This window comes from Desmodus rotundus, chromosome 8, assembly GCF_022682495.2.
Source record: "Desmodus rotundus isolate HL8 chromosome 8, HLdesRot8A.1, whole genome shotgun sequence".
Taxonomy (NCBI): domain Eukaryota; kingdom Metazoa; phylum Chordata; class Mammalia; order Chiroptera; family Phyllostomidae; genus Desmodus; species Desmodus rotundus.
The window spans coordinates 24,941,547-25,013,635 of record NC_071394.1 but is presented as its reverse complement, the minus strand read 5'-3'; the positions used below and the strand labels follow the sequence as shown (position 1 = coordinate 25,013,635).

Below are 72,089 nucleotides of genomic sequence, written 5' to 3'. Positions count from 1 at the left end.
TTTTGAGGGCTCAGTGTGACCTTCTCTGGGAATGAACTTGAGGTGCCAGAATACGCCTGGACTGGCTGAGGGAGGGGGAACAAAGCATTCAAAGGGCAGAGGGGTCAGAGTGGGTTTGGGGAGAGGAGCGGAAAGAAAGGGAACGATCCGATGTTGAGATAAATCAAGCCCTGTGGAACACAGCCCGGCCGATTGTTTCGTTGGAAACCAGTTGAGGAGAGAGTCAAACAGTTCGGTGATTCTGGGTCAGATCTTTTTCCTCTCAGCACCAAAGAATAAGAAGCTGGCCTGGCACAGGGAATGACTCATTGTTGCCTCGCTTTCCCTCCCTCTTGTTAAAGGAGATAGATGTTAGAAAAAAACAACTGTGTAGCCAGAACAGAACCTTGGGTCATTTAGTCCAGACTTCATCTGTCCATAGAGCAGTGTTTGACTCATTAGAAATAAATCCCCAATTCATATTTTTTAAAAGAAAAGGTTAAATTTTCTTATAAAAGCTATGTACATACAAGTATATGTTTTATAGCGTAAAGTGTGGTCTGAGGGCTTAGGGTCAGGAGGAGGGCGGAGTCTGTCCAAATCCCAGCTCATCAGGGACTAGCCAGGTGGCTCTCACACTAGGCTCGATTTCCCCATCTGTGGAATGAGAATGATAGGAGTGCAAAGTGACATAGATCTGATGTCAAGACAAAGTGCTGGTGCTGGACATGAAGGGGTCACTCTAAGTGAGCTATGGATTTAAAAATGTGGGGAAGATGACTCATTTAGAATTGATGACATATGTCTACAAAACACTTAGAAGAGTGTCTGGCACACAGTAGGGGTTGATTAAGCCTCAGCCATCATCATCAATGCCATTTCTATCCTCATTCCCTGGATTTCATTACCCATGAAGAAGTTTAGTCCTAAGCTATTTTTGTGATTTTTTTCTTTTCTTTCTAATTGCCAATGAATTTCTCCTAATATATGTACTTATTCCAATATGTCCCCCAAAGACTCAAAAAAAAAAAAACCCATTAATCTACATGGCTACAAGATAATATTGGATTTATATAGGTTTATTAATAAATATTTCAAAATGTTATCTCTATACATTTACAGATTTACATATGTATATCTCTATACATATCTCTATACAGTTATTCATTATACCCATGGCCTGACCATGGGACAGAACATTTAGAATGAAGACTTTTCAAAATCATCTCGTTTATATTTTGTGATATAGAAATTTATTGGATTTGACCAAGCTTTGTCATCAAAATTGCTTTCTTATCAAATTCTAGCCTAGGAACCTGATAACATGCCTCCCTAGAGGGATGGAATGAGTCTCTCCCTGGGGAGAGCCCTGCTGTCTCTCACCCGTGCAATAGGGTGCCAGCTTTCCTCCTCCTTGTCTGCTTTCTAGAGCAGCTGCTCTCAACTAGCACCTCTCCCTGCCGGTGTTCCAGAGTCTTATAAGAATAGTAGGTAGTGTAAGTCTGATCTTGTGCTTCTATTAAGCCCCACTGAGAAAAGGGAGATTTAGTAGTCATTGGCTGAAGACTCTTCTTCCCTCTTCCAAGTACTCTGAATGCTACAGTTGTATCACACTGAGTCCAAGGCTACCTCTGAATGTTAATAACTGATATTTATTGAACCTTAGTACCAGACACTATGTAAATACTCTATGTTCATTATCTCACTTAATTCTCAAAACAATTATTTGAGGGAGAGTCTCACATTATCCCCCTTTGGCTGACACTGTGGATTGGCTACTCAAAAATAATTTAAATCCCTTTCTTCCTTTTTCATGATTGAAATGCTGATGTGAGGATGAGGGTGTGGCAGCCATTTTGCAACCATGAGTCAGCAAGCATGAAGACAGAGGTTTCCTTGCTAAGGATGTCAAAGCAGAAAGACAGAGAGAGAGAACCTGGACCCAGGCAACATTCACAAAGAGCTACATCAGCCCTGGATGGCTCAACCCTGGACTTGTTATTATATCAGAAAAATAAGCTTGTACCTAACTCTGGCAGAACTTTTATTCCTTGTACCACACACATTTCTAATAAATGCACCTCATTTTATGAATGAGGAAATGAAAGCTTAGTGAGTTTGTATAATGCAACTGATAAATGTCATACAGCATTTGTCCCAAAATGTGCCCAACACCAATGCATATGCTTTTAACACAAAAGCCTCGCACTGCCCTCTCATTTCTGTGAGTTTACCATGATGGACACCTTTTCCAAACTGTGTCAGAGAGTTCGGAGATTACTCACAAGTGAACCTCAGAAGAAAAACTGGTAAAATAAGAACCACTGCATCATGTAGTCCATGCAGCCCCCTCAATGCATGACAATGTGTCAACATTTCCAAGAAATCCTGAAATAAACATACAAACAAAAAACCTTGCTTGGCTTTGACTTAACTCCATGGTCCCAAACTGTTTGAACATGATTTTTTTAAAGTGACATTCGTAGTAATTTCCTTCAAAGCATTGTTCCTGAGCACACCAGTGTGGGAGGTCATTTGCTGAATTTTGAGGAAGAGTTATTTCCTCAGCTTTGGTTTAAAGGAAAAGTGAGTCACAAGTTGCTACTTTGTGAATTTCGTCGAGGATTTCCCCCACTATGTAGCTCAGGGCCCCCATAAAGTCCCAAATGATAAATATCTTTGAGAATTTTCTGCCACGTCAAAACATGTGCCTCCTGAGGAAGTTGTCTGCTTCCTTCTTCCTAATAACGAGAATTATGTGACACCACGCTTTGTCCTTTGCTTTGGCTCTCCGGAAGCGCAGAGTCAAATGGGAAACAACAATGGCTGGCTCAGGTTCCTGGGTTTTATGTACTTACATTTTCTTTTATCTGACCTTGACTTTCCTCTTTATTTTTTTGATCCTGATTCTGTGTTTTAATTTTATTGGGATTATTGTGGATATTCTTTTGAGTGATACTATATTCTTTGTGGCATGGGTGGAACATAAACATACTAATTCAATGAAAAATCAAGACTATCCCGAAAAATACGTGTCACATGGCCTCCTTGTCAATGTGGTTGTTCCTATGGTGTCTAATTAAAGAATCAAATTTATTTACCACCAAACTTGAAATTATGTCTTATGAATGTTTAATAAATGGAGGAAGTAAATCTTCAAAGGGATAGTACATTCTTGAGGTTGAAACACAAATATCTTTACTTTTATTTGAATGCATTATAATATAAATTGAACTTTTACTGGAATTAATTCTATTTCTCTAGATTTTGGAGTTAATCCACATCTACACCACCAAATTAAGTAAGCAAATTAATCAACCTTGCAAGAAAAATAAAATTAAGATAGATATGCATGCCTGTGATACGCACCTATTTCAGAAAGTTAATTTAGTTAACCGTGGAAGGAAGTTAGTTAAGGAAGTTAACCATTTAGTTAAGGAAGTTAATCATTACTTCCTTAAGGTGGAAGAATTCGCTCTAGGCGTCCACACAGAGGAGCGATGAGTTATTCATGATGTGGATACTTGGGCCATTCATTGAAGGGGCAACCTGACAAGCTCCGTATCAATAAGCAAATGTTAACTAAAGTATAATGTGAAATGCAATAGGAGATACAAAGAAATATGATACCAATGTCAACTCCTCAGCTGTTCAGGGGCTAGCACTCAGGTATTGAGTAGCAGCCGGGAGAGGTAATTCAGAATACATGGTTTGCAGCCACTGCTTTCCAAGAAACTCCTGAGGAGCCGCTTTTAGATATCGTCAACTTTATTCATAGCTCTTCATATCTCTGTAGGGCTCCTCTTAGATCTCCAAGGCTCTAAACCCCAGGCTTTAGTCCAAGGCATGGTGACTACTCGGATACATTTCTTGTATAAGGACAACATTTTGAAATATTAAATTGTTTTTTTTTCCTCTCTACTCTTCCAGGCAGCAAGAAGATGCCCTCCTCACGGTTCTTAAAAGAGGGTTGTTGGAATATAAATGCAAAGGAACAAAAGGAGTCCAGTTTTACCTTTGGGGTTTCCATGTAGACCTTGAAATGTGTGGCAGAGAAAATAGCTCAAGAGAAAAGGCTTTTCAAAAACACCCTTGTTAATCTTGTTAACCTTGTTAGAGTTACTTAGGCTTCTTCATAGGACAGAAACGAAAAGACTGACATATAGAAATTTACTTCTCTTTCTTCTAAAAGAAGTCTGGCAGAAGACCTGATCCTGTCCTCAGAAACTCAGACTCCACCTGCATTTGTTCCCTCCCAGCACTAGCCTGCAGCTGCAGGACTGCCTCCTGGTACAAGATGATTGCGAGAGCAGTCACCATTACATCCACATCTGACAACAGGAACCAGGAAAATGCAAAGAGTATCCCTTCCTGTTGAACTGGATCATGCAGCCACGACAGAAGTCCCACAAAGCACTTAGGCTTTTATTTCATTTGCCAGTGTTTAGTCACATGGGCATGCTTAGCTGCAAGGGAGCCCAGAAAATATAATCTTTGGTAGGGCACACAGCTGACCTAAATAAAATCAACACTCTGTTATTAAAGTGGAAAAGGAGAATGGGTATAGGGTTGCAAACAGCAGTCTCTCCCATATCCCTGAAGAACTCAAGGTATATAGTTGATATCATAAACATAAATTGAGACTAGTCCTTGATTATATAAGAGCAAGTTTTGTTTTGTTTTGTTTTTTTAATCCCAGATGAGATAAACATCCTTTGGACTGGGCGATAAAGAGAGGGAGAGGAAGGGAGGAGCAAATGGGTATTGTGGGTCCCCAAGCAGGTTCCTGTACCCTAAGATTCATCACCAGATCCTCCGGAGAAATCTCAGATAGATTAGGGGATCCAGAAGTGGAGGTTCTGTGCCTTACTCCTTGGGGAAAACCTGGGAGTTGACAGCCTCGTGGACTTTCCCCAGGCCTGTGTGGTGAGATACCAATAATACAAATGGCAGCCTGACACAACCGTATGTGGGGGCCTATGACCCTAGACTAGTGGGGGGAGCATCCAGAATGTATGTTCCCAAGCCCTTCCCACTCCTTCTGAGGGGCTCAAAAATAGCCGAGAGAGGCCAGCAGGCCTGAAGATGCTTTGAGACTGAGATGAGAGGGATGTGGGGTGACCTTCCTGGACCGACTACCAGACACCAGATGGAAAACCCAGATGTCCTGGAAATTTCCTGTGGGGATGACGTACATTTCCACATGCCACCCCCTCCTCCAACACTGAGGCTCTGTGAAAGCTCCCTGGAATTCAGACATAATCCAGGGAATTGGGGCGTGGGGTGTGAAATCCTGAACTGACTGAAAAAATAATCCTGATTTGAAAAATCAGAAAAGTATGATTTGACTGAGTTTTCTCTAAAATGGCTAGGATTAAGTAATGCTAGCGGGAGATTGGGTACTTGAAATTAAAATTAAACTCAGTTATACCAAAGAAAAATCATTAGTTTTCATATTACTGAATGGATGACTTGACAAAAATTTATCTGCAACATAGGCTTTCTCAGTTTGTCACAACTCACTCGAAAGTCATTCAGCTCCAAATTTTGGCACCTTCTTTTTTTTATGGTGTATGAAAAATAGTAGCCAATGAGCATTTTGCTGTTTCAACGAAAGCTATTTTGAGTAGAATTTCACTGTCACATTGCCTTAATAACCCTGTACTTCATATCTATGACTCACAAACGCTCTCCCTGCTCTCTGCTGACAAGCGCTTCCTCAGATGGCCTAGGATGGATTTCCCAAAATTTAGCAGCATCCAAGGAAAACCATCTGTCCTGTCTTGCCCAGGGGGGCCGGGAGGAGCTTTACAACAGGAATTCTTTTAACAATCCTGGGCAAAGCAGGAAGGTTAGTCACTGCTGTTGAATCAGAATCACTCCGTGAACTTCTACAGCACAGATTCCTGGGCTCCACCCCAGAGCGTCCAATTCAGTAGGGAGGCCCGAGCTGTGCATTTGTAACTCACTCCCAGAGACTCTAATGCTGCTTGTCTATGACCCTGTTGTACTGGCCTAAGATCACAGTTCAGTTTTCCCCTCCAGCAGTAACATAAAGCAATTATATTAATCCATATATTTAATCAATGACAAGTTCGTGGCAAAAAGCTTTGACCAAGATCTTAAGTCTCTCTTCTTTTTTTTTTTTTTTTTTTTTTTAACAGCAATTCCCTGGCCTGGCTAGCCCGTGCAGCTGATCTGGAGCTCATTCCTGGGGAGCTTAGCCTAGCACCTGTCCCTCCAGCTCTTCCAGAAGTTCTTCAAGCCCTCAATGTTTTGTATGAAATCCCTGCCTCCTAAAACCAGGGAAAGAGAGTTGTTTTCTGTAACTGAATCTTGACTGATAAATCACGAGACAACTGAACACAGGGTTTGAGAAACAGTAACGGAAGAGGGAAGGAGTTAGTGTGCACTTCAGGGACCATGGGAGAAAGAAGAGCAGAGATTTCCTGAGTGCTAAAGCTTGTCTAGGCAAGGGTGTCCCTGCGCACCTCAGCCCCTTACCAGCAAAGCACTTAGAAACCCAGCCGACCACATCAGTGCCGTGCATTCCTGAACAATCACGGCAGTGGGGGGTGGGGAATGACGTCATCGCTCCTCCCAATCCGAACAATAAGCCTGTCTCTGACTCTGTACACAACAAAAGGGTTTCTCTAACAGAAGGAAATAAACAGGCTTGAGTTCATGCTGATCTTTCTGTTGTCTAACTAGCCTCCTCCAGGCCAATGTCTTACCCTAACAGGGCTGTCCAACCTTTTGGCAGCTCTGGGCCACACTGGAAGAAGAGTTGTCTTGGGCCACACATTAAATACACAAACACTAATGAAAATTGATGAGCAAAAAAAAGTTTTAAGTAAATTTACAATTCTGGGTTGGGCCACATTCATAGCCACCCTGGACCGCATGCAGCCCGTGGGCCACAGGGTGGGCCCCCCTGCTAAATCTGAATGATGGATGCAGTAAAGTCCTCTGAGCCCAGTGAAGACTGCTAGAACCAGGGACCCTGGTCTACCATGCAAAGAGTTTTAAACACAATCAGAAGAGTCCCCCAAATTGTCACACATCTCCAAAGAAATCAACTATAAAGCCATTCCTTTTGACTTTTTATTTAGTCCTTTAAAAAGTAATTCATCATATAAGGTAGAAAGGAAAAAAAGATGGCGGACACATGCTCAACTACAAGGTCACTAATTTGCTAAATCAAGCATGGAAGGAGAAAAAGTAAACCATGAAATCCTGATGTAGACAGGCCTTGATGGTAACTCAAACACGCCAGTTAAAGTCTTGAAATTGGATTATGCGTGTCTAAGAACCCCGTGTTAGATGTTAAAGTTAATGTTTCTCCCGAGGAAGCAGCACTTCTGCCGGGACTTGGCGAGCAGGTCAGCAGTGCCACCGACACAGTCGGGCAAGTACTGCACAGTTTTACATTTAATTTAATGTTACTTATTTATTTTACCTTATGTATCTGTTTACTTGAATTTTCCAGCTTTATTGATATATAGTTGGTAAATAACATTGTGCAAGTTTTGATTTGATATGCGTGTGTGTGTGTGTGTGTGTATATATATAAATGATTACCACAATCATGTTACTTAATTCCTCTATCACCTTACATGATTGCCATTTTTGTGTGTGTGGTGAGAACGTTTAAGATGTCCTCTCTTAGCAGCTTCCAAGTTTATGACCCAGTATTGTTGGCTGTGGGCAGCACACTGTGTCAGATCCCAGAAATGCCACACACGGCCCGGGCCTGGCTCTCCTAGGCCATTGTGGGCACCTTACACCGCCCTGTTTCGCTCATTAAAAACATCCTTTTCTGATTTGCAAGATAATTGCAACAGCCCTTCTTTATGTAAACTTGATCACTATTCTGTAAGAGCCTTTCCTTCTAAGATCAATGAATCAATAGAATCCTTTTCCCCTCCCCAAACTTGACTCCTTATCCCAATAGAGGCTTTTCACCTATAAAGCTATATACGAGGTCATCATATGGTACAGTTTTTACATTTTTCCTTCTGCTTTTCTCTCCTGCTGCACTTGTGTTGAAACTTACGATAATAGTTCCATCCATGTATTGGAAGTCACTTTCATGCACAACAATTCTTCAAGTTATGGGGTAAGAGCAAAAGGGTGGTTGAGAATGTAATGATTCCTTTCTACTCTTGTCTGTCTCTGGCGGTCCCTCCTCAACATAGCAGCAGGGCCTTTGTATAATTTAAACTCAGTCATGTTTCTCACTGATTAAAATCCCTCAATTATTTCCCGTTGTGCTCAGAATAAAAACAAACCCCTTTACATGGCCCCAATAATAGGCCTCTAGTCTAGAGTTTTACATAAGCTAATAAATGTAAAACTCTTAGAACTGTGCCAGCACGTAGCAAGTGCTCAGTAAATCTTAGCCCTCCTCACCCTCTTCTTCCTCCTCACTGTTATATAACAAGGCTCTCTGTGATGTGTCCCTTGCCTCCCCCTTTGCTGTCAGCCACTTTCCCCATCTTTCGGTATGTTGCATCCACACTGGTCAACTTTAAGATGGCGTGAAAGTGATATGCATTTAAGATGGCGTGAAAGTGATAGAAACCATACATCAAATGTTGAATTTTGATCTTTTCCAAGGTTAGCGATGTACGGTAGGCTTCTCTCTTGTGAAACTGGGCAGTGGCAGGGAGCCCCAGCTCTCAATTAGCCACCAACCACATGCAATAACAGATGCTCTACATAGTGTACTATGTTGCCACCATTTTTTGAATATGTGTTTTGTGTTTTTGCATTCCATCATGTCTACAAAATGCTCATCTATGTCTCCTGCTTCTGATGAAAAGGAGAGAAATACAATTACGCTTGAAATAAAAATGCAAGATAATTTCCAACTAGGCTAATGTAAGTGTTCTGGGCATGTTTAAGGTAGACTAAGCTAAAGTCTAATATTTGGCAAACTAGGTGTATTAAATGCATTTTCAACCTGTGAAGGGTTTACCAGGATGGAAACCCATTGTAAATCAAGGAGCATCTGTCCCACGCAAAGAGTAACCAAAAGAGAGCTGGAGTGGCTGTACTAATATCAGACAAAATAGCCTTGAAAGCAAAAAATGTTACATAAAAATATTATATAATGCTAAAAAAGTGAATCCAGCAAAATCCATAACAATAATAAATGTATATGCTCTTAATAACAGAGCCCAAATACATGAAACAAAACCTGATGGAATTTGAAGGAAAATAAGACAATTTAATAATAGGAATTGGAGATTTCAGTACCTCCACTTTTAATAATAGAACAACCAGGCAGAAATCATTAAGTAAATAAAATAGTTGAACACTGTAAACCAACCAGACTTAACAGGCGTGGATGAATCTTGGAAATACAGTGCTAAGTGAATGCTTGACACAAAAGGGCACGTAATGTGTGATTCCATCTATAGCAACTGTTCAGAACAGACAACTCCACAGAGGCAGAAAGTGGTTTCTCGGTGCTGTGTAGAGGGAGTAAACAGGAGTGACTGCTACTGGACAGAGGGTTCTTTTAGAGTTCCGGAAGTAGATGGTGGCAACATTTGCACAACATTCTGGATGTACTAAAATCTACTGAATTGTACACTTTAAATAGGTAAATTTTGTGGTATGTGAATTTAATCTCAATTAATAAAATTTATATTGGGTTGAAAGTTAATAATTTCGTGCCTTAACCCATCTTCAGCTATATTCACTTAAGAAATATCTACAAATGTACCATATATTCTTCGATATGCCCGAAATAGCACAATTACCAATTTCTTTTTTTATTAATTGTGCATACATCTTTATTTTTGCATATTTTTGTGTTGTCATAAAAAGGCCTGTGAAAAGCTGAGTTTAAATAATTATTCACATGTAACATTACTATTAGATTAATTGCCTATTATGAAAATTATTGCCATCTTTAAGAATTACTTTGCCAAGTGAAATAATTAGAACTGATATTTTATTTTCTATTTTGGTTCCAAAAATTGATTTTATATGCTAATTAGATTATAAAAATTGGGATATAAATTTCTTTTTTTATATTAGATATTGTGATGTCCTGGTGTCCTTTTAAAATATAGTTTGCTTCAAAGGTAGTTGCCACATGAAGTCTGTTCACGTGACTGAGTTTTCAGACCCCAGACAAAGAGCAAAGAATGGGATACCACCTTTTCCCAGCTCTGATGTTGCTTAGCTGGGCAGGGAGTGAAAAAGGAGACACTTCTGCGATCCTATTATCAAATAACTCTCTGCCCTTAGAAATTAGTTTTATTCTTTCTAAGTATTTCATTATAATTTTCTAAGTGAAACTAATATTAATTGCTATCATACATCACTGGAGTTTTGTCAAGATTTATGACATATTAAGCCTGAGCTAAACAAGCCAGGAAGGTCAACAATGGGGCTCAGGAGGAGTGAAGAGGAATGGGAAAGAAGGAGAAGACAACAGTTGTCTATTCACCCACAAAATAATATTTGTTTGGCCCACATCATATGGCTGTTGCAAGAATCAAAGAGTGCTTTGTATGCATAGTACATCATAATGAAAGGAATCATTACTGTTGAATGAACCAGAGAAGCAGTTTACTAAATTATTAGTAGTCTGAGTTACTATTCAGTTCTTGTGTATAAGATCACGCCCGCATTTTCCATGGAAAATTTTAGTCTCATTAACTGGCACAAATTATCCTGCTACTGTGACTAAATTATAGTCGACAAACATCTAAAGTATCTAATAAAACTTTCTGAATACATTGACAGTGTTTGAGCCAGAATTGAGGCAAAGATATAAAAGCACTTTATTAACTGTGAAATGCTGAATAAATGAACTGAGAAAGTTTTTTTCACTTTAGCTTTTTTGAAAAAAGTTCATGTAGAAATCAACCAATTCTCAATTCAGTCCCATGGCAGTATTTATTGATGCCATCTGCTGGAAGTTCTGAAAAATTGATGAGGTTAAGATGACTAAAATGATAAGCAGCATAGCACATTGTATTTTAAGTACATGTATTTCTTACACATTAAAAATTAATGTAGGTAAAGTTTCAGGGATGCATTTCTTGTATTAAAATTTGCTATGTAAAACATTTTGATCCTGAATAAATAAATGTGCTTCATGAATTATAACATTCATTCATTCATTCATTCATTCATTCAACCAATATGTTCTGAGCTCTTGCTGTCCTCCAGGCCTTGTGATAAGAACTAGGGATAGAAGGAGGTGTAAGTAACTGACCCTGTTCACAAGAGGTTGGGGTCCTCAATAGTGGGGGTCTCCATGGGGAAAACTGAGAAAGGGAACTTCCCGATCCAGGAGATCAGGAAGTTTTCCCCTCAAAATATTGAAATCCACCATCTTTACAGGAGGGGAGGAGAGAAGGAAGAATTACAGAAGAAAAATCAAACTTGAGCTACTTGAAGTCATCAGGCAAGTAGAGGTAGGAATTTATTTTAAAAGGCAAGCTTCCTCCCACCCTCTGATACATCACAGGTAACAAGTGGTCTCCATGAACATTGAGTTAGATCTAAATTAATCTAGGCTTTCACCTATTAAACGCACCTGGGATTTCAATACAGAGTGTTTATACTCTGCAGACCAATATATTCATCACAAAACCCGAGCCTAATGTGCCCCACATTGAATGCTGACGTAGCATAACTGTGATGAGCTTTCATTCTCCTCAGCAGACTAACCCCAGTGAGTTCATTAGTCCCACAACTATGCAAACCTGCATTTTACATAACTGACATTCTGGACCCTACTTACAGAACTTTAGGGGAATTTATGGGGATGGATAACGAAAATTGTTTTTAGACCAGTGGTTCTCAAACTTGTCAGAGTGCATCAAAATCACCTGGAGGCCTTCTCAAAACACAGATTGGCTGGGTCCCACCCCAGAGTTTCTCATTCAGGAGGTCCTGGGCGGGGTCTGGTCATTTGCATTTCCAACAAGCTCCCGGGTGATGCTGACGCTGCTGGTCCAGGGACCACTGTTTGCAGACCACTGCTTTAGACAATGAAAACAAACTTAAAAGTGATGAAAGCAAAGCATTCGTCAGTTTTTGTAAGCACTTAAAAATAACTGATAATAATCTGTTTTAATTTAAAAAGCCATGCAGTGAATATTGGAAAATTAAAAATGGAGCTAATTGTAAAAAAGGAAATATAAATCACCTAAAATCTCAAACTCAGAAATAAGCATTATAAACGTTTGGTATCTTTCCTTCCATATTTCTGTTGTGTGTGCACACGTGCATATAATTGAAATTGTTCTGTATATACAATACCGTATCTGATTTTTCTCTTGTGACCATTGTTCATAAATTTAAAAATTAGCAAGTACAGGGTATAGTAATCATTAGGTTATTGCTGTGAGCAACCAGGGATCAGATCACCAGTTACATTGCTGTTTTGCGGGAGAAAGGGCTCACTTAGCTTGCTATCCCCTGATTTTGGAGGTCCTTCCTTACCCTCTTTCTGGTTTTCTTCCCTGATCCACAGTTGGTGGAGGGAGGGACACAAGTAAGTAGGAAGTGAGTGAGTAATCAAATTTCCTCCTGTTTTGAAAAGGTTTTCTTGAGCAAATAATAGGACACTTCACATTCTAAGATCTACCGTTCCTCACTATCTCAAGCCCCTTTAACAGTTAGTGAATAGTGTAACTTTGAATATGCTTAGTAGAGTATGTATAAGTTGTCGTTGTTATTTGGACTAAGACTGATTAATCATAGAATTAGCCTAATTAATTGTTTTGGCATTCCTAAGAAATCTGGTTTTAGGTTGGTAAACAAAAATTTAGGGTGAGAGTAGAGTTCAAGGGCAGATCTATAACCAGAAATTAAAAAAAATTTTTTTAAATTATGTGAATAATAATGCCTATCATAGGAAAAAAGCTGTATCTTTTGTTCCCAAATTATTTTGTTTAGGCACTAACTCTAGTTAATATTCACCCTAGTTTTGGTCTAGATAATAATCACTCTACTTTTGGTTGAATTCTAACTCTTCATTTCCTTTCCACCACAGCTTACTTGGTTAGGAGCTTAAACTCATAATCAGGGACGACTCAGCAACACTCCAGGTGTTTGAAAAAGGGGATTTAATGGAGAGGATAGTTACGTAAGTGTTGGAAGGGCCGATGGAGCAAAAGAGGGACAGTGGGATAACTGAGAGGTTAGTAACTGCAGGAATTTGCTACCACCCCAAGGCTAGAGAAAAAGAAAAAGGAAAAATGAAGGTGATGTCACCAGGCCCTCCAGGCATTCAGCTCTGTCACTGCTGAGGCTCACTATGGTTTCCAGAACCGCTAACATGCCACTTGTGCCCACTGCTGCCACAGCTGCCACCCACCGTCTAGCAGCAGCCGTGGCCCACTGCCCCATAGCGTTTGTCCAACCCGGTAAGTCTTCTTGCCACCCACTGTTTCGTTCCCAGGGGTGATATTTCTGATACCCGTATGACATGCTAGGAGGCTTCGATCTAACACATTGCACTATAAGTTTTTGCCTGATTCTCCTTATCATTTCTTAATGATAAGATTTATAAATGTTTCATAAGAGTTATAATACATTGCAAAGCTTAAGTTATTTCAAAATATTTTGTGCACAGACTAGCTCTCTCCCCCACAATCTCTTCTGCTCGTTTGGTGGGTTTGGGGAGCAGGCTAGCATCTGGATACTTTTTTTTACACCAATAACGCTGATATGGCCTACATATTGTCAGCCGCTTAGAGAACACTATTCCAACTGAGAGTGACAGGTCTTGGCTCAAGCCAGAAACAGTGTTAATGAGACACATCTGGGCGTGACACAATTCTACCGTGAGGGTAAACAGCTTTTTCTCATTGGTCAACTACGTTGTTAAACATGGCCCATTTCTTAGATAACTTACCAGAGAGCCAAATGTTGAGTCCTTAATGGAAGCTAACCCGGCAATTACTTAACCTGCGTGCAGCTACAGTGGGCTGCTGTTGGCATTATGTGATAACCTGACCACGGGCACATCAGGCCTTTCACCCACATCCACGCCAGCCAAAGTCAGGTATTGCTGCGATGTAATTCCTGCGGATGTGCCATCAACGCTGGTGAGAGCTCCTTACATTAAGAAAAAAACAATCACAGGCCCACCCTTTCAGATTAGATCTAGTCCTTGGGTCTTGGGAGGGTTTTCTTTAAAGCCATCATGTGCCAAGACTTGTTTTTGTTAATGCATTCTAAGGTACTAGAAAGTGGAAGTAAGTAATTTGCTGCAGTCTTCTTTTCCGCCTTGAACAATATTTAAGCCGGTGACAGGAAATCAGCTCTTAGTCATTAGTTAGTGCTGTCTTTTAACTTCCAGTGATTTCACACCGGTTATATGTGTGAGGCTGTAAAGCGGAAATACCACAAGCAAACACTTGGGAAGAGGCAGATGAAGAGGTAGTCAAACTGTTTTTCTACAGTTTAGAGCACACAGAAAGGGAAATGTAAGAAAAGCAGTCAAGCCTGTTACGCATTTCCCTGTAACATTCGACAGCGCTCTTACTGCTTTCCAACACAGACTCTGTCTAGTTGCCGGTCCCCCGAGTTACAGCTGCTGTGGCGCCCCACATTCTAAGCACCGTAGGAAACTCCTTGCAGGATGTCTGGACAAAAGGGGGCAATTTCTCTCTCTGTTTGGCTTTCTACACCATCATCCTTGACTACCAAGAAGCGGGTGGCCTGGCACATGCTTGGAGACCTGAGACTCCCACAATATGGGATCATTGAATCTTAGGAGGAGTTCAAATTTCCTTTTTCTGGCACTGTCCACAGTCACCCCAACACTCCTACAAAAGTCTATTACTGGTAAAAGGAGTAAGAGAACAACCGGGAGGAAGCGAATCATGGGCTATTGGAGACCTTCTGGGGACCGCAGAGTCCCCACCCCCTCCTTAAACACTGAGTGAAGACTGAAGAACTGGAGCGACTTGACCCAAGTTCTCTCTGATTCTTTCCACGGCACCATGCTACCCACCATGAGATGTGTTAAATACACCTCACAGCTTCCATTCGGTTGGGAGTGGGCAGTGGAGGGACTTACTAAGCGTCAGACCCCACACAAAGGGTTTTATTGTATGTACATTTGCTCATATAATCCTCATACCAAACCTAGGAATTATTGTTATTCTCATTGTGCAGGTTTTTAAACTGAGATTTTGAGAATGTAAGTCACAGAGTTAGTAAGTGGCTGAGCCAGGATTCAAACCCAGATGTGTCTGACTGCAAAGTCCCCTCATTCCAACTTCTCCACGACACTGTATCGTCTATGTAGGATGTTGCTCATTCTAAAGAAGGAAGCACTGCCAAGAAATGGAGAGTAATTCAGCACCCAGGGAGATGGTGAGACCCCAGGAAACACATCCAGGGCAGGAATCACCCCTTAATAACGTTAACGATAGTCGTAGCTACCACTAACTGAGTGCCTACAAAGGCCAGGAACTTCATATTTGTTATTTTGTGTAATTGTCACAACCACTCTGTGAAGTGATTATATACCTATTTTGGTATGGTATACAATGGGGAGAATTATATACCCATTTTTCAGATGAGGACACCGAGAATTAGAGAAATTAAATAAATAACTTTACCAAGTCACAATTGGCAGGTGGTAAAAATAAAACTTAGAGTTTAATCTAAGTGACTTGAAATACCATGTTCTTATTCACCTTAGATGAGAGTCCGGACCACGGAATCTACTTCATAGATATAGAATACATGAATAAATGAACAGAAAATAAATAAATGGGAGCTAGAACAGAGTCTGTACCTATTATCAAGTAGACTTTGATTAGAAGCTCTTAAAAGCATAATGTTTTGTTTTGCTCCAAAAGGTAGAATTGGGACAAGTCACTGGAAATTGCAGGCTTCCTGTGGCTTCCTGTACAGGAATCTGGCTTCAAAGAGTTCATTGCCTGGATGACCTTCATTTCTATGATTCAACGATTCTATGAGATTTGATGTCTTTTAGAGACATCATAATAAAGAACATTGCAACTATGAGAGTTGTCTTGTAAAATAGCGACCTGCCCACCTTTGAAGGTGTTCCAGCCACAGGACCACCTGCTGGAAATGCTGTAAAGGAAACTATTAAATTGGGTAGTGTAGAAAATTGTTTACAAAAATGGCTGCAGTTGTTCCCTTGACTTTATTTCCCTTTCCAAGATGACCTTGAAGTGCCTTCCATTGACAGATGGTATTTCCCTGCCCCTTGAATCTGAGTTAGCCTTGTCATTCATGTTATCCAAAATAATGCAACAGAAGCAATATTATGCCAGCTCTGAGCCTAGGTCTCAAAAGGCCTTGCATAGTTTCACCTTTTTCTGGAAGCCCTGAGACCCTTGTGAAAAAGCCCTGGCTAGTCTCTCCTGCTGGAGCCTGCCAGACAATACAGAGAAGAGAAGCGCCACAGCCAAGAGCCAGCCAGCCACCTAGCTGAGCTGTAGCTGACCACTGATGCAGGAGAGAGTGTAGCTGAGTCCAGTTAACCTGTACATTCAGGGGCAACAGTAAATGGTTGCTGTGTGATTCTGAGAAATACCAACCGAGATGAAGGGAAGATGTCCAATCAGAATGGGATGCCACCATCACCCGCCTGTGTTCCAGAGGGCCCCCAAGGACTTTCTCAGTGGACTTAGTAGCCAACGTGAATTTGGCATCTTAATACTTGCCAGGCAATAGTTTTAATGCTTTATATAAATTAATTCTCCAGCCTCACAACAATCAGTGAGAAATGCATTATTATTATTACTATTATCATTATTATTGAACTGATTTGACAGATATAGAAACCACGGCAGAGAACTGAAGGAACTCACCCGTGGCACAGAGCTTAGTAAATGTCCAGCCCAGGTTTTAAACCCAGGAAGTCTAAAACCACAGCCCTTGCTGTTTGTCACACTATACCGCCTCTTGCTGTCTGACATCACGGGGATGAATGTCTGCAGGGACTATACTTATCGTTACAAAACCTGGTAGTTGTAAGTACTCCCACAATGCCTTTCACCAGGCTCTCTTCACAAAGTCCAAAGTGTCATTTTCCAGGCCTTTCCCACTTCAGAGTAGGTTTTCCTACGTCCTGTTGCTAAGGAATTTCACTACTATACTTGAAACTTAAAACCATGATGATGAGAAATGTTCTAAAAGACTCATTATCAAAAAGTATGAGAGCAATTACAAAAAAACCACTTATTTTCCAAATTTGCCAGTATGAGAGTTTCCATCCTATCTAGAAAAAGAAAGATACATAAATTAGTTTTAGAAAAATATATAAGATGGGCTTATGCAAAAGGGTTAAGTAGAGAATCAAATGCAAAATCAAATTATTTATGTAAGGCAGATCTGATAATCCTGCCTAGTATCTAAGATGTGTTCGTTTCTCTCCTGTCTGATAGTTTCCCTGCTGGTTTTCTCGTTGACTACAGTGAACTACCAACACTTCACCCAGAGTTAAACCAGCCCAACAGGAAAAAAGCCAAGAAGTGTGTCCATTCCAACATTTTCTGCAGCCTGGTCATATACAGGGTGGGGCAAAGGTAGGTTCACAGTTTCTGTGTTTCACAGTACATGAGACACAGTTTACTCTTTTGTTGTCATTTATTCATTATTGTATTACTTTCCATACGGACAACTGTAAAACTACTTTTGCCCCACTGGGTATAGGTCTCTGCTAAAAGATCTGTTAAATGGGAACTCCAATTGCCAAACTGGATGCAATATGACCAAGACATACACACTTTTCTAGAAATTTTCTCTGCCTAGTCTGATTTCCCCATTAGGGCAGGCAGCACCACTTACTCGTATTTCTCTACCGTTGTGGAGTTTTTTCTGACACCTCTAGGGGCCCAGGTGCAGCGTGCCCACCTCGCCCCTGCCCCCCATGGCAGGAAGTAGTGGGAAGCCCCATTGCCACACCACTATCCCGCTGCTGGGGACTGGCCACTGACTCTAGGCAGAATGGTACAAATACCTGTGTACCTGCGCACAGGCCTTCCTTTATTTCACCTATTTGTCTAATTATTTTAAGCATTCCTGTAATCTCACCTCCTCTTTACCTATAGCTTTTTCAAGTTCCTGACAGGGACCCTCACTTCTCCCGCCTCTTTAAGTTAACCATCAGGCTCTCAAAAGCAAAATGTCAGTTTTGTTCTGGGAAGTTTTCATGGAACCCTTTTTCTCCTTTTTTTTTTTTTTTTTTAACAGACTTTATATTTCAGAGCAGCTTTAGGTTCACAGCAAAATCGAGTGGAAGGACCGATTTCCCATGCATATCCCCTGCCCTCGGAGACACACAGCCTCCCCCACCATGACCACCCCAGAGCAGCGTGGTATCTTTGTTACAAGTGAAGAACCTACATTGACAGGTCATTATCACCCAGAGTCCACAGTTTACATTAGGGTTTACTTTTGGAGTATGTTCTGTGGATTTTGACAGATGTACCATGACATGTACCAACCATTACAGTATTATGCAGAATAGTTTCACTGCCTTAAAAATCCTCTGTGCTCCACCCATTCATCCCTCTCTCCCCCAAACCCTGGCAACCACTGATTTTTTTACTGTCTCCATAGTGTTACCTTTATCCAAATGTCATATAGTCAGAATCATACGGTATGCAGCCTTTCCAAAGTGGTTTCTTTCAGTTAGTGATATTCATTTAAGTTTCCTTCATGTTTTTTCATTGCCTGATAGCTCCTTTTTTGGGTACTGAATAATATTTTTTTTGTTGAATTACATGCTAGTATATGGTAAGGATGTTTAATTTTGTAAAAAACGGCCACACTGTCTCCCGAAGTGACTGTACCATCCTACTCCACCAGCAACTTTGAATGGCCAGCACGTGGTGTTGTCAGTGTTCTGGAATTTGACCTTTCTAATAGGTGTGCGGTGCTATCTTATTGTTATTTTTAGCCTTGTGTTTTTGTTTCATTTTTGCCCTTTGTTGCTATGCATGCACTACATTGCGAGATTTTTCTATTTTCTTTCAAAATGTTTTTATAAAAGTAATATATGCTTAAAGAGTAAGAGTCCCCTCTGCACATCAGCCTCTGCCTTAGACGCTATTTATTCCCACCAGCCACACAGAAAGTATGATGTCACACTTTCTTAAACCTCCTTGAAAATGTATCTTTTTCTCTCTCCTTTCCATCTCTGTCCCTCCTACCATACCCTGGTGACGCACACTCAGACCTAGACCTGACAACTGTGTTGTTGTTGTGAACCCATAAAAATTTAATGGGAAAACATCCTGCCACTTGCATATCTGCCCGACAGCTGTAGCAAGCCCAGAGAGGTGCTCTTCCGCTCTCAGCTGCCTCTGGCTGTTGAGCCATCCGCATAACGCTCTTGTCATTTTTGCTGCAATGAACTTGTTTATCCAATTAAAATCAATGGTTATTTTATCCAGAGGTTTTCACTGAAATGGAAATATTTTATTCACAAAATTCCTATTTAAATCGTCTCTCTTTTTGACATGATACTTAAGATTATAATCTATTCCACTTAAACAAAGGTATAGTCCTTTAAGCAAAAGACATATCTTAAAGTTAAAAAATGAAAGTGATTGTCCCAAATTGCACTTTAAAAAAGAAAAAAGTTGACCCAAGCTTTTATTGTGGTTTTAGCTGTTCATTAGTAGATTTTCTTGGAGACGGAATCCACCTTGAGGGTGATTCTATTTTCCTATACGGCAGTAGGGTGGGGAGATGGAAATTCAGGCCACGTGAGAGGATGATGAAGAAAACTCCCTGATGATAGAAGAAAACTTCCTCACCGTTACCAGAAAAGGGGAAGGGTCAGAGCGGGCCGTGTAGAGACTTTCCTCATTTCCTGAGCTCCCCCTTTGGCAGTAGGGGCCTCCAGGTCGGAGGGAGAAGACTGGCAGCGTTAACCCCGGTTTGAACATCTCTGCAATAAAAAACTTGCAAGCAGTACATGCACTGACCAGCGCTCCATTTACCCTCAAAGAAAAAAATAAATGTTAAAGTTTTGTCAAGGCTATACAAGGGGAAGTGAGCCTGTTCTGCAAGATTTATTATTAATAAGAACATAGGTCGGCAGCCTCCCCTACCACCATTCACTTTTTCCCAGAGGAAATCAGTTCAATTATTTTAATAGTTTTTAACTGCCTCAAAATCCACCTGCGTTACTCCATTTCCCTGGTCTCTATTGCACCACTTTCCTCCTTCCAAGAGAAGGGAATTCTGATTGTGAGGTTCTCAAATCTTATGTAACTTTAGGAATTCTTTTTAAGAAAAATAATGTAAGAGTTCCAAGATAAAATTACATAGAGCTTTGGAAAGATTCCTGAAGCTTAAACTTCTTTAGCTTCATGGTGAATCTACCTCTGTCTTCAAGTGAAAACCCACGAGACCTAATGCACTAAACTCTCTCCCTAGACCGTCTCCCAATCCCACCATGTCTGGAATGCCCAATCTCTCAAAACTCCTACTTCCTCTATAAAATTTTTCCTGCTGAACGGCAAAAATAGTAATATTTCTTTAATTCCACTTTCTTTAAAATTTAATTCCATATTTTCCTTCACTTTCACCTTATTCCCTTTGTTTTTAAGGCAATTAAAAAAATCTCATAGAGTCATTAGCAGCCCCCAATGCACAATTAGGTGTTAAGTTGGTTTTGCATATGAAAAGAAATAAATTTAGTTATTTAAACCACTAAATTTGAGGCCGAAGCCTTTCTCTAGTTGCTAAAAGCTTTAGGGAAAATACCAGTTCTAATATTCAACTTAATATGGCTACCATGCTAGAAAAAAGGGTAAGATATTAAATATTAAAGATGACCAGAAGGTAGATATTGAAGGCACTATAAACAAAATCAGGAAAGATATATTCACAGACCCAACATGTAGCTCAAAGCATCAGCAAAGCTGAAGCTGCTTTTCTTTAGCATTATGAATCTATTTGCAAATGACAACAGCAGGGCTCCAAAGAGGCAGTCTTATACATCGAACTGCCATTAACATATGTGGCTCTTTCCTGCAGTATCATGTTAGTGAAATTTTTATTTTCCAGTAATACTGGAGGTAGTAATTAGAAGGTGTATTATTTTTGGCCAGCCATAATGGATACAACCACAGCCAAAGGTTAATTACTAGGCTGCAAACAGGGCAGCAATTAGCTTGTAGAGCAGGGAGCGACAGGTAATGTACTTCCAGTAAAAGTTTTTAAATAGAGGTCATCCTCTATGTTGTGTTCCCAGACTCCCCGAAATTAAGTCAGTATGCCATAAAATTCACACATGTCACTTGGAGGAACTAGAGGCATGGCTAAAGCTTTCAAGGGCTAGGCAAAGGAGAGTTGGGGAGAGAAGTTCAGGAGGGAAGAAGCCCATGCAGCCCAGGTTCCTCTCTTTCCCTCGGTTCCTTTCTATGCCTCTGCTCAGCTCAGCTTCCCTCCAGCTGTTGGATCCCCAAGCCACCGATGCCTGGCCATCAGGCCAGTGGTCACAAGCAGGTCCACCCACGTGTGACTGCAGACTTCAGGCCAGAGTATGAAGGAGGACACCATACCTTATGTCTACTTAGTTAAAAGTCCTAAATCAAGCTAATGAACTCTTAAATAAAATATGTTCCGTCTTCCTACCTTTATCCTAAAATTTTTTCATGTATAAAGCTATATTTTAGTGAGTATGGGCAAACTATCAAAGATGAATACATTTAATTATTATTATATGGTCACATAGCCTGTTGATAAGCTGGAGATGTTTGGATAAGCAATAAAATAAAAACTTATACAACTTAAAAATTATATATTTAGCCCTGGCTTGTGGAGGGGCTCTGCCTGCAGAGCTCCCCCGCTGCTGTGGATGAGAATAATTCTACCAAGACATGATCTGCTTGGGGAGGAAAGGCTGACCAGTCTCTCAGAGGAGAAGGGTGTCAAGCCTCTCTCTCAATGGGTTTTTACTGAGTTTAGCTTGCATAGGGATGCATATCAAAGACAGGAGGTATGGTTTACAGATAAGATTTCTGGGATCATAGGGGTCCTTTTGACCCCACCAGGGTCTGATGGACAGGGCGATGCCAATCAGCTGTAAAACCTTAGGAAGCAAACTTATTTTGTGCTTGGACTCTTAACATTTAAATTGAGGACATTCTTAGCAAAGCCGGTTTCACAGGACTTTATGCATTCTTTCTTCGGCCTGATCATTCCCCACCAGAAACCGCCGGTTCTGGCACAGGGCTGCACCCCCGTTTGGCATTGTTTCAGGCCTGAATCAGGCGGGGGAAGCAAGGCAGCCAAGGATTAGGAGAGTTTTTACAGATAGAATAAGGACTCAGGCTATGATAAAGCTGAGGTGAGGGGTTTTTGTCCCTTCTCCACAATTCCCTAAGTCTTCCCTAATGGCCTCTTTGCAACTGTGCCCGTCTTGGGTTGTTCTTTCTTGAGGAATCTTACCCTTCACTGACTATCCAGCCATCCTCCAGGGGCCAAGCAGGGTGAAATAAAGAGGGCAGAGGCTGCGCCCCTGCTGGAGGGATAAATTTTGTCTCCTTAGTGGCTTATGGTCCCAAGGTCCCCTAGCCATGGGGCCTTTTTACCTGTCGGCGGGGTTGCAGCGTATGAAACCAGGCAGGATTGTTCCCAACACTGGCTGGTGTGGCTCAGTGGATTGAGTGCTGGTCTGCGAACCAAAGGGTCACTCACTCAATTCCCAGTCAGGGCACATGCCTGGGCTGTGAGTCAGGTCCCTGGGTGGGGGCAGTGCGTGAGAGGCAACCACACATTGATGTTTCTCTCCCTCTCTTTCTCCATGCTTTCCCTCTCTCTCAAAATAAATAAATAAAAATTTAAAAAAGTTTAAAAAAAAATTATATACCTACTCCATAAAATTTATTTTCTTCCTTTGTTTCAGAAAAACACTTAATAATGTTGTTATAATCAAGGTATTAATATAATCAGTGTTCTATTAACAATAATGCCAAATTTTAACTTGGAGAAACTTTGTTCTGCTAAGACAGTAGCAACTGGAATTGTCAATCAAATTCTTACAGTAACATTTATTTTAGAAAATGAAGAATTGGAGTTTTTGGTCTGACAGGTAAAGAGCGTAGAAGTCATCATTCCATCCTAACAAGTAAAAAGCTGAATAAACTGAAAAGCAAACACTCTTAGGTCTGTCAGAGATTTAAGCAGCAATTTGCTGCTCCCAAAATTGGAGATATAGAAAAACTCCTGGAACTAATGTGATTATAGCAAGGTTGCAGAATAAAAGGTTAACATCCTCTATACCAGTCATGAACAATGAAATTTGAAGTTAAAAACATAACACCCGGAGGGATAGAGCAAAAAGAGAGAGAGAGAAAGAGAAAACTCAGGGACAACACTGTGGTGATTGCCAGGGAGAGGGGGGAGTAGGGAGAGGTGGAGGAGAATATAGGGGAGATAAATGGTGATGGATGGAGGGAAAAAAACATAATACCAATAGGGAAAAAAACACCCCAAACACCCCCACAGTACCATTTACATTAACACCCTCCTGAATGAAATACTTGGGTATAAATCTAACAAAATATATAAGGTCTACATGAGGAAAACTACAAAACCCTGTTAAAAGAAATCAAAGAGGAACTAAATAAATGGTGGGATATTCAATTTTCGTGGCTAGGAAGACTCAATATTGCTAAAACGTCAGTGCTTCCCAACTTGATGTCTAGATTCAATGCAATTGCAATCAAAATCCCAGCACGTTATTTTGTAAATATCAACAAACTGAATCTGAAGTTTATATAGAGAAGAAAAAGACACGGAATAGCCAACACAATTTTGAAACACAAAGTTAGAGACTGATGCTACCCAATTTCAAAACTTACTGTAGAGCTACAGTAATCAAGTCACTGTGCTATTGGCAAAAGAATAGACAAGAGATCAGTGGAACAGAATAGAGAGCCCAGAAATAGACCCATTTGAATGAAGTCAATTCATCTTTGACAAAGGAGCTGAGGCAACATTTTCTTTTTCAACAAACAGTGCTGGAACAACTGGGCATCCACATGCAAAAAATGAATCTGCTTATAAATCTTACATTCTTCATAAAAATTAACTCAAAATTGATCACAGACCTGACTGTAAAATACAAATCTGTAAAACTCCTGGAAAGTAAAACAGGAAGAAACCTAGAAGTCCTTGGGTTTGGTGATGACTTTTTAGATATAATACCTAAGGCACAATCAATGAAAGAAATAATTGGTAAGCTGGACTTCATTAAAATGTAAAACTTCTGCTCTGCAAAAGATAATGTCAAGAAAATTAGGAGATACAGACCACAGACTGAGAGAAAATATTTTCAAAAGACAGATATCTGATAAGAGATTATTATCCAAAATATACAAAGAACTCTTAAAACTCAACCATAAGAAAACAAATAACCTGATTAAAAAATAGGCCAAATGCCTTAACAGACCTCTCATCAAAGGAGATATATAGATGGTGAATAAGCACATGAAAGAATGCTCACATCATACGTCATCAGGGAAATCAAAATTAAAACAACAGTGAGATACCATTACACACCTATTAGAATGGCCAAAATCTGGAACATCAACACCACCAAATGCTGGCAAGGATGTGAAGCAACCAGATCTCTCAAACATTGCTGGTGGGGATGCAAAATGGTACAGTCACTTTGGAAGACAGTTTGGCAGTTTCTTATAGAACTAAACATACTGTTACCATAGGATCCAGCAATAGTACTCCTTGGTATTTACCCAGAAAAGTTGAGAATTTATGTCCACACAAAACCTGCACACAGATGTTCACAGCAGTTTTATTCACAATAGCCAAAACTTGGAATCAACCAAGATGTCCTTCAGCTGGGGGATGCATAAACAGTGGTACACCCAGACAAGGGAGTAGTTTTCAGCACTAAAAGGAAATGAGCTATCAAGCCATGAGAAGAAATGGAAGAATATTACTAAGAGGCCAATCTGAAAAGACTACATATGTATGATTCCAACTATGACATTCTGGAAAAGACAAAACTACAGAGACAGTAGAAAACTCTGTTTGTTAGGTGTTAAGAGGGCAGGCGGGATGACTAAGTTGAGCGCATGAGCTTGTGTGTGTCATACTCGGTACTGAAAACTAGGTTAACTTCTAAAGAAGTTCAACTTTCAATTATGATTTTGAATCAATAAAACTGTAGGACCTGCCTGGGCTGGAATCCCATTGCCACCTGTGCATGGGGTTCATGACCAGATTCCCGGAATTAACACAAGCTTTTTTTAGTACAGTTACCCAGGAAGTTACTTAGTTTCCAGCTATGATCACTTGGGTGATGGACTTTACAAAACCAATTGGCCGTTTAAAAATCTTGGCTCCTGAGATATAGAAGCAACCCAAGTCCCCATCGATAGAAGAGTGGATAAAAAAAGTTGTGGAATGTCATATATAGAATGGAATATTACTACCATAAAAGGAATGAAATCTTACCATTTGTAACAGCATGGATGGACCTAGAAGGTATTATGTTAAGTGAAGTAAGTCAGCCAGAGACAGTCAGGCCCCATATGATTTCATTTATATGTGCAATCTAAAGAACAAAATAAACACAAAACCCAGAAACACAGACACAGAGAACAGACTGATGGTTCGCCAGAGGAAAGAGGGGTTGGCGGACAGAGTGAAAAAAGTGAAGGGATTAAAATGTACAAATTAGTAGTTACAAAATCGTCATGGGGATACGGCGTAGGGAATATAGTGAATAATATTATAATAACTATGTATAGCGCCAGCTGTTTACTGGAAATATTGGGGGAAAATCACTTTGTAAAGTGTATGATTGTCTACCCACTAAGCTGTACACCTGAAGTTAATATAATACTGAATGTAAACTGTAATTGAAAAATTAAAATTTTTAAAAAGTCTTAACTCCTGAAATCCAAAATGAAGTGCTTTTTTTTTACAAGCCAGCTTTACTTGGGGCATCACCAAGACCTTCCACAAATCCTTCTAGGCTGAACCCCTCTGGACGGGAGGGCGAGTTGGGATTCAGCAGGGGGGTTCAGGCACCGTAATAGACCGCCAGGAGCCGGCGGCGCCCGGACACCACTCGCCCCAGCCCAGGCGGGCCCGCCCAGAGCCCGGCCGGCCGTGGAGCGCGGGCGGAGCTCGGGCGGAGGGCCAGGCCCGACAGTGCCGCCGCGGCCGCGCCGCCACGAGCCCGGACCTGCCCGCCGACCGGGCGGCGCAGTCTCGCGGGATCGCTCAGCTCTCGCTCCCCGCGCGGCTCCCGGGGCGCTGGCGTCCGGGACGAGCCCGCAGCGGGCTCAAGTCGCGGGGGTCCGGCGGGCGGGCCGGGGGCCGGGAAGGAGAGCTGCCGTCGATCGTCGCCCGAGGTGAGGCTCCTGGGACGCCAACTCGGGCGGGGAGGCGGCGGGCGCAGCGCGGCAAGTCCCGGGGCGGCCGGGCGGCCCCCAGCGGGCGGGCAGGACGGGGGCGCGCGCTCGGAGCAGCAGGTGCGGGGGACGCCGCCGCCGGGCTGCAGGCCTGGGGCAGGTGCCCGCGCGCGGGGCGCCTGGGCTCGCGCGGGTTTGGCGGTGGGGTGCGGTCTCCCTCCCGCAGACCCTCCGTCGCCCTCCGGGGCCAGATCTGCTGATTTTCCCCTTCGGTGGGATCACTGCTCCCCAGCTCCTGAAAACTAGTTTCGCTCCTCGGCAGGTAGGAATCCTGGGAGTCTCGCTTTTTTAACCCAAACGGAAAAGCGTTAGATCCTTAGAGCACTGCCACAGAAACTGCCTGCTAGTCTTTAAAGAAGTCATTTAAGAACTCATTAGGTTTCAAGAATTTCCCTGGGACCCAGTTTTCTTATACGCGCTAAGATGTCCAGCAGAGTCTTAAGAGTGTATTATTCTGTTAATCCTTTTTAACTTTTCCTGACGCCCTGCATTACTTTTTTCTGCGTCTCACTCATCCAATACCCCTTTTTAGCCTGTGTTCCGTACCGCACAAACCTTCTATCATTGATTCCCTAGAGAGGACATTTCCTCTGCCAATGGTAGGAGTCTGGGCCAAGGCGGTGGAAGAGTCTCTCGGTAGGATGGAATTTGCCGTCGTGTTTCCAGTATTACTAACCTATGGTGAAAGTCTTAGCTCTGCCCTTGAACTTCTGCGTGTGAGTTTATGACAAATGTTGCTGATTATGCCTCTTGGTTGTTTTTACAGTAATTGACCCGGAACTCATTTTCAGGAAAAGAGCTTCTTTCAAAATGGTGAAATAATGAAATGAGAAATTTCAACATTTTATTTTTGAGTGGAAATCTGACAATGAAAAGAGTGATTTAATCCAAGCCATGTGGTAAAAGCAGGACTTTGAAGAAAATGGAAATGTTTCCATTTCTGTGGACATGTGTTTTTCTGCCCCTCATCAGAGGGCACAGCCTTTTCACCTGTGAGCCAGTTATCGTCCCCAGATGTATGAAAATGACCTACAACATGACGTTTTTCCCCAATCTGATGGGTCATTACGACCAGAGCACGGCCGCCAAGGAAATGGAGGTGAGCAATTCTTTATGCCTGTATCGAAAACTCTTTTATGCTCCGTTCTGGAATAAACTATAAGTGGGACCTTTTTTAAAGACAGTAAGGGATTCTTTCAGTTGTGTACAAGTCATTTTTGAAATAAGTCTTTTTGAAAATTAAATCCCGCTAAGAATTTATGTTTTGTATACATTTGTGGCCCTGTTTAGCAGATTTGCTTAATAAAGGGTTTGTTTTATACATAATTGTGAATGATTTTGAAATATCTTGCACCTGCCAAATATTTTGCTTCCCTGAACCAATTATGGTAGTTCCTCTAATAATGCAAATTCCGAATTTTTCCTAATTCATTGGACATACAATCTACATTGTCTAGACTACATACCGTCTTTTGCTGTGTGTAATGTGCACTTTTTTGCCCAAATTTGTGTGAAAAATAAGGATGTGCGTTATACATAGGCAGTACCTGAAATACCTTGTATCTGTTTTTGTGTATTGTAATTATTTGTTACATAAAATTTCTTGTACCATAATATGTTCAAAAATAAATGCTAAAAGTCCTTGATAATACAAAAAGCAAGTATCTAAATATAAGTAAATAAATAAATTGAATTAAAAAATTAAAATGAAAGATTTTTTTCCTGAAAGTTTGGGCCAAAAACATGTCTGCACATTATACATGGGAGCACATTATACACAGCAAAATCCAGTATATTTTCTTTTTTCATTTTTAAGTATATTTTATTGATTATGCTATTAGTTGCCCCATGTTTTTTCTCCCCTTTATCCCCCTCTGCTCTGCACCCTCCTTCCAGCATTCCCCTCCCCTTAGTTCATGTCCATCGGTCATACATATAAGTTCTTTGGCTTCTCCATTTCCTATTCTTAGCCTCGACCTATTTTCTACCTACCATTTATGCTTCTTACTCCCTGTACCTTTCCCCCCATTCTCTCCTCTTCCCTGCTAACTCTCCATGTGATCTCCACTTCTGTGATTCTGTGCCTATTCTAGTTGTTTGCTTAGTTTGTTTTTGTTTTTTAGGGTAAGTTGTTGATAGTTGTGAATTTGTTGTCATTTTACTGTTCAAAGTTTTGGCCTTCTTTTTCTTAGATAAGTCCCTTTAACATTTTATGTAATAAGGGCTTAGTGATGATGAACTTTAACTTGACGTTATCTGGGAAGCACTTTATCTGCCCTTCCATTCTAAATGATAGTTTTGCTGAATAGAGTAATCTCAGATGTAGGTCCTTGCCTTTCATGACTTGGAATACTTCTTTCCAGCTCCTTCTTGCCTGTAAGGTTTCTTTTGAGAAATCAGCCTACAGTCTTATGGGAACTCCTTTGTAGGTAACTGTCTCCTTTTCTCTTTCTGCTTTTAAGATTCTTTCCTTATCTTTTATCTTGGGTAATTTAATTATGATGTGCCTTGGTGTGTGCTTCCTTGGGTCCAACTTCTTTGGGACTCTCTGAATTTCCTGGACTTCCTGGAAGTCTATTTCCTTTGCCAGATTGGGGAAGTTCTCCTTCATTGTTTTTTCAAATAAGTTTTCAATTTCTTGCTCTTCTTCTTCTCCTTCTGGCACCCCTATGATTCACATGTTGGAACGTTTAAAGTTGTTCCAGAAGTTCCTAAGCTTCTCCTCAATTTTTTGAGTTCTTGTTTCTTCATTCTGTTCTGGTTGAATATTTATTTCTTCCTTCTGTTCTAAATCATTGATTTGAGTCCCAGTTTCCTTCCCTTCACTGCTGGTTTCCTGTGGATTTTTCTTTACTTCACTTGTATAACCTTCACTTTTTCCTCTATTTTGCATCCGTACTCAATCATTTCCATGAGCATCCTGATTACCAGAGTTTTGAATTGTGCATCTGTTAGGCTGGCTATCTCCTTGTTACTTAGTTCTTTTTCTGGATCTTTGATCTGTTCTTTCATTTGGGCCATATTCCTTTGTCTGGGCGCACCTGTAACATTGTAAGGGGTGGAGCTTTAAGTACTCACCAGGGCAGGCCAGCCCACATGCCTGAATTGTGGTGCTGTCTGTGGGGGAGGGGTCAGAGAGGGAACAAAAATCTGGTGTATTTTCGTAAGTGGTTGTAGTGTTCACTTGGCACAGTTTTCTGAAGCAAATCCATTATTGGAAGACTTTGGGGCTGTAGATAGTGTTTTGCTAAAAAGTGACCTTTTTTTAGGCACGTAAATATTCTTTGTAAGATACTTTTTTAAAAGAAAGCACATGTGGGATGGGGAACAGAGTGACACTAAAGATCGCCTTAGGTGCCCTAGTTCCTGTCTCCGGTGTAGAGATTCGCAGATTGCTGAGGCGGTGTGGGAAGAAAGAGTTACCTGTGGAGACAGGAACCTGTCCTCCTGTTCAGATCTGTTAGGCTGATAGTCTCATGAAGGAAAGAAGACTGTGTTCTTGTAGTTTTTTTCCAGAAAAACTGTCCAAGAACGATGAAGGTTTTCCTCCCCTCAGATCATTGCTAAGAAGTGAAACCCCTATAATTTTAATATAGGCACTACTTAAAAAACTAACTAGACTTGATTTTGCAGCTTCAAAAGTCTTCCATTGTTGTTTGGTTGAATAGTTGTTGGACTACCTCACTGTAGACCCGTGTCTAAAATAGGAGGGCTTTTAAATACCAAGTTGTTGTAGTTTAAAAGGGAGTTACAAATTATATTATTGTAATCTTTCAGTGGTCTTTCAAACCAGTGCAAGAGGTGATTCTGAACACTGAACAGATGATGCAGAACAATTTTGATGTTTTAATCTGATTAAAATAAAATATGTAGGGGGGATACCATCGAGGAATAATTATATCATTCATTCACAGTTTCTCTAATGATACTGTATGTTTTATAAGTCATGTTTTGTAGTGTTCTTAAATTTTTTAAAAATCTGGTTCCCTTTCTGTGTACTAGCTATACACATTTTTAAATTTGAATGCCAACATCCACCTTATAAATATAGATCATTTAGGACTCCTAGGGGAGAGATGTATCCTGTTAATAAATGCCTATAATTATAAGATGATAAGAACTAGTTTTTGTTTTACACATGTCTTTTTAAAACTAATTGTTTCTGTGTAAAATACTGTTTATTTGTATTTACCTAGCTTCTTTTCCAGGTAATTTTGTGTCTGGACATTATCAAGAAGGCGTTTTTGTTCTTACCGCCTTTATGTGGGGGTATCTTCGTTTTATAATCTTCCTTGTACACTAAGCTTCCTCACAGCCTTTACTATTAAGTTTTATTATAGAAATCATACTTCAGTAGGTTTAAGGATATAAAAGAAGAAAGCCATACAGCCTTCACTTAAGTCTACAAAGAGGAAAGGGAAATGGGAAGGCAAAATGTCAACCTGAGTCAGATTTTAAATCCCCGTATATGATTCTTTTTGGATGGGGTTTGATTCTTTTCTTATTGCCCCATCCTTATTTATCCTTAACCAGTGGCATTTTCTTTTAGTTCTGGTATTGAATGTCCACAATTCTTTTTTTTTAAAGATTTTATTTGTTTATTTTTTGAGAGAGGGATAGGGAGGGAGAAAGAAAGGGAGAGAAACATCAATCGGTTGCCTCTCGCATGCCCCCCAGCCAGGGACTGAATTAGCACCGAGGCATGTGTCCTGACCGGAAGTTAACCCACAGCCTTTCACTTTGCAGAATGACGCCCAACTGAACCACACCAGTCAGGGCTGAATGTCCAAAACACTATAATTTGAGAGTTGTAAGTGACCATAAGCGTCATGCAGAGCTCCTTAACCTCGTTTGTGCCGTTGACCCCTTCTCAGAATACGAGTGTGTTTTAAAATGTAAGTAAAATGAGTAGGAGTACAAAGGAAACCAATTATGTTGAAATATACTTCTATTTATATATAGCCCAGATGAAGGACACCTGAATCCTTCATTTTATAGGTGAAGAAACTGAAGTCCAAAGAAGTTACCGGTCAAGGTCTGAACACTGTCTGACATAGTCTTCTCTGTCAACATGGACTGTAGTTGCATCTTTAACTTTATCCCTCGACCTTAAGGGATGAAAAGAAAATATTTCCCAAGATTCAGAATATGATGTGTTAATTTAGTCTTTGCTGCTGCTTTGCAAATTTAGATAAAAGTTAAACTGAGAGTTTTTTTTTTTTTTTTTACCTTTATTTGGTTCTACCATTTTCCCTCTCATCTGTGCCACGCACACAAAGTCTCCTTAGAACTTTCCAATCAAAAATAAAATTGTTAGCCTTCAGTTGCTCCTCTCTGTAGTACCAAAGTGATTTTACTAAAATGCAAATCCACACAGTCCACTCCGGGATTAAATTCTTCACTATTTTCCTAAAGCTGAAACAGTAAAGACCTGACTCTAATGTGGCATCCATGTGACTTCACGTGGGACCCTCCCTTCCAGTGTACACATTCTGCCTCAACCAAAGGGACCAACCTGTAGAACTCAAATCCGTATTCTCTCACTTTCGTACCTTTGCACATAGTAAGGTATCCACTGCCTCTCTACCGACCCTTACTCACCTGCTCAGTTCCTTCAGTGCTCAGTTAAAGCAGTAACTCTGTGCTTAGTGAAGCCTTCTTTCACCTTTCTCGCAAGCTTATTTAATCAGCTCACTCTTTACGCTCTATCGTGCTTAATGCAGGATTGGACAAAAGTAGGTTTACAGTTCATGTGGCAAATAATACAATACTAAATAATAATACAAGAAAAAACTCTGTTTCACATACTCACAGCTATAAATCTACTTTTGTTCAACCCAGTACATACAACTGTTCTTATTCTTAGCGTGCTGTGTTGCAACTACTTACGTGGCTCTCTCACTAGATTGCAAACTAGAGGTGGGGTTCTTTCATTTCTACCCCCCATGCCCAGCACAGGGCCTCTGAGCACAGTAGATGCTCAATAGAGGCCGAATAAAGAAAAAGGTGCTGTTTCCTGTCCTAATGAACCAGCAAAGAGAGTATCCCCCCAGATCCTTCCCTCCCACCTTCATCTTCTGCGGTGCCCGAGTAAAATGCATTCTAATACGTACAGGTGGTTTACACATCCACTTTCTGCCGGAGCCTAGTTCTAATAAAATGTCAGTTGGCATCCTCTGTTCTTTTCCATATTAGCTTGCCACATGTGTGTTAGAATTTATTTAGAGAATTTCATTTTTAACCATTTATACTTATTTTTATGGAGTGAGGGAATTCATCTTTTGATTGGACCATTGTATTATAAACTATATGTCAGAATTTTTCCAGACATTTTATTTTAGCACTTAAATTTATAGTCAAGACAACTACTAAATTATTAACTGCATATGCCTTGACTTTTCCTTTTTTAAGAAGTGTTTTATAGCTTCTCTAAAGAATAGAGTGGGTTTTACATCTCCAGCCTCACTGCCTTTGGTTTCTGCTGGTCCCTGTTGAATTTCCAGTGTTCACTATGGATCAGTGTTAGGATGAGGGGCCAAAGAAATACCTGATGTTGTGCCTTCTTAGCTTCCAGGAATTTCATGTTATTCACTCCTCTATCTCACTCCTCTTTTATGCCTCAGTTTTCATTTTGTGTGATGCCATCCCGGTTCACAGACCTCACAGCATGTATGGTCTTTGCAGGTCAGTGATTACATGAGCAGGTTTAGAACAGTGGTTCTCACCGTTTAGTTCTGTAGACCAGCAGCTTGAGAACTCGCTAGAAATGCAAGCTCATGGGCTCCATCCCAACCTAGAGCATCATGACCTACGAAGACAGAGCCCAAGGAACTGTATTTTAAGATTGTCCAGGTGTTTCTTAGGAATGTTGATTTTTGAGACCCACTTGTTTAGAGCAGGGAATGCAAACTTTTTCCATAAAGACCCAAATAATAAATATTTCGGCTTTGCACACCATACAGTCTCTGTCACAGCTACTCAGCTCTGCAATAGCAGCAAAAAGCAGCCACAGAGAATATATAAACAAGTAAGTATGGATGTGTTTCAATAAAACTTTATTTACAGAAATAGGCAGTAGGCCATGGGGGGGGGGGGTTGTTTCTGTTTTTTGTTTTTTGGCCCATGGGCTGTAGTTTGCTGAACTCGGGTTGAAAGGACTTGTAAGTGTTCTCAAGTGTTACGTACGTATAAACAAACATTGTGCATTCTTATTAATGTTACCTGAGTTATATTATTTACTTTACACAGAAAAAATTTTAAGTCAAATTTATCACAAACCAAAAGACTCGGGGGATATCCTGGTTTTTTAGTTTTGTTTCAGAGATTGCTTGAAATCAAGGACTTGGGTTTTTCCTTATTTTCTTAACCCGAAGCTAAATTAATTTGTATTACAAAGAGTTAATGTACAATTGTGAACAGCAGGTTGGCTTCTTAGAAGGATGTTGTACAGTCTGATTTTCCCAGGTGCAAAAACAAGCGGCTGCGGGTTTCCCATTGTGCTCCTTTTTGTTCCGTGTCTGGAGCGGTGTTTCTCAGATTGTTGGGTGGAAGTCCCTTGAGAGGCTGACTTCATCCAAAAAGAGCTGAGGCTGATCTAGGGAAAATGGAAAGAGGAATATTTGTTTTTCTTTTTGAATTGCCTTCAATGAGCTCTAGGCAAAAGCAAAGCCACGTATTATGTTTGGAACAGCATGTGGCCATTTGAAAAGTCTAAAGGGAAGTGAGCCAAAGGGAAAAAAGCCCAGCCCCTTTCCTTTCCACCTGTTAATGTGCACCACTAAAATGTCTCTATTCCATTAAAGGAAGAAAGGTATGGAGAAAAACTGTGTAAACAAACTTAAGAAAAATCTGTTTCTGTTGGGCAGTGGTTTTTAAACATTTTCATTTTTCTGCTTGTAGAAGGGTCTGGTGGACCCCTTCCTTTCCTCCTTCTCTACTCTTACACCGCCCCACACAGGCAGGAACGTGGTTAGTGTGACTGGCCTCTTTATTTTCAGGGAAGGCTCTCTGAAAATAACTAACTATTCTGAAAGTAAGCTGTTGAGTCATTGAAAATGAAATAGATACTGAGTCCTGACTGGTGTGGCTCAGTGGGTTGGGCGTCATCCTGCAAACCGAAAGGTCGCTGGTTCGATTCCCAGTCAGGGCACTGCCTTGGGTTGCAGACTAGGTCCCCAGTTGGGGGTGTATTAGAGGCAACCAATCAATGTTTCTCGCATACATCGGTGTTTCCCTCTCTTCCTCCCTCCCTTCCCCTCTCTCTAAAAATAAATAAAATCTTTTAAACAATAGATCTTGAAAAGGGTTCCGAGTCAGTTGTATGTGTGGTGGCTGTTGTGTTTTAAATGTAGAAACTGCAAGCATACTTTCTTTGGTGATGTTGTGTTGGCAGTAGTAGGGAAGTACATTAACTACCTCTGAGTCTGCAGAATCAGGGTTAGACCTGGATGTGACCTGAGGCCAGTATTTCTTCTGGGAGGCTCTGCATTTTGGCACCAGGTTCCTACAAAGCCATTCCCTGATGCTCTAGGTGTAGGACATTATTATTTATACGCTCAGGGGAAACCTGGCCACAGAGCGACGTGGTTCTTTCAGACCATTGGGCAACTGTGGTGTTATGATTATTTCCTTTTCTTGAGGAGGTAGCGTCTAGATAATGAAGCCTTATTACTCTAATTTGTCTGTTTGTCGTGTATTCATTCATTAATGTTTATTGAATGTGTAGCTTCCCCAGAAATACATTTTTTCAAGTTACGAGTTTTAAATTAAAAGAATTGACACTTCAGTGGACAGATACTTTTTAAATAGTGCCAACCAGTTACTCTGTATATTTGTCTAATTGCCAAAGGAAAGCTCTTTTGGGTAAATAATTAAAATTTTGTAATGCTCTCTTAAATATTTTAAAAATAGAAACTTTTCCACTTTGGAAATATTATAAATTTTTGCTTTTTACTTTGGTCTTATGTTCCAGGCTCCACTTTGCACTGTTAAGGAAGATGACGTGCCTGAGATGGGTCACATTTATGCAAATAAGTGGCAAAGTTTTAATCATTTTATTGTACGGTAGCCCACTAATATTCTCAAAGGATTTACTCAAGACCCTGTAACCATTTCGACAGTATTTGTTCTGTGAGGCGTAAATCTTTAAGGACCCCTTTAGGCCTTAATAGTCAGTTTCTAGCTAACGCCCATCACTTTTTTTCCAGTCACTTTCTCTCTCTTTTCATTACATCACTAGAAATTATCTTTCTTTTTGGTGCCATTTTAAAGTAAGAAATGAAGCTTTTGATACTTCTTGAGCGTTACTGTATATGCCACCGCGAGTGGAAAGCACAAACCCTGAAGCGAGAGTCTGGTGCTTCGCCGTCGCGTGGCCCTGGCGGCCGGTGAAGTTGCTCGTTTCCGGGTGCCAGTGGGGTTCTGATTCACGCTTCAGAGAGGTGGCGAATGTTTCTGTATCTTGGGCCTTTAGTCCTAAAGGAGGCAAGGCACCGCCAAGACACTGCTGCAGAGACATTCCGCTTCGGGTTGGCTTTATGTATTTTTAAAACATCAACATGCCTTCCTTCTTTTGATGGCTGTCTGTTAGAATTCTACCCTAGACTTTTCTGAACCTGGTCTAACCTAGACTAACCTATCCTGGACTCAGGGTCTTACGTTGCCGCACGCCACGGGCCCACGTTGTGGCTCCTTCATTGTCACGTCATTGTAGCGTGGGGACTAGCTGGTGTGCTGCAAGGGAAGGGCGGTAGCCTGGCAGAAGTGGGCAGTCTGAGACTGAGAGAATGTGCTCGCACTTCTTTCCCACGCCTCCAGTCCTGCTCGGGCCACTTGAGGATGCCACGAGTAGGTGAGTTAGATAGTGCCCCCTTCATGAGTAGCTTGGGTTGATTACTCCGGGTGTCCCATAATTGTGTCCAGGGGGTACCAGGGAGTATTAGCAAAACCAAGGTGGAAGGTCCCTTTTATTTATGGAGGGTTAATCTTACTGGCCTCATCGGCTCTATGCCCTACATACAATGGGCCAGTATAATGGCCTGTTAAACAGTGATATGATTAGAGCCTCTGACGATGAAATTGAGGCACAGAGCTGAGCAGCTGACAGAATATTTCCTGCTTTCAGCCCCAGACGGGCTAGAAAACCAGTTCAAGAATTCCTCTTACTGAGGTCACTTACAGCCCATTCTTTATGTGGTTGCTGCACCTGTCAGCAATTCTGAGTGTAAGATCGAGGACGTGGGAAATGTCACAATAAGCCAGGTCAGGAAGCCTTTTCAACTCAAAGTTTGGTTTCTGAGAATGATACTCAGGACGTCTTGTGGAACAGCATAAAAGATTCCGATTGAGATCTTTACTTCAAAAGATTAAGGAAATATGCTCATTTGGTTTATGTTTTTAACCTGTTAGGATGAGTTCAGTAGTAGGCTGATTACCCATTATTTAAAGTGCTATTTGTTCTAAAATTATTTGTTCCAGAATTACCTGCTTCAGGAGGTACACACAACATCTGGAATGTTCTAAACATGACTTCTGACTAAGTGTCCTACTGTGAACATTTGTTTTTCAAACTGAAGAGTTTTGTTTTATGTAGAAGATTCCCAAGCCTCTTTTGACATACTTCCCCCCTTCATCCTTGTTGGCATGAGTGACTGCCTTGGGGAAGGGTGATTTTCAGGGAGAGCTGAGTGACAGCTCAGTGCCAGCCAGTGTCAGAGAGGACATGCCGTGGGTTCACATCCTGTTTGCCACTTACTACACATGTGACTCTATGAAAGTTGCCTCACCGGCTAGCGTCTCAGTTTCCTCGTTTACAGGCTGAGGATAAGAACACCTGTCTCACCTGACTGTTGCACAAAGCATTGGTATGTGAAAAAGCGCAGTATCTAGCTCATGGTAAGTGTTGAATAAGTCAAACCTCGGATTTAGTATCAGGAGCTATAGTATTGGTAAAAGTAGCGTTGGATCTGGGCACTTAAATTTTAATTCAGACTAGATTTGGGGAATTGCCTTTCCTCGCTGTAACTCCAGGGTTTGGGCAAGGTCATCGGTTACATACAAACTGTGATCTCAGGAGGTGCTTTGAGGTCACTGGGGAGCAGTGAGAGGTAACTCAGGGGGAGGGCTTCCTCTTCAGCCAGAGCAGCTGTGCTTTTATTTACTCAGTATATCAGGCTCTTTGTAACCTCGTTATTTAAAGAACATGTCCCTTGACAAAACACACACACACACACACACACACACTCTCTTTGAAAATAATAGACTTTAAAGTCCCCTCAGATCCCTTCCAAGTCTGTAATTCTTCATGTCTGTTGGTTTGTAACAGAAGTTGAAAGTTAATAGATTGACCTGAAGACATTTTGCTTGTCCCGTACAGTATTTTAAATGTTTATGTTAAAGTGACAAGATTTCTGTTTGACAGCCTATCTTGTGAGCTTCTAGTCTTTAAAAAGAAACAAAAACAAAAACCCAGTTGCTTATGATGAAGACTGAATGAAATACCTCATTGCCCACAGATTTTTTTCCTGGTATAAGCTTTTGGGGGGACTTCAGGGGATGACAAAATAAAATATAAATGTTGTGATTTGGAAAAAATCAAAATAAAATGACAAAATAAAAAATTTTGGAGATTTCACATAAAAATCCAGACTTTGTGTTTTTTGAAAATTGATGTATCTGACAGTTCTGGGCCCACACTCCCAAATAACATCTGATGTTGCTTAGTGGCAGCTGCCACCCAGCTGCTCCCTGTTGTCCTGTGCCCCCTTGAATTTACCAGCCTAGCCTCTGGAGTTACTCAGTTTCCAGCATCTGATTTATCCTCTGCAGACTGCATGAATCTCAGCATCGTTGAATTAACCAGTGGTGGCACTTTGGAAGAATTAAACAAAGGATGTGACTTGCCATGTTTGCCCTGTAAGAAAATTACTTTAATGCAGCAAAACTATGTGTGTTACTATTCTTACTGCCCTTAAACTGGGCAATAACAGTTCCTAAGTGCTGACCATGAGTTTATCATAGCTATTGCAAACTGGCTTCTGATTCAGAATATTAAACACAGTGTGTTTTAATTCTTTCTAATATAGGGTCTAATTACCAGGCACTCAAAAATGTTAGGAACTAGGCTTATTTGGGACAGTAAACAAAGAAAATGCTACCAGTTTCCCACACCTCCCCTTCTCCACCTCCGTCCCAGATGGGGGTACTCACACAGTCTGGCACTCTCCCCCTCAGGAGAGGACATGGAGAAAGTACTCTGCTGTTTGCTCTGCAACAAGCCCCTGTTGGGTGGCAGAGGGGCAGGTCTCGGCATTGTTCAAATAAGGGAGAGATGGAATAACTGCACCAGTGGTGGCAGGCCTGTCTGCTCAGGCACTTTGCCCGATCAGGACGGGCCGAACTCCCCACTGGGCCAGTGTCCTGAAAAGTTGTTTTCCTCTCATTGTTGGATGTGGGTGCTGTATGTGCCCTTTAAATCAGACTTATTAGTCACATCCCATATTTACTTATGTTTTGTCTGCTTGACCTTACATTTACTAAGAAATGTGCGTTGACTGAAATCTGCTATGCTGATCATGGAATTGCCCGTTTCTCCTTATAGTTTTGTGCCTTTTACTTTATAGGTTTTACACTATTCTATTAGTGAAATACAGTGCTCAGCAATGCATTTTAAAGTATATTTGTTGAAGTTTAGTCAGAATCTGAATGTTTTATGGGGGAGATATGTAGTTGATTATACTGCTAAAAGTGGAAGTGCGTATTCCTTCTTTTTCATCTTTCAAAAATGTCGTAAAGTTTATCGTTCACTTTTCCTGTTTGTTTGTGTATAGCTGTAGATTTTATTTTATTTATTTATAAACTTTCTTACTTCAGTGGCATTTGGAAAGGAGGGAGATGTTAATATGTAAGTTTAGTCCATTCCCCTTGAATCAGAATTTTCATCTCTTTCTCTCCATGTTCTCTTTAGGTAATTTAATGAAATATTTCAGTGACCATTTTTATAATGACGACTTGCAAATCCTTAACCTAAGTCTTTCACCTGCATAGCTGTACTTATGAACTGCCTACTAGTACCTGTGCACACTGAAATCTTCCATGGGCACGTCACACTGTCCATCAACAGGCGAAGGAGTAAACAGATTATGGTAGAGCTACGCAATGGAATACTACTCAGCAACTAAAAAGAATGAACTATTGGTACATGGAACAACATGGGCGAATCTCAAAATAATGATGCTAAGTGAAAGAAGCCAGACAAAAAGAGTATATAGTATAGGGTTCTATTTATGTAAAATCCTAGAAAATGCCACTCTGTAATGATCGCAAGGTTGGTGGTTGCCAGAGGTGGGAGGTCCCTGGGGTGGGGGGAGGTGTGAGAGGAGAGGTGAAAGGGAGGGATTGTAAAGGGGCAAGAAAAAACTTTTGGTGGTGATGGATTTACTTATTACCTTAGTTGTGATAATGCTTCAAAACCCATCAGAGTGTGCGCTTTATAAATGTTCAGTTTATCACATACCATTTATACTTGAGTAAAGCTGAAAAAACTCTCATAGTTCAAGGCTTTTAACAGAAAAGCAGCAGTCCCTACCCACCCTTCTCCACTCTCACTGAAGTCTTTCCCCCCAAAAAAGCCGCTTTGAACTCCTTCAGGTGTTTCCTGATATGTAGGCTGTATAGCAACAAATATTAATGTCCTGAATAGCAGTTTTGTTCAGCATCATTTAATTGTAATGTTGATGAGATGCTATAGTAACCTATTCTTGTTTATATCAATTAGCCTATGGTAGAAATTGATTTTGCATCATTTTACTTAAAGTCTATCAACAACGTTAGCTGAGCACTTCCTGTACTCTCACTAATATGCTCACTCTCATTTATTCATCAGTTCAGAACTTCAGGTAGTATTTCTTTATTCTTTTATATTATGGTAGTTGATAATTGATTTCTTTTACTCCACCACTTTTACTTCTCCTCCCAACCTCCTAACACAATTCTTGGTTAAGTGAATAGTCAGTGCCAACATTACTAGGAATATTAAATATTGTATTCTACAGAGGCAAGTAGTATACTCTGATTGCTTAATTTCTTTAATACCTGTGCCCCATAGTCAACGCGGTAATGCATTTTCCCCCATTTGCTTTGTTTTCTGTGTAACTATTACTAATTTTTTTCAGATCTCCCAAAAGACTTATCAGACCTCTAGCAGCAATCTTCTCAAATGTTCAAAATATATAACCTGGCATTCCAATTCTTCACTTCCATCCTCTTGGAGGCCTTTCTCCCTAAGCTGTCCGTCCCATCAACACGCTGTGACTGCTTTCCAAACTAGATAGTAGCTGCCATGCTGGAGCTTCCTCCTGCCCTTCTCCAGTGTCGGATTAGCTGATCCCCGAGTCCTGTGGCATTTTCCTTTCTGCTTTATTCATATAGTTCTTCACGGTGTTTGAGAAATACCACATCCTACAGTGGCTTCCTTAAAAGTGATTCTTTAAAGTTAAAATTTATTCCTTACAGGGCCAAAATGGTCATTATTTTGCCCTTACCTGAATGTTTAGTTGGGTATAGAATTCTAGGTTGAAAGCAGTGATCCTTCAGAATATTAATTATTCCCTCATGTCTTCTAGCATCTGATATTATCAAATATTCAGAACTTAATTCCTTTGCATGTAATCTGTTTTGTTTTCCTCTCTGGAATCATTTATTATTTCTTTATCATGATTCTCTAAAACTTTTTATGGATAAGCCTGTCATTGCTCCTTCATTGGTCTGGATAGTCATTCAGTTTTTCAATACATTTTTGTATAAATGCCCTAGCCGGTCTGGTTCACTTGGTTGAAGCATCATCCCCTAAACCAAAAGGCTGCATTCTATTCTCCCTTAGGTCACATGCCCAAGTTGTGGGTTCAGGCCCTGTTTGGGACACATAAAGAGGCAACCAATCAATGTTTCTCTCTCACATCGATATTTCTCTCTCACTCTCTCTTCCTCTCATCCCCTTTTTCTAAAATCAATAAGCATGTCCTCAGATGAGGATAATAAATAAATAAATATATAAATAAATAAATAAAAGTACATATGTATATACACAGTGTTCTAGGCACTGGGATGTAACAGAGAAAAAAATTAAATTTCGTCCCTCATGGAATTTATATTCCAGTGGTGAAGGCAGAAACTAAGAAATAAATAGTATTTAATGAAATGTCAGATAGTGATAAATAAATGCAAAATGGTGTAATGGAACAGAGGATGACAGGATAATTTTTTATACAGAGTGGCCAGGGAATGACTCTGAGGTGACAGTTGAGCAGAGACCCAAATAAATGAGGACACAAGCTATGTGACTATCTGGTGGAAGAGTGTTCTAGGCAAAGGGAACAGTAAATGCAAAGACTCTGAGACAGAAATATACTTCAGAGATGCGTGATGACAGTGAATGGAATTGTCCAGGCGGCAGATGGTCATTAACGTGTAGCGTTCACAGGAGCGTTGGGTGCCAGAGATAAATTTGGGAATCTTTCATGTGTAGCTGGTATTTAATACCATGGTTCTGGGTGAGTTTCCCCTGAGAAGTGAGAAGCAGTCTGAGGATTGAGCTCTGGGGCACTTCGTTATTTAGAATTGGGAAATGGAAGAGGATCAGAAAAGGAAGGCCAGCCTGCTGGGTGCTCAGTTGGTGAGAGCATTGTCCCCGAACGCCAAGGTTGCAGGTTCCCTCCCTGATCAGGGCACATGCAGGAATCGACCAGGGACTGCATCAGTGAGTGGAGCACCAAATCGGTGTCTCTGTGTTTCTCTCTCTCTCTCTTTCTCCCCTCTCCCTCTTCTCTGTCTTTCTCTCTCTCTCAAATCAATTTTGAAAGAAAGAAAAGGAACAGCCAGTGAGATAGGTAGAAACCCAGGGGAACTGGCATTCTAGAGGCCAAGTGAAAAAAGTACTCACATCTCAGAAGGAGGGCAAATGTTGTTCAGATTTGAGTAGGATGATGACTCAGGATTGACTATTGGGTTTGACAATGAGGAGGTTATTTTGACTCTGAAAGCTGTTTTCACTGGACTGTGCGGGGCAAACCTGATTGGGGAGTGGGCTCAAGAGGAAATGGAAGAGTGGAATTGGAGAAAATGAGCATAACCAACCATTTTGAGGAGTTTTTTTATGAAGGGGAATAGGAAAGTGGAACAACGGTTGGATGGGGATTGGAATGTAGAGTCAAGAAAAGGTATTGTTTTGTGGGTTTCTTTTTTAATGGTGGGAGGTAATAGAGCAAGCTTGTCTGATGGAGGAATCACTGTAGCGTAGACGGGGGAGATTATTGCCGGGATAGCAGACAATTGCAAAAACAAAGTCCTTAGCTAGTCAGGTGCGCAGAATCCAGTGTACAGGTGGACTTGGCTGATAGGAGTTCAAGCTGTTCACCCATTGCAGAGAATGTGGATTAAGTTACAGGTATGTTGGTACATTTAGAGGATGAGGAAATTCTCTGGTTGTTTCTGTTTTCTCAGTGAACTAGGAACAAAAGCATCAACTAATGCAGCATGGAATTTTGGGGGGTTGAAAAGAGAGGAGAAGGTGAGAGAGATCCCTTTAAAAGCGAGTTAATTGAAGTTTTATTTTAGCCCAGAAATGTTTTAGTAGTAGAATTGCGAAGTGTGATGCCGACCTTCCCATTTTGAAGACTAGCGTCCTGCTGTTCTGAGAATGTTCTTATTCATTATTTGATTGTCATCCCCCCACTTCCATTCTCCCTGTTATCTCTTTCTGAAGCCTGTTTATTCAGATGTTGCACGCTTAGACTGATCCTCTGATTAGGAGGATTTTCTCTCTAACTGTCCATCTCTTCCCTCAGCTTTGTCTTCTAATCCTTCTATAGAGTTCTTTATTTCAGCCATCTTATTATTTTAATTTTCCATAGCATCCTATTCTTTTTTAATGAATGTAATAGTTTCTCATTTAAGATATTAATATTTTTGTTTATTTTGTGATTTATTTTGTTTTCTTCTGTCCCCTGCATAATCTGTTTCCTCCAAATTTCCTTTTATCCGCTTGCTTGGTTTGGTCTCTGTCTCTCATACGCCTTCCTCAAGTGCCTGATGATGCCTGGCTGCCCATCTGTATTTGTGCGCATTGGAAAGCTCCCCGTGCACTAACGGGGCTTGGTACCGGGGGGCTTCATGGTAAGGTGAACTCAGACTTTTTCCTTGTCCATATGTAGAGGTTTTTTCCTCCAAGATGTAAGTTTTTCAAAAAATCGGGGATGGTGGTATATGTCTACCTACCAATCTTTTGGGAACCGGGCAGGAAAAGGATGAGGGCTTCCCACGTCCCTAGACAGACAGTTACTCAGATCAGTATCTCTCCACCCTGTGCCGTATCTTTGCCCGGGTTTGTGTCAGGTAGCTCGAGTGCAAGAACATCTGTAGCTCTCTGTCTCCTGGGAACAACCCTGGTAGAATTGGGTGAGTCTGTGGCTTCCTGGGGTGGGGGGATAACACGGAGAAGGACTGACTGTCAGCATTCCTTCAGTTTTAGCCTTGTACGCTACTCGGTACCTGGCAGAACTAAGACTCTCAGATTCTTTAGGGAAAATCAGTTTATTCTCATATGAAGCCCTCCATTCTTATTTTGTAATCCACGCCCATGTCCAATTAAGTCACCTGTCGCTCCAATAGCTTTCTGTCTTTCAAAGTTTGGGGACTTTCTCTTTAGGTGTCTTTGTTCTTTGGAAAACTCAAATACACTAATGTAGTCTCTCCTGTTCACTTACTAAAGGGTTAGTACCATTTTTTCTTCATTGTCATTTTAGTGCGGAAACAAGGGAAAGAAGATAAACATATGTGGTCCGCATATGTTTATCCGGGACCCTCTGCTCTAAAGTATGCCCCACCATCCCTGTGCTCTAAAGTAGGAGCATCACAATAACGAACATTTATTGAATGCTTACACATAGTAACGTAGCATTCACACGGTCTCATGAGACAGTTACTGTTATTGTTGCCACTTTACAGATGAAGAAACTAAAACACATTAGTTAAGTAACTTGCCAGGGGTACACAGCCAGTAAGTGTGGGCCCAGGAATCACACTCAGGCTGTCGGCTGTAGAGTCACTTCCTGCTTAAAGCTCTCCAATGATATCCCGTTTCTTTATTTAAAATCCAAGCAACTTAACATGTCATCTGTGTTCTCCATGATCAGGTCCAGCATACTCCAGTCTCATCTCTCTCTTTCTCTCTCTAGTAGCTCCTTGATTCCACCTCTTTGACCGTATATTCTAGGCACACTGAACTTCTTGCCCCAAATGCACCATGGTCTCATTCATGGTCCTCACATCTTTTTCATGCTGCTCCTTCTGTCCCCCAAATTGCTTTATCCTCTAGAGTACTCAGTACAGTGTTACGGTATTGCATATTTCAGCATAAACTTATAAATTGAACATTTGTATAATTTATTTCACCTAGCAATCAACTCATGCTTTTGATTTGCTTTCATTTAGCACATCTTCTTGAAAAACTATTAATTGAATAAAATACTATTGCATGTGTCTGAAGGCTCCTAAGTCTACCAGACAAAACAAAATGATCTCAAAATTTGATTGTATTGAGAGTGAGTTAAAGATTGTCTTGGAGTGTAAGGGAAAATGTATATACTTTAAAAGTAAATGAATTAACTTCTCCATTTGTTATTAAAATGTTTTCTAACCTTATCGTGCTGTTTTTCTTAACAGCACTTTCTTCCTCTTGCAAATCTGGAATGTTCACCAAACGTTGAAACTTTCCTTTGCAAAGCTTTTGTACCAACCTGCACAGAGCAAATTCATGTGGCTCCACCTTGCCGTAGGTTTTGTGAGAGAGTATATTCTGATTGCAAAAAATTGATTGACACTTTTGGGATCCAGTGGCCTGAGGAGCTTAAATGTGACAGGTAAGTTATGTTTTCAACTGAAAACTACTCATGATAATGGTATTTTAATATGGGTGTTAGCTTTCCGGAATGTTGGTGACAGGCTTTCATTATTTGGTTCAACACGTGTTTGTTACACCTTAGTGTACGCCAGGCACTGCGGTGATAAGTGTTGCAGGCACAGTGGTGAGCAAAAACAGACTTGCTTCTTATTTTCAAGGCAGGTACAGTGGGCTGGAAGGAAAGGAGAGTAATCAAATACTTATACAAATAAATGCAAATTTACAACTGTGCTAGAGATAGCAAAGGAGAGGGAGGTGCATAGTTCTTTGAGAACATGTAATGGTGCCTTTGACCTTACCTGGGGGGAAATGAACCTTTCCCATTCACTGACCTTTTAGCACATTAGCTTAGATTACTGGTAAGTACTTTTGTCTCTTTTTCTCTGGATATTGGTAGCTTGTAATTTGAAATACTCTACTGATGTAACGAGAACTCATGTAATACTGGGAAGGAAGCTGGCTTTTTGTTTCTTTACTGTAAACTGAAGAAACTTTGTAGGACTCATACGTTTCTAGCAGACTCATAATCATGTTCACGAACAATTGAGAAATACAGGTAATCCTTGAACAATGCAGGGGTTAGGGGCGCCGACCTCCTATGCAGTCGAACATCCATGCAAAACTTTGGACTTCCCAAAACCTTAGCTACTAATAGCCTACTGTTGGCCAGAAGCCTTACCAATAAGATAAACAATCAGTTAGCAGATATTTGGTGTGCTTTATGTATTATATGCTGTATTCTTACATTAAAGCAAGCTAAAGATGTTATTAAGAAAATCATAAGGAAGAGAAAATACACTTAAACTATTTATTGAAAAAACGTGTATATTAGTGGACCCATGCAATTCAAACCCGTATTGTTCAAGGGTTAACTTCATATAGTAAAGCTGAAGATGCTCATACCCTATGTCCTAGGACATCTTCTTACATAGAGACTTTTACACCAACAAGGAATCATGTACAAAAATACTAATTGTAGCATTATTCTTAATTTTTTTAATGGGAAAAAGTCTGATGAGTAAAAACGATAAGTAACCTATGATGTACTTACGTGTGGGAATACTACCGTACAATTGAAAAACTGAATGCACTTGACCCACATCTGTCAGTACGGATAAACCTAAAGATTACAGTGCTAAGTAAAACAGGAAGTTAGAGTATGATATATACAGCATGATGTCATTTGTATAAAGTTCAGAACCTGAGAAACAACTATATAACACTCTAGTTAGAAAATAACATAGTAAGAATACTAAAAAAAAAAATGCATGAGGAGAATAAAAACTGAACTTGTAGTAATGAATATTTCTGGGGAGAGAAAGGAAAATAAAACCAGAAACAGGTCCCAATTTTTTCTGTAATGTTATATTGCTTTATTTTAAAAGATATACAGCAAAACTAACATAATACTAATTTTTGAAAAAGCTGGTGGATACTAAATGTTCTTTTTACAGGTATCCATTTTGTTATTTTCTAGTCTTATCTAAGCACATTTATTTTTTTAAAATATTTTATTTATTTATTTATTTTCAGAGAGGGGAAGGGAGGGAGAAAGAGAGGGAGAGAAACATCAATGTGTGGTTGCCTCTCACACACCCCCCTACTGGGGACCTGGCCTGCAACCCAGGCATGTGCCCTGACCGGGAATTGAACCAGAAACCCTTTGGTTCACAGGCCACAACTCAATCCACTGAGCCACACCAGCCAGAACATTATCTAAAAGCACATTTAAAATTCTTTCTCATTAAAATCCCCACAAATTTTTAAACCATATAGATCTTTCAAAATAATACTGGAACACAGAAATTCAACTCAGTGCTAAAGTTCTGCACAGAACAAATACTCCTGTGTATCACTCAGTACCTGTAAACAGGGAGGCAAACAGCCAAACCAAAATGAAATGGTGATGTGAGTAATGCTAGTCCTCAGACTACCTCTTGGGCATCTTCCTGTCCTTCTTTAATAACTTAGAGATCACTTGAACTTGACCTTACTAATCCAGGAAAGGATTTTATTTCAGGTATCACCTTAATTATGTGGTTTATTTACTTTGCTCATGGGCATTAGGTAATAAAAATTTCCTAATAATTTCCCTAAGACTTGTATTTCATATGCTTATAAACAAATAAGCCAGTACTACTTTTTCTGGGGAAGATGAAGCAAGATAAATTTTTCTTAAATATTTAGTCTTGAGAGCAAACATTATTTTAAAATTATTAATTGATTGATTTCTAAGTAAGGGAATATTTATGTTTACTTGCCTTGTATTTAATACATATGAGGTCTGTCCAGAAGGTATCCAGCCATGTAGTATAAAAAATAGAGACATTTATTGAAGAAAATACAAGATACAAGAAACACTGTACATAGGACAATGTCACCTCAGTCTCCTTCAATGTAGGCACCTTGAGACCTCACACAATTCTCCCAATCACCATCAGCTGCCCCGTTGTATTTTCCTGAATCTCACTGATGGTCTGAAATCTCTTTCCTTTCAATGGTGATTTTAGTTTTGGGAAAAGCCAGAAGTCGCAGGGAACCAAATCTGGGCTGTAGAGGGGCTGAGTCACCTGGGTGATTTGATGTTTGCCAACAACTCTGCAGAAGACATGATGCATGAGCGGGTGTGTTGCCATGATGAAGCTGCCAGTCACCAGTTGCCCCTAGCTGTGGCCCCCTGAATCATCTGAATAGTTTTTACAGAGGAATATTCAAGCTTAATGCAAAATTTGATGCAGATTCACTGCTCTACTCTCTTAGTCATTTTAAAGGCAAGGGCCACACAGTACACATGCTCACTCAACAGCATCTACCACCCCCACTGACTAGTAGTACGGTGAAATTGTCCTTGTTCACGCATGTGCATTCCAGTCCACTCTCCTTGGCTGACAGGTTGCATCAGTGTCACGCAAACCATTCTCATTCTATTAACAATAGCTGAACTTTTTCTGGACAGACCTTGTATGTTAATGTGTTAGGGCCTCATTAACAACCACAAATTTTTAACCAGCTCCAAAACTTTCTACCTGACTCTAACCTGTAATCTGTGTAGATAGGTTTGTGTTTCTTCCCATCAGTTATGAATACATAGGCAAATATTTTGTAGTTGGAAAGCATAGCATTAAAAATAGTGACTCAGTAAAAATGTTGACCTTATATATTTAATTTTTATAATCCTTACAGATTACAGTATTGTGACGAGACTTTTCCTGTAACTCTTGATCCACACACAGAGTTTCTTGGTCCTCAGAAGAAAATAGAACAAGTCCAAAGAGACATTGGAATTTGGTGTCCAAGGCATCTTAAGACTTCTGGGGGACAAGGCTACAAGTTTCTGGGAGTTGACCAGTGTGCACCTCCATGCCCCAACATGTATTTTAAAAGCGATGAGTTAGAGTTTGCAAAAAGTTTCATCGGAATAGTTTCAATATTTTGTCTTTGTGCAACTCTGTTTACATTCCTTACATTTTTAATTGATGTTAAAAGATTCAGATACCCAGAGAGACCAATTATATATTACTCTGTCTGTTACAGCATTGTATCTCTTATGTATTTTATTGGATTCTTGCTGGGCAATAGCACAGCCTGCAATAAGGCAGATGAGAAGCTGGAAGTTGGAGAAACAGTTGTCCTGGGCTCTCAAAATAAGGCTTGCACCATTTTGTTTATGTTTCTGTATTTTTTCACCATGGCCGGCACTGTGTGGTGGGTGATTCTCACCATTACGTGGTTCTTAGCTGCCGGGAGAAAGTGGAGTTGTGAAGCCATTGAGCAGAAAGCAGTGTGGTTTCATGCTGTCGCGTGGGGAATACCAGGCTTTCTGACTGTTATGCTCCTTGCTATGAACAAAGTTGAGGGAGACAACATTAGTGGCGTTTGCTTTGTCGGCCTTTATGACCTGAATGCTTCTCGCTACTTTGTACTCTTGCCACTGTGCCTTTGTGTGTTTGTTGGGCTGTCTCTTCTTTTGGCTGGCATTATTTCCTTAAATCACGTTCGACAAGTTATACAACATGATGGCCGTAACCAAGAGAAACTAAAGAAATTTATGATTCGAATTGGAGTCTTCAGCGGCCTGTACCTCGTGCCATTAGTGACCCTTCTTGGATGTTACGTCTGTGAGCAAGTGAACCGGACTGCCTGGGAGATGACCTGGGTCTCGGACCATTGCCGTCAGTACCACATCCCATGTCCTTTTCAGGTAAAAAGCTATCATTTTGATTGTTTTGTGATTTAATTTTAACTTAGAAGATGTTTCCTAGACATATACTTGAATTAGTTATGAACAAATTAAGATTTCAGATGAGAGTGCATCGGTTGCAACTGGGATAAATGTCGTAAGGTTTTTTTAGTTTGTTACAATAGTAAAGTGCCTCCTTTAGCTATTCTTTTAAAACTTACATGGGGTTACAAAGGCAGATTAATAGTCATGAAGAAAAGAGTCAGAACAGGTCTTGGCATAGGGAGAAAAAGAGAAGTATTGTAATTTCTGAATTGGGAGTTGTTTTAAATTCTTGAGTTAATAGGGGAAGACTTTAATTAGGTATTTTTAATTTTATCACATTCTTTTACAATTTTTTACAGAGCATTCGCTTACAAAAACAGGCTTGATTTTTGCCTCAACCATCCTGTCATGTCTTAACTGAAAAAAGTACAATTGAAACAAAATGCGTTTCATATGATCCTGATGTTTATGATTAGTATAAAAGGGGCGATTGTAAGACTAAAACAATAAGTTTCTGAAAATAGAAAAGTTTTGAAAGCATTTTAGTTGAGTTTTTAATAGAATTTTTTTGGTTTTAATTGACTTAATACATTTTAAAATATTTATACATGATACATAAATTATGTTGATCGTGGGTACTATCATCATAGTGTATCAAATCAAGCAATGTGTGGGCTGAATTATTTTACATAATAATTTATATTCTAGAAAAGTTACTACATTTTAACACAGTGGGGCCTATTTTATATACTGATGGGTGGGAATAATAGTTTTACTTGCCTTACTATCCATAGTCTATTATCAATACGCTGCTTCTATATATTTAAATAAGGCAGCTATGTCTTAAAGTGGTTCTGAAATATTAAATATTTCCTATTTTCAGTATTTTTGGCAAAGTAGGAGAAAAAATACAACTATTATATACTACCAAAAAGCTTAAGATCTATGGTTTTTCAGAATTATGTTTTTAGTAAAGAAAAAACTATAAAGCATTAGAAGATAAAATGAGAAAATTCTAAACTTAAAGTGCAGTAGGACTTTGTAAGTATGATATAAATTCAGGAACTGTAAAAGAAAAGAGTGTTACATTTGACTGAACAAAATCTCTGCATGGCAAAACCCCATCATAACCAGCGTCAGAAGCCCAGCTGGGAGTTCATTTCTGCATCACATCGTAGTTGAAGGGCATATTTCCTTAAATTATGCATTGTTCCCATAGCTCAATGAGAAGAAAACCCACAGTCTGATACAAAAATGAAGAAAAATATGAAGAGGGTTCACGGAAAAGGAACCCTCTTAAATGTGCAAAATGTTACAAAGAAATGCAGGTCAAATTAGAATACGATTTCACGTCTGCTATGACAGGGCAGACGTCCGCCGGTTTTGTGGCCGCTGCAAGGGTGGAACTGTGGCAGAGCGCACACTCTCTGTTCCTTCATGAGCTCGCCTCTGCGGAAAGCAGTTTGACAGGGTCTGTCGTTTAAGATGCACATGCTCCTTGATTCGGCTCTTATGAGAATTTATTGACAAACCCCACAAATGGGAGTCATTGCATACAAGCAAAGACAGTCACTGTGGCATTATTTGCCATGGCAATAGATTGGAAATAACCTAAATATTCCATTAATAAGGGTATTTGAATAAATTATGCTTCATCTAAAAAATAAAAAAGATAACATGTAAAAATATTTGAAAGTTTATATTAAAAGGAAGTATTAATTTTTATGAAATTGCCACATTTTCACTTTCATGATATTTATTTTGTTCTAACTAGTCAGATTTGTATAACATAAACAATGTGTAAAGATTCTAAAATAGTGTGTTGTTGTAATGAGTTTAAATGTGTTTTTTTGTGGTAAGGTGAAGGAAATAGATGAATATCTAGAGGCATATGTTTAGCAATTATACTTCTAGGGAAAAAGAGGCCAGGAAATCAAGCCAAAAGTAGGAAGGGCATCCTTCCTAAGTGTATTTTGGTGTTTTTCCCTTTCTAGCTATATGTTTTGACTCACATGTGAGATTGTTTGCTCAGAACTTAGGTAAAAAATGTATCACACTTAAGGCACTGCTCCTTATATGATATGTTGTATCAAATATTTTATAATAAAACAGACTGAATATTTATATCTTTTGTTCACATTTTGCATTGACTGTATGGACTTCACTTAAAATGTATCACTAAAATGTTTATTATTCACTGCTTTTTTACAGGCAAAAACAAAAACTCGACCAGAATTAGCTTTATTTATGATAAAGTATCTGATGACATTAATTGTTGGCATCTCTGCCGTCTTCTGGGTTGGAAGCAAAAAGACGTGCACAGAATGGGCTGGGTTTTTTAAACGAAACCGCAAGAGAGAGTAAGAACCTGTTAAATTATCTCACATTGTTTTAAAAATAAGTAGCTCAAATACCAAGGAACTATTTAAAAATCATCACAGTACTGGAGCTTTATTATGCCAACTGTTGTTCAAGTCTGGAAATGTTCACGGAGAGAGATGCTTGACTTTGGCATTCATTATAACAGTCTTTGACACATACTATTCTATTGAAATATGAATGAAAGATGTGTAAAATGTGTATTTTCTTTCCATGGCTTATAATATATCCAGTGTTACTACTGCTTTCATTGTAATCATTATTTTGGGTGTAGCACTTTAAATAATTTTACCCTTTTTATCAATGATAAAAGATTAAGCAGGATCAAATAGATGTAAGGAAAGCTATTTCGTATGATTCAAATGTGATGCGTCATAATCATTACTTACCTTTAAGTTTTATTACACACAGTATTGAGTTAAAATTTCACTTATTTACCTTGCTTACGATGGTAAAAATTCAAACTTAAGGAGTATTCTGTAACAATATAAGTAGATTTACAGTTATGAGCAAATAGCTCACTTTAATTCTTTATGTACATTGTATACTGTGTTCTGTCACAGTGTACAATAGAGCTTTTTAAACTGTTCCCCATTGGTTTGATTAATGAACTTTGTATGGTAAAAGTTTCAGAATTGTAGACTTTTTCACAAATAAGTTTTTGAAATCTGAAGAATTGCACTTAACTGGACTTTAATTTTTTGCACTACTATTGTACGTCATTCCATATTTATATACCCACATTAACTTCAGTATGACTTGCTATCTCCGATGTTAGAAAGAAAGCAATTGAATTTAAGCAAAGACACTAATCTCACTCTGTGTCCTCTCTCTTCCGGTTTACTTTTGTTTTGATATGCCGACACGTGATACTCGTTCCGTTAGTCCTCTCCTGCAGGCTGGGTTGCGTTTCCTTGCCCTCGCCCTTTGATTTTGCCTGTTTAGTTCCTGACCAGTCTACTACTTATGCTGACAAAGGCAACAAACAGTTGTCATAAAGACTTCACTTCATGACAACGTACTTCTATCTCATAGTATTTATGATCCCAGACTTTGTAAATAATATGTATCTTAAAATTTTTAACTTTATTGGAGAAAGATTTTTAGCACAGCTATGTGATAGGCTTTGTGGCTTCTACCACAACACTTAACATTTATAAGTAAATCCTCTCCTTGGATTTTCTTACAGTCCAATCAGCGAAAGTCGAAGAGTACTACAGGAGTCATGTGAGTTTTTCTTAAAGCACAACTCTAAAGTTAAGCACAAAAAGAAGCACTACAAACCAAGTTCACATAAGCTGAAGGTCATTTCCAAATCCATGGGAACCAGCACGGGAACCTCACCAAATCATGGCACTTCTACGGTAGCAATCACTAGCCATGATTACATAGGACAAGAAACTTTGACAGAAGTCCAAACCTCTCCAGAAACATCAGTGAGGGAGGTGAGAGAAGACGGACTGAGCACTCCCAAATCGAGAGAACAGGGATGCCCGGAACCTGCCTCCCCAGCAGTATCCAGCGCCAAGCTCTCCGGGGAGCAGGCCGGCAGGAAAGGCCGGCCAGGCAACGTGAACGACAAGAGTGAAAGTGCGCGGAGTGAAGGAAGGTGAGCTTTGATTTCGTTGTTTTAAATCAGGACTGTTCTGAATACCGCACTGTAATTTTTTAAAAGATTTTATTTATTTTATTTTTCGACAGAGGGGAGTGGAAGGAGAGAGGGAGAGAAACATCCATATGCAGTTGCCTCTCGTGCGCCCCCTACTGGGGACCTGACCCGCAGCCCAGGCATGTGCCCTGACTGGAATCGAACCACTGACCCTTTTGGTTCACAGCCCGTGCTCATTCCACTGAGCCACACCAGTCAGAGCTGCATTATAATTTTTTATTAAAGCATAACATGTTTGGAAAGAAGGCATTCTACAAGATGACATGTTTATACACCTAACCCAAGGACATTTGGGTTCAAGAAGTTGAAGTTCAGCCTATAAATATACTATTTTGTAGTTTAAGTCTTAGCATTGAGAAGCGCCCTCATGTATGTTGTTCAGGTAGAACAGTGATGTTCATTTCTATGGTACTTGTTAAGAGTTGCATGTATATTTAGGTAGATGTTTAAGATTCATCAGACATATAGGCTAAGTTTTATTAAGGTTGATCTATGTTTTAATTGTAATTCCAGGTGGGGCCTGGGAGGAGGTGAGTGTAACTTCCATTTACTCTGCTGTCATCTTCAGGCTGTTTTAATTAGTCCTGTATTACAGCCCTGGCTCATACGGCTTAGTGGGTTGAGCGCTGACTTGTGAACCAAAAGGTCACTGGTTTGATTCCTGGTCAGGGCACATGCCTAGTGTGGAGGTAGCCGATTGATGTTTCTCTTACACATCAATGTTTCTCTCCCTCTCTTCCCACCTCTCTAAAAGATAAATAACATCTTTAAAAAAAAATTAGTACTGCATTACAATAGTGTCTAAAAGGTACTTGTCAGTTTAGACAAAGATGATTATGTTTTTATCTTCTGAGCGTGCAGGGATATCGACGACATCATTAGACAGTCACAGGTGACCCAGACACTGGTAGACATGAAACGAGCCAGACTGCTGACAACTACTTGAAGGTGTCGAGGTTGTCTTACGTCGTCTTCCCAAAGTAGGCCAAGTGCACCTTTGCTGTGTTCCTCTAACAGCTTTTGCACACCTGCATTGTAACTAGACACATGTTTTTATCCTCCACTAGATTTGTAAATCCCTTAAAGGAAGAGTTGAGGTCTTATTTATCTTTGTATTCCCAACCACATACATAGTGTCTGATCCATGGCAGGAAATCAATAAAATGTTTGCTAACCCCAGGGCAGGAATCCTCTTATTACCTGTGTTCCCTGTGAGATACCATGCTCAGCCTATGCTTGACAGTTTCCAAAGTTAGCAAAAATTATTTGAAAGTAAAGTATTTGCATTTTGAGTTGTTAGAGCAGACCTAAGGAGTTTTAGTTAATTGTCCTATGACAAAAGTGGATGCTGGTTGGAAGTAAAACTCATGGAAAGTGGATAGCAGTTTTAAGGACATCTGGCATCACATTCGTGCTTGGTATGTGTGTATGTCAACTTTCGTTCTTTTGCCTAGGGCGACTCCAAAAAGTGATGTTACTGACACTGGCCTGGTGCAGAGCAACAGCTTGCAGGTCCCCAGTTCTTCAGAACCCAGCAGCCTGAAAGGCTCCACATCACTGCTTGTTCACTCAGCTTCGGGAGTTAGAAAAGAGCAGGGTGCTGGCAGTCACTCAGATACTTGAAAACTAGTTTATCTCGTTACTTAGAAGCAGGTTTGTGTTACACTGGAGGTGACCAGTACACTGTCTTATAAGAATCACTGTAATATTCTTTTGTACTTAAAGCTACATTGCCTGCTGTTACACTGGAAACAATAGATGCTGAGAATAATATGACTCATTTCACACAATATGCCTGAAAAACAGAAATGTGCAGGTTAATAATATTTTTAAAATTGCCTGGGAGGAGGGAGGGAGAGGAATCTTCCTTCTTTTATTTATGAGGATTCTACTCTTTTAAAAAGTATTTCAAGGTGTGCTCTGTTATTCCCCATTTATGATATAAAATCAAGACTTTTTGCTGAAGTATTAAAAACTTATCTTTGTATCTTTTTTATATATTTGAAAATAAGTTTATATGTATTTGAACTTTTATTAGAAATTCTGGAAAATCTCAAATATTTTAATATGTTATTCTGGTATTTTATTTTCACACTACTTTGGTAGCTTTTACACTGAATTTCTAAGAAAATTGAAAAATAGTATTCTTTTGTGTTATAAAAATAGTTGGCTGTTATAATGATAATTCAACTAAAAAATGCACTTACTCTACCTTTTCTTCAGTGTGTGAATTTTATAAAGTCTTATTATTTTAGGAGTTCCACAGTCTGTATGCAACTGTGGAACAAGGTGCTTTTTCATCGAGTGTCTAATGTTGATTGTGTTATCTTGCTTGCTGATCCTTCTGCATTTTAAAACTAAAATGCCCTGAAGGGTTAGTAGATGAAATGTTATTCTTTTGTGAATTAAGCCAAGTGCAATCAATTTTCTTTTTTTAATGTTTCATGACCACCCAATGTTGTATTATATGATCATTTATAGTTGCTTATACTTTTGTTTTAGCTTCCGTTTTTAACATTTGGAACACTACAAATGCTTTGTATTTGTGCAATATCTTTCTCAGATATTATGTAGAATTCATTTCGGCTGCTAAATAGGATTTTTCTGAACATTAAAAAGTGTGTTAGTAATATTAGTGCCAATTAAATGGAAAAATGTAGTCCTGATAAAATAAAATGTCTTTCATATAACATACTTTTAATATACTGAAGAATTTTCTTAATTTTGTTCCCAATTAGGCATTATTCCTTGAACAGGTTTTCTGATGCTTTTGGTTTTTTCTCTATTTAGCATTCTGTTAAAGCATAAAAATAAAATTATCATGCACTCTATGGAAAAATGTTGTAAATATTAACTTTTCCACATTTGTTAAGTTTGTATACAAACACTTCATTTTATGTGATCTTTTTAGTAATAAAATTTTCTTTACAGAAGAGATTGTGGAATATTCTGTGTTACATATTTTGGTCCTGTCCCAGGAAGTGGTGTAATTTTTCAGATCAGTGGCTCCATGACTAACAAGCCAGAAGCTTCTTTTTATTTTATTTTATTTTTTAATAATTTTTATTTTTCAATTACAGTTCACAGACAATATTATATTAGTTTCAGGTATACAGCATAGGGAGTGGACATTTACATATCTTATGAAGTGATCACTTTGAGATATCCAGTACCCATTTGACACCACAGAGTTATTACATTATTGTTCACTGTATTCCCTCTGCTATATTTTACATCCCCATGACTGTTTTGTAACTATCAATCTGTACTTCTTAACCCCTTCACTTTTTTCACCCAACCCCCCTCCTATATGGTGACCATCAATTTGTTCACTGTATCTATGAGTTGGTTTCTATTTTCTTTGCTTATTTTGTTTTTTAGATTACACATACAAGTGAAATCATTTGTCTTTCTCTGCCCAGGGTGAATGCTGCAAATGAGAGTCTGTGTTGGCCCATTAAGAGGGCACCCGTGTCTCCAGCAGACTGCCATCTCTCCCTGGCAGACAGAGTCCCCACTGATTTTCACAGCCATGTATTATGTGGGTGCCTCTTCCTGGCTGTGGTGCTCTGAGCTGGGGAGCACCAGAGGGTGAGACCCCACGATTCTCAGGGGGAACCTTTGCAGCTGAGATACCCCTCCAGAATTTCAGCCATCCCCCAGGAGAGTCGGGCCAGCCATTCTCATGTCTCTGCCCTTCCTACCAGCCTTGGTGTTGCTCCTTCTGTAAATCCTTGGTTATAAGACTTCGGAGCAGCTAGTCTTCAATTGGTTATTTAGGTTGATGATTCTATATTTTGGTTGTAATTCCAGTTAGGTCGTGGGAGGAGGTGAGTATAACATCCACCTACTCTGCAACTCTCTTGGATCCTCCTCTTATTTCTTTAGTTTAAGAAAAATGCTTATAGTACATAATCATTAAGAACAATGTTAACATCTGATATAAGATAAACATTTTAACAATGAAGAATTCTGTCTCAGTTTTTAAAAGTTAGCAGCAGGAGTTGAATTTTAACAATCATCTTTTTGCTGTCAGTATTAGCCAAGGTTGGCTTACTGCTGCAACAGACAATCCTCAGACTCCTTAGTAGCTTAAAAACTATCAAGTGACAGTGAGGTGCAAGCGTTCTCGAAGTAGCCTTTCAAGTAATTATTTTCAGGACCCACCATTTCCATCTTGTGACTCTTCCATCTGTTAGGGCTTCAGATTCCTCTGCAGAATTCGCTGGACCCAGCCCACAGGTGGAAGAAGAGAGAGTAATTTCCCTCAGAGGGAAATGGCACACATAATTCCCAGCTACATTCTATTTGCCTGAATTCAAACACAGATCCATACGCAACTGCAAGGGAGGCTAAGAAATGTAGTCTAGCTGTGTGCCTTGGAGGGAGACGAAACGGGCTTAGTGAGCAATGGGCCAGCAGTGTTTCAATGTACAAATGTGATGTAGTAAATAAGTTTTCAAATCTAATGCCATTCTTTAATTCTTTGAATAACTGAAGTGATCATGGTGTATCACTTAATATATTGCTTGATTTGATTTGTGTTTTATTTAGAATAAAAATTTGCATTTATATCCACCTATATTCTAAATGATTTGATTATGGGCATAATATTTGTAATCAGTAAGCTTGAATTTTAAAAAGTATTCATTTTTAATAGTACACTTCAAAAATACCATCTAATTCAAAAGAAAGCAGCAGTTTTTCTTTTTCATGGGGCCATAATCTTTGATGCAAAAAAAAATCTGCTATTTCAGAGACAGTGGTTGACGTTAATTTTTATAAGAATTTCATAGCATCTTTTAACCAAGAAATTTGACCTAAATTACATATTTACATGTATAATAACAAGGCTGGCATCAGCATTGTGCAGCTAAAATGAGCAGCAGTAAAGATGGGACGAAACAGCATTTCAGTTTGGAAGTCGGCCACAAACCCTCAATAGAGTTTTACGGAATGCCGTCTTTCAAAAACACTCAGTACATCCATTGGGATCCATTACTGCCATGCTATTCATGGTACCAAAGAAATGTTCCCTAGCTTTCCTCGAACAACTAGACCAAAAACACCTTGTAATTGCCACCCATCATCAAAATCACAGTTTTAGTTCTTCCTTACTCCCATCGTCTCAGAAATGTACCACTAGGGGGGTGTTTCCAGTTACCACTGCTGGAAAGTTGTAACACTGCCAAGGCAGGCACTGCTCCTCTCAGGAAATGAAGGATATAATTTTTAATAACCACAAGAAGCCCTGCTGTGCCTCTTCTGCATGGAAAGCATAATTGTTACTACCTCACTGCCCATAGCACAAATCAAAGACTTAAAATTATAGATGCTGAAGGTTTTAACAGAAGCCACTGCGATCCCTCATGTGCAAAAGAATCAAATGTCATTAACTCACAATGGCAGTGTGTCAACAAAAAGGAAAAGATTAAAAGGCTAATCCAAAATTATCCAAAGACATTGGGACCCAGAACTCAACAGTAATGCAAAGCTTGTTGTGGCCATTCCTGGAGGAGCAGAAACAAAATGGAGCGAGAAGAAAAGAATCGTGAGAAAATTGAAAGAAGGAAGGACTGGAAATGGTAAATACTAATTAAAAATGAAAATAAGTGAGCCCTGACTGGGGTGGTTCAGTAAGTAGGGCGTTGTCCCACAAGCCAAGCCAAAAGGCCACCCATTCCATTCCAGGTCAGGGCACAGGACTGGGTTGCTGGGCCAGGTCCCCAGTTGGGGGCATGCGAGAGGCAACTGATCGATGCTTTGCTCCCTCTCTTTTCCCTCCCTTCCCCTCTCTCTAAAAATAATTTTTTTAAAAAAAAGAAATGCAAAGAAATGAGAAAATGACTGCTAAATGAACAAATTTTAGCAGCCATATCTGTGGTTTTTATTTTCCATCTTTAGAAGGAAAAAGGGAAAATCAGGAAAAACTTCTAAAGATGGGTTTTCAAATTTTCCACCACAAAAGGAGGGGATGAGAGAGGATGAGCAAACTTATGCTTTAATAGAACCATGTTAGAGAAAGGTTTTCAAATGAATCATTTTCCAAACACATGCCATCACTCGCCTTCATTAACATTAAACACATTTATTTTCTACTGGGTCTTGATATACAAGGACTCTACTAACCCCTGTGTTTAATACCTGTTCATAAATATACAATTATATTTAAAAATATATTGTGAAGACAGGCACAAAATCAATAGAGATGAATAAAAAGATTTCCCTATGCTCAAAAGAAAATATATTAGTATCATCTCCCTCTTATTTTCCAGACTGCTAACTAAAATAAAACTGTCTGGTTTGCAGACTTATTTCCTTCGAGGGCTATTCTGGCATCCAATTCATTTCACTATCAAGAAAGATATAAATTTGACTCTGTAGTCTCCAGACTTTACCTGGAAAAAATTCACCAGCAAAGTATGAGCCCCTAGTGGTTTCGGTCCTTCCGAATGGCCAGTGCAGTGGCCCCCTGAAAACTTCAATTAAAGTAACCCTCCAGAGCCTGTAAACAAAGCTGACCACCGGCAAAACCCTGGCTGTCCCTTTCAGCCTCTTAACTGCCACTCTATTGGTGCGACTCCAAATGCGGAAGAATGGCACGCTGTGTTTCCAGAGCTGACCTGGTTGGCAGGCTGTGGGCAAATAAAAAGTACAGTAAAACAAAACAGGAGGACTGTGTTTCCTCAACTGATAGGCATCACTGCCCCTTTGTCGCTCGCCCTCAGATTCTGGCCAGGGCTTTCCAGGTCTGCCTGAAAGACACAGAGAGGTCCAAACAGTTTATTTACAAAAGCAAAGACCAGGAAAGGGGCTTACGGCCCATCCAAAACCAGGAGGAGGTTGCTTGGGCACCTCGGAGGCAGGGCAGAGTCAAGCTACTCAGGACACCTGAAGAGACCAAGAACAATACAATACCTGTTCTCTCCACTCACAAAATGTGCAGAGTGGTGGAGGAGATTGAACTCACATGTGCAAGAGGCAAGAACATCAAAAGAACTGGCAGTTAAAAGCAATGAAATCTAAACGCACTGACGTGGCATTGTGAAGCACAGAAGAACGAGTTGTAAAGCTACACTTACGGGATAATTCTGTGCGTGCGGACAAGCCCCACCCCACAGAGGCATGCCACGCATTTTCTGTAGTCACAGATAGAAGTATGCAAATGCACGGAGAAGGCTGTGGGAACGTGGCGGCGTGGGTTATCTCTGGAGTGGGAATCAGCGTTGGAGGTGCTGATCAAAGCAGATTTTGTCTGATATGTAATGCTTACATTTTTATGAGGAGGTTCTATTAACATGTCACGTGGTATAATTAAGAACTCACTTTTTAAAACTCTACTCAGCACGTGTCTGGCTTGTGGTGACTCAGTGGGTCCAGCCACATCCACCTGAGAGGGTCTCGGCTGAACGCAGTTGTTGCTTCACTGATTGGAGCCCACCCCTGCAGGGAGGGTCAGCCCATCCCACTGAGACCCGGAAAGACCACCAGTTCATCTCGTTCAAACTCCCTTTGGTTCCTCCGTCCTGTGCTTCTCGGTCCCCAAAACCATTTTCCACTTATTGGCGTTCACCACCTGTGTTTTGAGAACCTCCGTGACTTCTTTCTCTTCAGTCCCTTCCCCAGACGCTACTCCCATCCCCACGAATAAAGCCTACACCTGCTGATTTGACCCCGCACTGAGAGAGGGGGCCGGGGAGGCAGAGGAGCAGCCCCCAGGGTGTGATGTAGGGAAGGAAGAGAGGCTTCTGGCAGGCCAAGGTCATCCAAGAACACACAGGATGGCAAATTATTTCTATTCACCAAGCCCACCACCTCCCTCAACACACACACAGACATCACCACCTTAAGTGGCCCCAGCAGAAGGTAATTCATCAATGCAATTTGCTTCCATATTCATCAACTTCGGGTTGAGAAACTGGTGAAATGTGAATGCAAGAGTCAGGTCTGAAGGTCGGGGGAGTCTAAGGTATGTGTGGCTTTCTGCAGAAAGCAGACCCCTATTCTCGAGAGGGTCTCCCAGCGTGTTCACCCACACCCCTTAGAGTGAGGCAGCTGGCCCAGGCTCCTGACTCGGGACTGAGGGATAGGGGCCCATGGATCTGAGGAGGGTGTTGGCTGTTCATAGTGGGCTCCGTCCTAATAGCCAGTGCTAGGTATTCTCAGGGACCACCCCATTTTGCTCAAGAGCTTCCAACCGGCTAAGTTGTTCCAAACTTAGGCTGAACTGTGAAGTGAATGCATTTCTTGTCTGTACCTACCTGCTGCCTAAACTGCTGAGAGATCGGGTCTTAATTTTAGAAATTGACCTAGACCTTTCCCTCCAGACCAGGTAAGTCTACTTTTTTACTCGATGTGTTTGCCAAGAGCAAAAACAGCATTTTTAACCACCTGACACTTAAACCAAATTGTCATTATTTTTAACCAAGAGGACCAAATATTCCAATAAGAATATTATATACATCAGCCAAAGATAAGGCTGTTCCATGGCCAGGGAGACCACCAGGGAGCGCCCCCTAGGCCAATGCTTCTATCACAACTGGATCTGCCCTTCACCTCTAGAATGCAGCCAAGAACATGTAAGGTGTATTTTGGCAAGATAAACACACTATCGACACAGAACTGTGACTCCCGATGGTTATTTTGTTTGTATATTTTGGGTCAACATTATGGTTTCTGCAGAACTAGAGGCTGGTGTCCAAATTGGATTGTGTTCCTTGTACGAGCTGAAGCATGTGCTACAGTCCCTCCTTGTCATTTTCCAGGGGCTAGGGGGTGAGGCGACCCAGTCAGCCATTGTCTGCGCTTCAGGCTGCAGGCAAGTCCCTCGGGGCACGGCACTGGAGGTGTACCAAGGAGTTAAAATGATGTCTCATACAAAGAACAAGGGCCCGTGACAACAATGTAACAATATAACATCTACATATTCTATAACCAGTTGTTCTCAGCCCTGTGCTATAATCTCAGTTGATTGCGTAACAGTAAACATTGAAAAAACCCACATACTTCAGCAAGTGGTGCTGGAACAATGGGACATCCACATGAAAAAAGGAATCTAGACACAGACATTACACCCTTCACCAAAGTTCACTCAAAATGGATCACTGACCTGAAGGTACAATACAAAACCACACAATTCCTGCAGGATAACATAGGAGAAAACCTAGATGATTTTGGGTTTGGTGATGTCTTTTTAGATACAACACCAAAGGCATGATTCATGAAAGAAATAACGGATAAGCTAGACTTCATTAAAATTAAAAATTTCTGTTCTGTGAAGGAAAATGTCAAAAGAATGAGAAGACGAGTCACAATCTTGGAGAAAAAGTTTCCAAAAGAAACATCCGATAAAGGATTGTTATCTAAAATATACGAAGAACCCTTAAAACCCAACCATAAGAAAACAAACAACCTGGTTAAAAAATAAGCTAAAGACCTTAACAGCCACCTCACCAAAGAAGATATACAGACGGCAAATTAGCCATGGGATTCTACTAAGAGCAAAGCTGTGAAGGGATGTGAGTGACTGCATGTCCTGGTACTGCCCCCCCAACCCCATACAACCAGGTAAGTTGCAGAGAGGAAAGAAGTTGGAGCAGGGTAGGGGTGGAGTTCCTGAGACCCGAACTGGTTCCTAATTTTCAGACTTCGAAGATTTCAAGGTTTTAGAGAAACAGAATCCCGAAAAAGGCACCCTTAGGTAGGAAGTTCTAAGTGGCCAAGCTGGGGAACCAGGGAGGAAGAAGGCCAGAAGTAGCCACCTCACCCCAATTTACCTTTGGATCATGGAAAGAATCTAGAATATCTAAGACATCTTTATTGCTGTTCTCGCTTCTAAAATTCAAAGAGTTTTAGGAGCTCTGTGCCAGAAATGGGGACAAAGACCAAATATATATTTCTCATAAATCACAACATCACATAGATATACAGTAATCCTACTTAACTTATATTCAAATGCTGTGGGGTGTGTGTGTGTGTGTGTGTGTGTGTGTACAGGCCAGCAACAGATGGACAAAACTGTGGACAGTGACTAGTTTAAACGGCTGAGACTGCAATAAGGTGTAATGACAGGAAATCCTTTCACTTTCTGCTTTCCGCATTTCTATATTGTTTAGTTTCAAAATGAGTACATGCTGTTTCCCACCCACCTCCAAAATTACAGGGGCAGGGAGCTACTCAAAGTGGTGAGAAAGAAGAGCCTGTTTGCAAATTTCTATTACTTGCTTAATTTGACATTTCGAGTAAATAAGAGCATATTTCAGTTCAAGATACACATCGGTATGAAGACAAGCAGCCAGCTTTACGAATCTCATTATCTTTAATATTATTCTAGAATTTTCAAAATTATTCCCCACCAGATAATATTTCCTTTTTTTTTCAAGTTTTGTAAAAGACACAGTATACTTGTTCCTACATACGTAAGAATGTCCAATAAGACTTGTACAATTTTATTCCATATAATATTAATTCATTCCACATATAATGTTAATGTGTAAAACATGGTTGATTCTACCACCTACTGTAACTTGGTTTGGAACTTAACTTTGATGAGTGACCTGTGTCTCTGGATAGAGATCTTAGAAATATTTGACATGTTTTAGTCCTATACTGAATTCGAAGTTAAGTATTTCAAGATGGCTTTGGTCGGCCAAGCCTGACTGCTGGAATGCAGACATGAGCAAATCACTAAGAAAAACAATTAAAACCCTTACTTTGGATACGTAGCTTGGAAGCCAGCATATCTGCTGAACATATTAAAAATGACTCATAACCACATGAGTTAAATATAATGAGGAATTAAATGTTTAGTTCTGGGTGTACTGAGGTCTAGGGTTACTATAATTCCAACAAAAAGTTGGAATTGAATTAGATATACTGGACTTGACTCCCAACGTCAATGCCAAGAGTTTGCTAATGATGCACCCCGTGGGGCTCAGACAGGAGGGGAACCTCCCTGTCTCTTCTGCCTTCTGTTTTCCAAGATTCTCTCTGGTAGAGGGGGAAAATATTTTTGCAGCAGCCCATGGTGCAACTTGGATTCTTGTTTCTGATGCAAAGTCCAAGAATTAAAGAATAAAAGCAGTCTGGTCATAAGTTATAAAGGGTGGGAAATCTGCCCTTCCTCAGCCTCAGAGGGAATCCCCGGGGAACCCCCAGGAAAGTCCTACGTGAACCTGGGCCCCCTCCACCACTGGACACTGCAGGGGGAAACTCACTGACACACTGTCACCTTCTCTCAGCACATTCCTGGCTTGGGGGGTCATCCCAAAGCTGCAGTCCCCGGCATCAAACCCTGCTCTCTGGAAAGGAGCTGATACACTCACTCACTCTAAACTGTAAATGCTAATAATAGTGTAATCTTCTCAGATAAACGGATAAACACACTATGGAATTTTGCTCAGTGATAAAAAGAAACAAACCACTAACACGTGCAGTAATAAATGGATCTCCAATGGTGCTCAGCAACGGAGACCAGACACAAACGAATACGCAGAGTCCATATTCCGGAGGTGAGCAAGGAGGAGGCTAGAGCTGCTGAGGGGTCGAAGGTTTGTGCGGGCATGTCCAGCACCTCTCTGCAGAATGTTTGGGTCTGATCCGGGCTCCTTCACAGTTCTGAGGGAAAAGAAACAGTTATGTTTCACATCCTGTTACACATATGTGTCATCATCCCAAACCAGAAGCTCTTGGTTATTGACTCACATTCATTCCCCCTTCCTTTGCAGTCCAGCACCCCAGTTCACTAAAGGAGCAATTCTGTTCTACATGGAGTTTCTTCCAGATTTGCTTAAGTCTATTGTGGTCATCTCCTTCCCCTGGTTAAGGATTATTTTAGCTTTGGGTCTGTGACCCCCTTCTGGCCAATGAGATGTGTAAGGTCAGGGAGCTTCTGGGAAAGATTCTCTTCCTCTTAACAAAAACATGCTAGCACAAGAGAGGGTCCTCTTCCTGCCCTGGCTGGGGGGGCTCGGTTGGCTGGGTGCCATCCTGCAGACTGAGGGGTTGCCTCCCAGTCAGGGCACATGCCTGGGGCATGGGATCAGTCCCCGGTCGGGGGGCGTGTGCAAGAGACAACAGATGGATGTTTCTCTCACGTCAGTGTTTCTCTTCCTCCCTTTCTCCCTTCCTTCCCCTCTCTCTAGAATCAATAAAAGAATTTTTTTTTTCTTTCAAAGAGATGGGCCTCTTCTTTTCTAGACATTGTTGCATCCAGCAGAGACTCTGGGACTAGCTGTCTCCCTTGGGGAGGATGTTGATGTGGGGACAAAGCCAAAACCGTAAGAGTAGCAGAACACAAATACAGAAAAACTTTGAGTCCTTGATGACATGGTTGAGTCACCGCCTCCCTCTGAACTACACGTTAAGGTAAAAAAAAAATTTCCTTATTGTTTAAGCCACACTGAGTTGACTTTTCTGTTCTTCGCTACTGAAAGCATCTGAGTTGATAAAACAGTCAACTCCTTGTGGGTGATACATAGCCCCCGACACAGAGTGTGTGTCATGTAAAAGACACTCAGTAAATGTTTGTTGAAATATTATTAAGAATGTATATCTCAGACCCTCTGATGATCTCAAACAGATTTGCCTCATTCCGACTAAGCAAGCCTGACTTTGAGCTCATTTACACTGTTAAATGAGTAGCAACGGAAAAGCACACGGGAGGATTTACAGGGAGTGAGTACGTCTGGGAGTTGTTGACGTTGGAGACTCAGCAGGGAACGCCACAGTGACCATCTGGCTGGGGACGTGTGATCAATGCCCACAGGGCCTTCAGCCTTTGGAACGGAATCCTTGAAAATCCTGCTCTCAACGTGGAGGAACGATGGCGCAGCAGGGCAGTAAGTGATAAGCTTACAGCTCTTCCGCATCCAGTGGGGCCCAGAAACACCAAAAGTTTGGACACCCCTGGTTTAAAGCTTGTGTGTATGACCTGAGTTCCTGTACTCTTTTACACTTAAAGAAATGCCATTCCATGAGGATTTTTTTTTTTTTTGCATATTACCAAAGCCAAAGTGATTTTTGCAATGGGGGAAATGGTAATTCCAGGAAGGCTCTGCTCAAACAATGACTCAGACCCACGACTTCATGGGGGCCTCATTCAACCCTGCACAGTTCCACCCGATCACACCTGACTCTCTAAAAAACAGACTTTATTTTTTTAAAGTAGTCTAAGTTTATAGCAAAAATAAATGGAAAGTACAGAGATTCCCCACAGACCTCCTGACCCACACATGCATAGTCTACCCATCAGCACCATCTCTTACCAGAGCGGAACATTCATTACAACTGAAGAACCCACACTGGCACGTTCTCATCACCCACAGTCTATACGTTAGGGTTCACTCTCAGTGTTGTACATGCTATGAGCTGACAAATGCATCATGACATGTGTCCATCGTTGTGGTATCATACAGCCTAGTTTCACTGCCCTAAAAATTCTCTGTGATTCGCGTATTCATCCCTCTCCCACCGCTTCTGGCATTCGCTGATCTTTCTCCTGTCTCCACAGTTTTGCCTTTTGCAGAATGTCATACAGTTGAAATCACACTATAGTATGTACCCTTTTCAGATTGGCTTCTTTTGGTTAATAATACACATTTAATTTTCCTCCACATCTTTTCATTTCCTTTTAGTGCTGCATAACATTCTATTGTCTGGCTACCAGTTTATATCTACCTACCGAAGGATATCTTGGTTGCTTCCAAGTTTTGACGATTATAAATCAAAGTTGCTATCAATGCCCACGTGCAGGTATTTGTGTGGCCATAAGTTTTCAACTCATTTCAATTCATGCAACTACCGAGGAGCATAATTCCTAGACCAAATGGTAAAATTATGTGTAGTTTTGTAAGAAACCACCAAGCTGTATTCCAAAGCGGCTGCACCATTGTACTTCCACCATTAATAAACGAGAGTTCCTGTTGCCCCACATCTTCGTCCGCATTTGAGGTTGTCCGTGTTCTGGATTTGGGCCATTTTATTAGGTGTGCCGTGGCATTTCATGGTTGTTTTACTATGCAGTTTCCTAATGACATATGACATAAAGCACCTTTACATATATTTTTTAGATTTTTGGTGTTTTTTTTACCTTTGTTACCATATTTTTCTTTATTTGTTTTAATTGAGTATAATTGACATACAACATAATATAATATTAGCTTCAGATATACAACATAATGATTTGATATTTGTATATATTTTGAAATGACCACAACAAGTCTAGTTAACATTCATCACCATGCCTAGTTCCAAAATCTTTTTTCTTGTGATGAAAACCTAAGATTTAGTCTCTTAGCAACTTTTAAATATGCAATACACTTTTATATGATTATATGCCATCTGAACATGTTTGGCAAGGTATCTGTTCCGTTTCTTTGGCTCCTTTTTAAATCGTATTGTTTTCCTATTGTTAAGCCAAACTTTTAACTTCATGTTGGTGACAGGTTTCTAAAGAGATTAATCCTCTTTCCAACCTGACTGCACCCAGCTGTTCTAGGTTGGCAACTCCCAGGAAGGCAAGGCGAGAATTTCCGTCCAATGCAATGCACATTACTTAACATTTATTACGTGTTCAACACATTGGTTTAAGTGTTGTGGAAGATATAAAGAAATGTCAGACATGATCCCTGCGATGTTGTCAGTCTTTGGGGAAATCAAAACTATGGCAATGAAAAAGAATTCGACAATACCAAAGGACATAAAAGGTTAACTGCCAAATGTGTGGTGTCCCTTCTAAGCACTTCTCGTGAAATTATTTTTAATGTAATTAAAACAAATTTTCTATATACATACACTTTAAAGTTGTTTGACAAGTGATGACTGGTGAGGCAGACATTTTGCTGAGAACTATTAATCTATAGACTTATAAACTGCATATACATCCTTACTGCTGCCCTGAAATATGGCAGGCACAATAGATGAAGGAATGGAACAATCACCTTATATTGTACCTCTTTCAAATGGAGAAAGTGGAGGAGAACTCTGTCGGTGGAGAAAAAGTATCGCAAGAACTCATACTTTCCCCTTTGATGTAACAGTAAAGACCACACCAGGGAAATAGAAGCCAATGCAGGAACAACTACCCAGTGAGCTAAAGTGCAGTAACAATCAATACAAGAGAGGTAGGGTAGCGATCATTAACAGCAATTTGGAAACACATGCTTAGCACTTGAGTTTCTGCCAGTGGAGCAATCCTTCAGGCACCTGGAAACTGTAACAGGGTCTGGGAAAGAGTATCAGCATTATGAGAGAGCCTAAGTTTTGTCTGAGGAATTATCAAGAGAGAAAATGCCTGTGGAAAAATGACTGGCCAGAAAATCCAGCTTGTCAGCGACATTTCCCAGACTTACCCTAGACCCCTCAGTAAGTGAGACCTCACAAGTGATCACTCCAGGAAGGAAAAAAAAAGCACATTCCATTGAGATTAGTATCCCTGGGAAGAGAGGAAGTAAACAGTACAGACAAGAGACTTATTCAGCAGAGAAATATGTGTAAGATTTTCAGCTTTGCATAAAGCACTCATGAAAACGGATCTTCTCAGGAAAACTCCATTGTAACCTCCCTGGGGCCACTTCCTTGAGAATAGAACTGGCTCCTCTGGGTAGCCTTTGTGTGCTAGAAAACTGCTGGTACAAAAAGACAGTGGTATTATGGGTAATATCTACGATTGGATCTTTGTTTCATCCTTTGAACTTTAGGCTTACTTCCCCTGGTGCTTCATGCCAAGCTTATCTCCCGGAGGTCTCTGATTTCCAAAAGATGCCAGAACTGAAATAATTGGTGGTAGGTTAGACAAACAAGCCAAGGGCTTTCCAGGAACAGAGAAATGGGAAAATTATGAGGATTTTTATTATTTTTTATTTTGTGGAAAACACTCAGAGTTGTCTACCCAATATTCAACCAACTATGCCTGCATCACCCTTGCTTGATAACAGAGCTCAAAATTTATCATTCACTGTGGCCCAAGTAGCCATGTCCTTCGGGGATGCACACTCTCCTTCTAGCCCCATGTGGTTAAGGTCTATTGCCAAGTGATTTGTTTTCGATGACAGGCATGGGTGACATTCCTGGCCAATCAGACCGGAGGGCAGTGTGCAGGGAGAACTCTGGAAAGAATTTTCTCAGTCTTGAAAGGGGACACGTGACAAGAAGATTTCACAGTTTTGCCTCTGGAATAATGGTAATCTATATTTTATTCATTCATTTAATAAATATTTATTGCTCAGCATGTGTCCTGAAATCCCAAGTCTACCTGTTCTTCAGCTGGAAAGAAATGACTTTAAAATATAGACAAGTTTCAGCCCTGGCTGGTGTGGCTCGGTTGGTTGGAGCACCATGCCATACACAGAAAGGTTGCTGGTTGAATTCCTGGTCAGGGCACATACCCAGGTTTTGGGTTCGATCCTCCATTGGGGAGCCTACAAGAGGCAACCAATCAATGATTCTCTCTCACATCTATGCTTCTCTCTCTTTCTCTTCCCCTTCCTCTCTCTCTAAAAGCAATGAAAAAGTGTCCTTGGGTGAGGATAAAAAATATATGTAAGTTTCAAAGGCACATTCTAATAAAGTCTTGTATTGGGTTGGCCAAAAAGGTCGTATGTTTTTTCTGGAAAATAAAACACACATTTTTTCATTTTCACCAATAACTTTGTTGATTTGGATATTTTGAGTATGTCGGCTATTTCTCACATGGTATAATGTTGATTGTTCTCTATTAATGTCTCCATTTGATTGCTATCAACTTCAGCTGGTCTCCCTGACCATGGAGCATCGTCCAGCGAGAAATCTCCAGCACGAAACTTTACAAACCACTTGACACATTCAATCAGTCACAGCACCTTCTCCAAACAGGACACAAATCTTTTTTTGTGTTTCAGTTGTATTTTTTACCTTTCTTGAAATAATAAAGTATAATATGCCAAAAATGTTTTTTCCCCATCTTCAATATTTAAGTGGCTACACAAATATTCACGAATTTTGATAAGTTTTTTAAAAATGCACACTGATATGACAGCTGTCACAACAGAATCTAACAAAATTGTCTTGAATGAAGTTAAAGACAACTCTGCTACCAGCGCCATCTTACCAAAAAAACTGAACTAACTTTTTGGCCAACCCAATACTTTAAAAATAGAGTGGAAATATAAGGGAAATAGCAGACACTAGCTCTCTAGCTGAACAGTTCTAAAGTCCTAGCTTGGTGGGGATGTTGGGAGGTGGAAATGCATGCTGTGGACAAAAGCTAAAGGCAAAGAGAGAGGAAGAAGAACAGCACCAGGGTTTTAGGAACATCAACCAACTCCAAAGCCCAGGAGGTCACCAAAGACTCATAGGAGAATATAGTGCCCAAGTCCTGAGCTGAGGAGCAGAACTAACAGTCTAAGAATCTGGAAAACCATCGTGTACTTGAAACGGGGTGAGACTTCTGATTCACCCTAGGGATGTTTGTTCCCGTCTGTGGTTTTAACTTCCTCGCGGCAACAGCATGTGTTTGCTCATCCATGCACATGTGGTAAGAGAGAAACTGAGTCTGACCCAGAGGGGTGGATCCTGCTTCCAGCACAGACCAAGGTTCTCCTGGATTTCCTCCTATTTCTCTGCCCTCTTCCTTGGGGTTCTTTTCTTCTGCCCATCCCATAAATTGTCTGTTCTCCAAGTGTGGTCACGGGACTCTTGGGGGTGACCAAGACACTTTCACGGAAGGTGTAACATTAAAACTGTTTGTATAATATAATGACGCTATTTGCCTCTTTCGCTCTCATTCTCTCACAAGTACACAGTGGAGTTTTCCAGAGGCTACATGATGTGTGATATGGCAACAGATTGAAGACAGAGGCAAATGTGAGATTCTAGCTCTAAAAATAACGCCCTGGCTCATATGGCTCAGGGGATTGAGTGCTGGCCTGCAAACCTGAGAGTTGCCGGTTCAATTCCCAGCCAGGGCACATGCCTGGGTTGCGAGCCAGGTCCCCAGTTAGGGGCATGCGAGAGGCAACCACACATAGATGTTTCTCTCCCTCTCTTTCTCCTTCCCTTCCCCTCTCTCTAAAAATAAACAAATAAAATCTTTTAAAAAAATATTTGCAAAAATGCAAAACAATGCCACTCTCCTTAACTATTTTGTTTTATAAAATATAGCTATGTTCATTAAAATGTTTTTCTTTATTTTTATTTTTGACACTATTACAATGTCCTAAAATATGTTGTTTATTCTAAAATATAATGAGGCTAGTTATTGTTATTTTAAAATGAATTATTTAAAAATAGTTTTGGCCCTGGCTGGTGTGGCTCAGTGGATTGAGTTCTGGCCTGTGAACCAAAGGTCACCGATTCGATTCCCAGTCAGGGCACATGCCTGGGTTGCAGGCCAGGTCCCTGGTTGGGGGCATGTGAGAAGCAATTCTTTGTCTCTCGCAAAACAATGTTTCTCTCCCTTTGTCTCCTTCCTTT

The 72,089-nt window shown here is 40.4% G+C and overlaps 1 protein-coding gene across 1 annotated transcript; it reads left to right on the top strand.

Moving 5' to 3' along the window:
* The first annotated feature begins 26,152 nt into the window (after positions 1-26,152).
* Positions 26,153-56,574, top strand: FZD6 (frizzled class receptor 6). Its single transcript, XM_053929824.1, has 7 exons — positions 26,153-26,351; positions 27,178-27,510; positions 45,129-45,325; positions 48,550-49,567; positions 51,803-51,951; positions 53,160-53,579; positions 55,094-56,574. The coding sequence occupies exons 2-7, from the start codon at positions 27,334-27,336 to the stop codon at positions 55,260-55,262; spliced, it is 2,130 nt and encodes a 709-aa protein (XP_053785799.1). The 5' UTR covers positions 26,153-26,351; positions 27,178-27,333; the 3' UTR covers positions 55,263-56,574.
* The last annotated feature ends 15,515 nt before the right edge of the window (positions 56,575-72,089 follow it).

What these genes read in the sequence shown, in the direction of transcription:
- FZD6 (XM_053929824.1), top strand. Translation starts at nt 27,334, where the DNA reads ATGGAAATGTTTCCATTTCTGTGGACATGTGTTTTTCTGCCCCTCATC. An exon ending in ACATCCCATGTCCTTTTCAG is followed by an intron (nt 49,568 to 51,802) that starts GTAAAAAGCTAT and finishes GCTTTTTTACAG; the next exon opens with GCAAAAACAAAAACTCGACC. An exon ending in AAACGAAACCGCAAGAGAGA is followed by an intron (nt 51,952 to 53,159) that starts GTAAGAACCTGT and finishes ATTTTCTTACAG; the next exon opens with TCCAATCAGCGAAAGTCGAA.